General features: G+C 44.1%; 2 protein-coding genes across 3 annotated transcripts; one reads left to right on the plus strand and one right to left on the minus strand.

The window, feature by feature from the left end:
* Positions 1-36756: 36756 nt before the first annotated feature.
* BARX1 (BARX homeobox 1) lies at positions 36757-54029 on the minus strand. 2 transcript variants are annotated; one of them, XM_042447974.1, is made up of 4 exons: positions 53478-54029; positions 44202-44508; positions 41358-41442; positions 36757-37506 (listed from the first exon to the last, which is right to left on the minus strand). In XM_042447974.1, exons 1-4 carry the CDS (start codon positions 53683-53685, stop codon positions 37339-37341), a joined length of 768 nt encoding a protein of 255 aa, XP_042303908.1. In that variant the 5' UTR covers positions 53686-54029; the 3' UTR covers positions 36757-37338. The 2 variants fall into 2 exon arrangements, with proteins under 2 accessions (XP_042303908.1, XP_042303907.1); XM_042447973.1 differs by having other exon boundaries at positions 53364-54029.
* A 9231-nt stretch (positions 54030-63260) lies between these two features.
* LOC121920336 (protein ALP1-like) lies at positions 63261-66682 on the plus strand. The gene is made up of 2 exons (XM_042447469.1): positions 63261-63842; positions 65769-66682. Exons 1-2 carry the CDS (start codon positions 63261-63263, stop codon positions 66465-66467), a joined length of 1281 nt encoding a protein of 426 aa, XP_042303403.1. The 3' UTR covers positions 66468-66682.
* The last annotated feature ends 5224 nt before the right edge of the window (positions 66683-71906 follow it).

Raw genomic sequence — 71906 nt, forward strand, 5'->3', positions numbered from 1 at the left:
TCATAGTGATTCCTTTAGTGAGACACTTCCATGACCCCCTGTCCTCAACTGTTATGCTCAAAAGTTTCAGACTCAGGGCTGTGGCTTCCTTGATTAAGTCTATGCATTTAGTATGCAGTCTTCCTCTCTTTCTACTACCTTCCACCTTTCCCAGCATTATTGTCTTTTCTAGTGAGTTTTGTCTTCTCATGATGTGTTCAGAGTATGTCAATCTCAGCTTAATCATCCTGGCTTACCATGAGAGTTCTGGCTTGATCTGTTCTAGGACCCATTTTTTTTATCTTTTTGGCCATCCATGGTATCCTCAGCACTCTTCTCCAGCACTACATCTCAAACTAGTTGATTTTCTTTCTATCGGCCTTTTCACTGTCCAACTCTAATATCCGTATATAATGATAGCAAATACAATTGCTTGGACTGTTCTAACTTTAGCATTCAGTTTTATGTCTTTGCTTTTTAAAATCTTGTCTTATTATTTCACAGCTGCCCTTCCCAGTCCTAGTATTCTTCTGATTTCTTGACTGTGGTTTCTATTCTGATCAATGGAATATTGATCCAAGTTATAGACCATCCCTCAAAGAGAAATTGTCTTAGGTCCTCCACTGGTATAAAAGAGGGATGTAATATAAATACTCTACTGGAGTGGAGTAGTACATTTAAAACTACGGTTTTCCATCCGCCACTAGAATTTGATAGCCATTTCCCCCACTACTATTCCAAACAGAAATTCCCCAACCCACTACTGTTCCAAGGAGAAAAAATTAATGGCAGCCTTTAGATTCACTAATATCTTAATAGCCTAATCTCTCACAGAATTAAGCTTGATGAAGTGGCTGAATTCCAACCACACGATGGAAGATAGTTTAAGTGGCTTCTCCAGTTTCATCACCCATGAGTGGAGCAGGGAAATTGGTGGGAGCATCTCAGCTCATCCTTAGTTTCAAGCATTGATTTTGCCTGATTAGGGTTAGGTTTAGACACAAGTTGACAGTAATCATGGAACCAGAAAAACTTGCCAAGGGAAGAAATTCCACAGCAGGGCTCCATGAGTAAAAACATCCTTTCACACACTCTTAACTTCTAAAGTCAGGGGCTCGTGGATCAGGACCCCATTTGAAGATGTTAACTGAAGGCCACATTCACATGAGTCATAACTGTCCTCATGGGTGCAGGCCCACACTTTTAAGGATTCATAGTCAAACCCAGAGCTTTTAATTGTGCTTGGAAACAACTTGGCAATCTTAAGGACTGGCAAAATAGTCTTGGTGCATTCAGAGCCTATCAGGGCTTCCCTGGAAAACATCTGCCACTTGGAGCAGAAGTGAGATATCTACTGCCCTCTGAGTATTGCTGGACTGCAGCTCCTGTTTACCCCTAAATATTGGCTATTCTGGTTTGGGCTAATATGAGTTGGAGCCCAATAACATACAGTAGACCATGAGTTGTCCATCCCAGTAGCTTATAATATGGAAGTAAACAGACAGTTGGTCTGAGTGTAACCTTGTATAAGGCTGCCTTCATATATTACTGTGTCTATAGCTTTACAGCTGAAAGTATTTGCTTAGCAGCATGTTATGGCTAGTGACTATTAGATGTCACTTCTTCTGACTGAAAGAAACAATTTTGAAATTTTGAAAGCAGTGACTGAAGGAAAAACATGATTTAATTTGACAACTGTCTGGCAATAAGAAGCTGTAAGAGCACTATTTGCAAAGAATGAGTGCAGATTTAAAGGCTGGCAGTGTCTTTATGGATACCCTCCTGTTCTTTTTTATCAAAATATAAAATGACAAATACCACATGTCTAGTATATTTCCATTTCCCCATTATTTCTTTTTTCCAAAGAGAAAAGGCTACCCTGGAACTTTCTAGCATTAAATGAAGCAGAAAATATGAAATACTACTAAAGACAATAGTTTAAATGTATACTCTTTTGTGTGTTGTGTGTTGTTTGCCTTCAAGTCATTTCTGACTTATGGCAACCCCTTGGTATGTATCTTCAGAGGGGTTTGCCATTGCCATCCTCTGAAGCTGGGTGAGTATGACTTGCCCAAGGTCACCCAGTGTGTTTACATGGCTGAGCCGGGGTTTGGACCTTGGTCTTCAGAGTCATAGTCCAGCATTCAAACCACTACAGCAGGCTGGCTTTTCTTTTTTTACCTTTTTTGAAATGATGGATGTTCATAAGAGACCTGTGTTTTTTTCCAGTCACAGTTTCCCCCCTCTAGTGCTAAAATCTTTCAAGTCCAATCTGCCCATCAAAAAGCGGGGCAGGCTCATCCTTCATCAGAAGTAGCAATTTAGATATTAGGTGATGTGAAAGCACAGCGAAGTAATAGAGGGCAACTTAGAACAGCAAGTCCAACCTCTTGGTTGTGCTTCTGCTATGAGAAAAGATTAGACTTAGAACCATACCTGCTTGGCTGTTATACTATTAACTTTGCTTCAGGATAGTATGTAGGTGAATAAAACAGACTGTGTGCATGGGGGAAGTAAATGTTATGTTAATTATTAATTTTGACAAGTCTAAATTCCTTGAAAATATACCCTTTTTCAGTACCAATATTTCTTGAGGGAAGCCAGGAGAGGGAAGAAATGTTGGAGTTGAATGAATCGAACCTGTGGTTTGGACTTTCACTCCACTGCATATAATAAAATGGGCTGCATTAATAAAATGGGTTGTGACAGGCCATGATGAGTGTGGTCTGGATGTGTATATTTAATAAAATGGTTTTAAAATGTGGTATTCAAAAAGGGGGTGAGGATGATCTACAGTTTAGGAGAATATTATCTAAAGGTTTCTGTATGTTAACTTGCTTCCCAGAAACACAAGGCTCTTTCAGTGGGTACAGCGTTTACAGTAAAAGGGCAATGGAATTTCATGAGGTTTATTGGTCAGGATGAAATCCACAGTTCACTTTTGCCAACTACTGACCTTTCTATCAGTCCCAAGAGGAAGTTTTTAAAATGTGTTGCTTCGTACTGTGCATCCTCCTCTCCTTCAAGAAGAGCACTGAAGGACCAAACTACATGTGACAACAAAGAGCCATGACTTGGATCTTTCTTCTCTTACAATTCTAGCAAGCATCAGCTGTACAGGGTGCTGATTTGGATCTGGGATGTAGGAAATTGTCATTTTGTCTTTTCTCTAACCAGCATTTTCTGAGTGAAAACCATCCACTCAAGGCAGGATTTTGCCTAGTATCCATCTCTTGCTGCAGAATAGTAGGCAAAAAATATCATTTTAGTCAGACACCATTACAGTTCAGTTTATCTTTGTCCAATTTTAGCTACAATGAAGAAAGTTTAATTTTTGGACTATATGTTCAGATTCACAGGGCCTCCGGATTCACTGGCTATGCTGGCTGGGCATTTTGGAAGGTGTAAACAAAGAAGTAACTATTTCTAAGTTCTGACTCTAATTTAGGAAGCCACCTTATACTGTCAGACTGTCCAACTAGCCCTGTATTGACTCTCCAAAATCTCAGGCAGTGGTTTTTTCATTACCTGCTTCTTGATTATTTCAACTAGAGATCCCTGTGATTGAACCTGGGATGTTCTAAATGAAATAGCTAGGCTTCATCACTGAAATATTGTAGAAATATGGGACTTCTTGACAATTCTCAAAACTGGAAATGGAAAGTGGTAAGGAAGGAGGAAGCAACCTCATTTCCACAGAAATTCAATAGGACTTCTGTAGGCAAAGTGTTGGTAAACCTTTTCTAGAAGTATCCCAACCATATTCTAAGAATCCCTGAGAGGTGAGGTTTAGTTAAACAGAGAGAATAAAGACACCACACTCAAAATACAGTATGCAAAAGGATCTTGTCACACGTTTGAAATTAACCGAGAGAAAGAAGATGGAGTCAGTCAATGAAAGCATATGTTATAACTTGTTTTAGTCCCAGAGGTGCTACAAGATCCCTTTGCACACTGATATTCCAGACTAACATGATGATGTTTTTCCACTCAAAATACTTGTTTTAAAAAAATGGATGCTTCTTTCCACCTTGTTGAATGGTACAAAGGTCTAGGGAGATCCATTTACAGGATGTGTTTTCTTGTGAAGAAAGCTCTCTAGAGACATCTGGTATCTTTATAGTCCATGTTTATTGACACAGTGCATTTACAGTTTACATGCAGATTCCATTTGAGTCAATTAGCCTCTTAAAGCAAGCTGAGCATTAACTAATCCTGCAGCAGATCCCCAAAGGAGCCATAGCATGGACTTTTCTTCTTCTTCATTCTCTGCCCATTGCAAACTTTAGTTAATTAAGGCTGGCTAAACTTTGAGTTCTCTCTCTTTGCCCATATTCAAACTGTTTCAAGCTGTTTTTCTGTTACAAGAACAGATGGGTATGCAATACCAAAGACTGGAGAGAGATTTCAAACAATCAAGGACCATTACATTCTTTGTCAATCGTTGGTGCCAAAATATGTAGTATTAGCCTTTAGTCTGATTTCAGAATGAGGAAAGACAACCAGATTCTCAACACCATACTACAAGCTGGGGGAAAGCAAATCTTCTAGGTAGATGAAACAGTGAGACAAGTTCCACTATCTGCAACGATATGAACATTGTTGGTACTCCATTCAATCCCCCCACCCCCACACAAAACGTAACAGTCTAAGCTAAAGTTTCTAGACCAAGGCTGGAATCCTGTTGATGAGATAAGTAGGCATAATCCCTGGTTTTGTATGTATTAGATGTTGTGGAAGGAAGATGTCATGGAGAAAGGTGGCATAAAAATGGGGGGAAATGTAATGTAATGTAATGTAATAAGTATCTTGTACCTCCTTGAACAATGTCCCTTGCCGTGCCTATGCAACAGCAACTGGTGTACTCACAGGTACAGATCTGGCCTGCTCTTGGTTACATGGAAGCTTTAAAGAAGTCAATACTTATAGGGAGACTGTCAGGTTAAAAAAATACAGTCTTCTATTTCAAAGATCAAGGAAGATCTTTTGCCAAATACTCATAAATGGATTAGGTACAGTTAGTGAATACCTTAATGAGTCACATAATACAAGCTTAAACCTTGGAATAGATTTAATGCTGTGCAAGGGGATTTCTGTTCATGCAACAGAACTATCCCATTCTCTACTTATCCTTTTAATTTTTCCCATATTTTGTTGTTAGTGATGGTGGTGTGTGCCTTCAAAAGCTACCTATGACCACACTAAGGCAAACATATAATGAGGTTTCCCTTGCAATGTTTGTTCAAAGAAAGTTTGTCATTGCCTACCACTGAGGCTGGGAAAGTGTAACTTGCCCAAAGTCATCCAATGAGCTTCTATGACCGAGTGAGGGTTTGAACTCTGGTTTCTCAGAGCCCTAGTCCAACACTTAAAACTAGTCCAACACTATGCTGGCTCTCTTTTCCACATGTACCCCAATATCTTCTCTAGAATGTCACTCAGGGTGGAAGGGGGAATTTCTGCTGTTGGATGCTATTCCCACTGTGTTTCAACTTCATCTCTTCTTTCCAGTTTAAAGAGAATAGCAGGTGCTTAGCAGCTTCAAATAATTGAAACAGCAGCTTTCTGGCCCATTAGGTGAATTGGAATATCAGCACATGGGCATTGGATTAACAGCCATTGTTAGTTTAAAAATTAAATTGTATTAATCATGAAGAATACCTGAAATAATAATCGATTCAGATATTATTTTTCTCCTTTGCTTATATCATTTACATAGTCCCAGTCACATCTGTGGAAAAACACATTATAAAAGAACTAAATGCATGTTCATCTTTCCTGAACAATGCAACATTCTTCTGATGTTTTCAATCATGCTTCAAACATGGTGTGTGGGATTGGAGGCGCTAAAGAGGGGGAAATTACTCACTCCCTAAAATAGGAGTGCCTTTTCTGTTTTAAACATATTACATAAAGAAAGAAAGAAATTAAATCATAGGGGCCTGTGGTATACATTAAATGACTCATATTTGATTGAATTATACCCCACACATGAGAAAAAACTGGTCTCTGCTTCTGCATATGAGCCACAGCTCAGAAAATTTCAAATACTGCCTCAGATGGTAGACAAATGTGCTGCTTATTACAGCAGCATGTAGTGCAGCTGCCACAGAGTCATATGAACTATGATTCTCTCCTCATATCATGAAGTATAAAAAGTAACCCCTCGGCTATCTTTCCGGTATCCTGGTTCCTTTTTATTACAGTTGCTATTTTGCCCTTGTCATAGCTTCAATAACCACTAATTTCTCTGGGTCCCTAGTTTTGGTTCCATTGTCACTGGAAACTTCTTTAGAGTGATGTCTGAAGAATTTGTTCAAAATAGTGAAACAGCAAGGAAGATCCAAGATCTGATTTGCTTGTAGGATCTAGACATTTCAAAATCTCTACTATCTCCTAGGTCAATAGAAGTAGCCACTAACAGGTGGGCTACAGATGGTCCATCAGCATTTCATGTGCTGTTCATACACACATACATACACTTTGAACAGGTGTTTCATTTTGTTCTGCTATTGGCCATCTAGAAATCCAATTACTCTACTAGAAAGAGTCTCTCCATTCTCTTTAAAAGGAAGGGAAAGGTATGTTGATGCTCTTCCCTTTCCTTTCTTCTCTTATTTAGTTTTACTTTCTTTCTGCTGTACCAGAAATGTTTGTTGATTATTAAAAGTAACAGGATGAGCAATACATTATAAAAACAAAGCATGGTATTACCAAAACAAGTTGGGGGGACTAGGGGTCCTCACCAACTGTGTCAGATTCTCTTTAAATTTTGTGGCAATTCTTTGGCTCTAGGAAGCTTTTGAGAACCTGGGTAACTTGAGGATCATTTCTATATACCAGTCTATACCAATACTAACTGAGGCAGACTCCAAATTTGGATGAATAAAGAAGATTTTTATTTAGAAATATGCAAGAGTGCAATCAAACACACAATAGCAAATCTAACAGACACATCATTCAGAGCTAACTGAAACAGAGATATGGAAATTGGATAGCGGAGGCTTAGAGTTATAGAGGGGATAATATTTACCTGTCCTGAAAAGACCACAGAAAGTGAGCTATGACTCCAGCAGAGTCTGAGGGTGATACAGGATGTCTCTTTGTGCCCTGTGTGCAGACTGGGTGCTACCTGTGAGCAAGGAGGTTAGGTCTAGGTTTGATATTCATATCTGAGATCCTAGCCTCAAGGGGTGCTGGGTGCTGTCTTGCAATGTAACAAAGACCTGATGTTTTTCCCAGGGAATTGACAATGTGATTCTGGAATGACTTATGGCTTTAACTTTGGAGTAACAAAAACATTGATTGGATTTAGGACAACCTCAAAATAGATGGATAGGGAAGTTGTCTGGGAACACGACAAGAGGTAGGTAGGAAGTATTGCCTTACTCGCCTTTGCCTTTGTTTCTAGTTTCTAGTGTGAGAGAATATACAGAGAGCCTGGGAGGAGGACCGAGCAATCAACAAACCCATTTAGCCTTTGTCTTGATATTACCTGAGTCTTTCGCATATCTTCCGGTCTATGTACCCTTCCCATGGGAAAGTCTCCTGGTATTCCAAAGGTCATTTTGATCTCTTAAGAACATACCTAGCTCGACATGTGAAAATATAGAGACCCCAAATATAAACACAGAGTATATCAGGGATGCTAACAGTGGTTGGTTGGAGGGCCTGGACAGACAGATGGAAAGCCCAACACATTTTGCATTCTGAGTCAGTTTGGCATATGTTGTCCACTTGATGTTCCTGTCACTGCTGCTCCTGGTGATGCCAACTATCACTACATTCTCTTCTTCCTCCCTATTTGAATGGAAAGGAGATAGGGCTTTAGAAAGCTCTTTCCTTACTGAGATACATACCAACATTGGCTACTTTGCTGCAATGGCCAATATGATTCAAACTATGTTTTGTTGTGCTTTGAGGTGAGGGGATGTTATTGTTTGCTGAGATTCAGTACAGGTGCAAGAACTGCCCATTAATTCCTATTCTTTCACTTGCTTTCTATTGTTCACCTTATATTATAGGACACTTCTCTGTATGCTAAGACATCATTTTGTCTTGGAGATTATAAAAGTTCCTAAGCCATCACTCTTGTCAAGGCTAACTTTTTCATGAGCAAAGGTGAGCTTCTTGGTACAAGTGGCAGATTGTTGATCAGCTGGTGGTGGAGGTCTACCTCTCCACTGTTGCTGCTCAACTGCAGACCCACAAGCACCCACCCAATCCATTCAATATCCACTGGCACTCCTTTGCAGGAAGCAGTGTATGTGTGTACAATTGGCCCTCTGTATCCACGTATTATACAACCACAGATGCAACCAAAGCTGGTTCAAAAATATTCATCACAAAAAAAATCCAAAAAGCTGTTTTACATAAAGGACACCATTTTACTGTTGTTGTTGTTGTTGTGTGCCTTCAAGTCATTTCCAATTTATGGCAACCCTAAGAAGAACCAATTCTGGGGTTTTGTTCACAAGATTTTACTATACCATTTTATATAATGAGACTTAAGCATCCACAGATTTTTGTATTCATGAAAGTCCTGGAACCAAATCCCAGCAGATACCAAGGGTCCACTGTATATGTACATATACACATAAATAAATAGGAAGGATGTGCAATATAACATAAAATAAATAAATGCTGATCAGCCTCCTCTTCAAAGCAACATATGCTGATTTACATCAGATGGTGAAATGTCTTGGGCTGCCATCCTAGACTGCCCACTTGCCCACCCTCAAGTCTCCTACACTCTTTTTTTAACATGTTTTTTATTAGTTTTTTACAAATTCCATATTATCGTACATTTATTCTCATTTAACACTTCCTTCATTTTTCTCTCCAGTTAATATCCTGTTTTTTTCTAATTTTTCTGCTACCTTTATCTTTTCCCATCCTTCCTCTCTTAGTGGATTATCTGATCTTAATTTGTCTTTTAGACTTCCATCATATTTTTTCCCCTCAAATTATAATTTCCCCTGTGGTGGTGTTTAATCTAGTCTTCAACCCCTAAATCATTTCCTTCAGTGTTATCTAAAACACCTTCTATTCCTCATATAGCATCACCGCATAACTCCCTTTCTTATCTTTCATATATTTAGCCAATGGTTCCCATGTTCTACAGAAATCTTCCTTTAACTTCTCTCTTAGCCTTAATGTTAGATTATCCATCTCCATATATTCATATAATTTGAATAGCCATTGGTCAAGGGTCGGGGTTTCTACACTTTTCCATCTACTTGCATATAGTACTCTAGCAGCACAAACCATATAAAAAAGTATCTTCCTATGTTTTCTTTCAACCTCCTCATGTTCCACCATGCTTAACCGGAATAATTTAGGATCTTTACTTAGATTTATCTGCAGTATCTCTATTATAGTGGAATGTATCTCTGTCCAAAACTCTTTTGCCTTTTTACATTTCCACCAACAATGGTAGTATGTACCTATTTCAACAACACATTTCCAACATAAATTCTTGCATTTCTTGTCTATTTTGGCTAAGATGTGCGGGGTTAAATGCCATCTAAATTGCATTTTAATCATATTCTCTCTCAAGCCATAGTTAGGAGTGTATTTCATTCACTTCTTCCAGTTCTTTTCCCATTGTAGCAATGGGATATTTTGACCCATATCTTTGGCCCAGTCTATCATGCTTTTCTTTACCACTTCTTTTTCTAAATCCTGTTTAAGCAGTATCTTGTACAAATGTGAGATCAAGCCTCCTACACTCTTGAGTATGTTGTTTTGGGTATATAACCTGCTTCTGGGCTATTTAACTGACCATTGTTTTGATCCAGCGTGGTTGTTCTTCTGTTCTAATGCGCAGACACTGACTCTTAGCTGTAGTCATAACGAGGTCTACTTTGCTATATCCCCCAAGGACCAATTTAAAAATGTTTAGGGACTTTGGTACCAAATGCAGGCATTCAGGTTTGGAAGAAACCTCTTCTCCCTATTAGAGTGGCTTTTTACAGCCAGCTGAGAGACCTGTGTGCTGCTTACTCCTAAGGCCAGTCTGCTGAAATGAAGATATAAATAATATTAAATAAAATAATTTTTTTATTTGTATCCCGCTTTTTGCCAAGCAATCAAAGCGGTGGACAACAGACTAAAATACATCCATATATACACAATACCCCCCTTAAAACAAGATTAAACAATATAAAACGAAAACTAACATTTTAAAATCCAGACAATAACTATGGGCAGAGTTCGATAAATGGGAAGTCATATTCGTGGCCGAATATTTTATTCCGGGAAGGCCTGCTGGAAGAGATCTGTTTTAATGGCTTTTTTAAAGCTCTCTAGATTGGTAATTTGATGGATCTCGTCTGGCAGGCCATTCCATAAGTTGGGAGTGGCTGCAGAAAATGTCCTCTGGGAGGTCGCTGACAATCTGATCTTTAAGGGCTGTAGTAAATTCCTCCCAGAGGACCTGAGTGTATGGGGCGGATTATATGGAAGGAGGCAATCCCTTAGATAGGTTGTGCCCAAGCCATGTAGGACTTTAAAGGTGATAACCAACACCTTGTATTGTGCCCAGAAACTAATAGGCAGCCAGTGGAGTGACTTCAGTATTGGTGTTATATGGTCACTCCTTCCTGTTCCTGTGACCAACCTGGCTGCCATATTCTGTACCAACTGGAGTTTCTGGACTAGGCACAAGGGTAGCCCCATGTAGAGTGTGTTGCAAAAATCAAGTCTTGAGGTTACCAGTGTGTGTACTGCAGTTTCGAAGTCACCTCGTTCCAGGAAAGGGTGTATCAGCCAAAGCTGATGACAGGCGCTCTTGACCGTCACATTCACCTGATTCCTCATCTGAAGCTATGGGTCAAGAAGCACGCTCAGATTGCGAACACAGTCCTTCAAGGAGAGTGTGAGCCCCTCTAGGACTGGAGGTTGCAGCCCAATACCTGGTTTGGAGCCCCTACCGTAGGTACTTCCGTTTTGTCTGGATTCAGATAGAGCTTGTTTTCCCTCATCCAATCCATTACTGCCTGAAGACACTGGTTGAGGGGAGAGATGCCATCTGTCATTGTCGCTGATGGAGAAATATATTTGGGTGTCATCAGTGTACTGATAACACCCAGCCCCATATCCATGAATGATTTCTCCCAGAGGCTTCATATAAATGTTAAATAGCATCAGGGACAGGATGGTGCCTTGAGGAACACCACAATTAAGCTCTGTTTTTGAAGAGCAACTGTCCCCGAGCATCACCCTCTGGAATCTGCCCGAGCAGAAGGAGCAGAACCACTGCAAAGCAGTGCCTCCAATTCCTAGCATTCTCAGGCACTCCAAGAGGATGCCATGATCTATCGTATTGAATGCCGCTGAGAGGTCTAGAAGTACCAACAGGGTCCCACTCCCTCTGTCGATGCCTAGACGAAGGTCATCAGTTAAGGCAACCATGGCAGTCTCCACCCCATATCCAATCCTGTAGGGTAAGCAGTAACTGGCTTTTGTGTGGAAGAAGTGTGAGCCTTGCTCAGCTCTGTTATTCAAGATAAATTCCTTCATTCAAGCTATTCCCAGATATATCCTCCACTTTCATTCTAAGCACATGGCTTTTGCACTTAGTTCTGCTGGGTTGGTCTTAGGGCTCTAGTAAAAGAATGAAATAGTTACAATAAGCCTAAATATATAAGGTCTACTCTTAGCATCTACTTTAATGAGGGACAAGATAATACTTCTGTGGTTCCTTGCACTCATGAATGTGCCCTCATGTGGTGAGTAGAAAACAGAAGAATATACAATTTTTTCCAGAGTGGAGAGAAATCTGCATTTCACGTGGTTGGATTTTACCACATGTGGGTGCATTTATAAGAATGACTCACCATGAAAATATTACAGGAGAGAATGAAATATGCTTATGCTACCACAGCACATGGCATTCTTGTCCCATGGCCAAGAAGGCAATCCTTTTCTCCACGGAGGTCTTTGAATCCATCACCTTTTTATAAGCAGTGAACACAATTTAAAAATAATGACAATGCAGCTAAGTTAATAACTGGCACTCATTTAAGGACTTCCCAGCTGTATCACAAGGCCTGGAGCTCAATGTGCTTTTTTGTTGGCAGAATTTGCAAACAAGCTCAGAATATTTGCTTATTATAGTGGGAAGAAATCAGATTTTCCAAATGCTAATAGGCTGCTTGATGCAAACCAGAATCCAGTTTCACAATGAATTAGCCAGCAGTCACTTAAACTTAAAGCTTGTTTCCACATTGCTTTGTTTATATTGACTGCATTTATGATGCTTCAGAAGTTTCCAGTAAAATATTTATTTAGCAGTTAAAGCATTCTGCAAATGATTTTGCTGTCTCAGAAGATAAATATTTTCAACATGCCCAAATGGGACATTAGCGTGCTTGTTAAGGAAAGCACATTTTGATAAAATCCTTTCACAAATGGCTATTCTTTGCATTTGGAGTGACAACATTCATTTTACTTAATATTTGTTCTAATTAGATGTTGTGCAAAGATTAGAAGAACTAAATATAGTGTTGAATGTACAGTCACAAAATCAAACATAATAATAGGTTTTGAAACTATTCAAAGATATATTTGACCTTGAGAATGGCTTTGTAATAAATATGTATCAAGAAGGATACCATAAGCAGAAGGTTTTTTAAGACTGGGCTGGATGTTTTATTGTTTTAAAGTATTTTAAACACCTTTATTTTTTTTAACTATATTTTATTTTTATGCAATTTGTTTTAACATTGTAATAATTTAATTCTGTTTTAATGTAACATTTTTCTATGTTTTTAATTGTACAGTTTTTAATCTTGTAAACCATATTTGAGTTGCAATTTTGGGGAAAGGGCAGGATATGGAGGAGGAGGAGGAGGAGTCACTCTATGTAATGTTGTTGTTGTTGTTAATTACTTAATTTTACTTTGCTAGTGTACTTCTGTTTTCCTAGATCAAGCAGAGAAAGAGAGGAGAAAAAGCAGGGGAGTTTATCAGACAAGGGAAATTGAAAATATAATCCAATGGCAATCTGAACGCAATCATGGGGTTTAACGTTATTGCATAATAATAACCCACTACATGCAAATTCGGGCAATGGGAAGTCAGTCCGAACGCAATCATGTGGTTTCACGTTATTGCGTGATAGACTGCCACATGCAAATTTGGGCAATGGCATGCTATCTTCGGGCAATGGGAAGCCAATTCGACTGTAATGCGCATTCACGTAATTGCGCGAAACTAGCGACTTTAAGTGAATGCGTTGTGGCCCCACTTTCTTTTCATTTGAATTTAAGAGACTTTCCTCCCGTTTCATAAACTCCAGAGTGGTGTAGTAAAGTAGTGAAGGACAAGCATTTTTATCAGTGTCAAATGTGGGTATGCAAAAGACTGCTAACCAAGGTACAGGAAATTGAGAAGCGGTATCTACCCACATTTTTTTTTAAAGTAGTATCTGTGTTAAGGGCTTGAAGAATCACATCAGGATTAAGGTGCTAAAACAGGAAATTAATGCTTTAACCACATCTTTTTTCCAATTAAATTCTGTTCCTCCTTTCCAAACTGTTATATACTTTATTAAGGAAACCATACAATTGTCATATCCTTTCAAAATTTAAAAATTTAGTTGGAGCATTATCTCTTATTTACAGAACGTATAAATCTTCTGTCTAGCCTGAATCTACATGATTGTTCGAGATAATCTTTATGGAAATAGGTTGCAGGACAGTCCTCTTCTTATTTATTTTTTAATAATTCAATGAGTAGTTAATTAGTATAATCCCCAGTATATTAAAAGTATGCCACAGATCTGATATCTGTATTTTCCATTTTAGCTCAACAGCTTTTGTGAGGCAAGGGAAATCCTCCAGTACAGAAGGGTCTGTAAGATGAAGAGAGATGTCTTTCGCTGAGTTCAATGTGAGCCGCCTTGGGTCCCAACTTGGAAGAAAGATGGGATAAAAATAAAATAAAATAAAATAAAATAGATAATTCAATTCCTCTCCAGTAGTTCTCCCCCTGGGGGGAAACCCCAGCTCCAATTCCTTATCTTGGGTTAATTCAGATTAAAATCCTATCATAGACTCATAGAATCGTAGACTTGGAAGACACCACAAGGGCCATCCAGTCCAACCCCCTGCTCGGCATGTGCACCTGGGCCATACACACAGGGGTACGCCCTATTCAAGCCTATAAGTCTGAATATGTGTGAACCTTCGTTTTCATATGGGGGGTCCGGAACGGAGCCCCCACACAAACAGAGGGCCAACTGTATACAGTATATTAAAATATATTTGAATGGAATCATAGAATCACAGAGTTGGAAGAGACCACAAGAGACCACATCCAGTCCAACCCCCTGCCATGCAGGAACTCTCAATCAAAGCATCCCTGATAGATGGCCATCCAGCCTCTGTTTAAAGACCTCCAAGGAAGGAGACTCTATCACCCTCCGAGGGAGTTTGTTCCACTGTCGAACAGCCCTTACTGTCAGGAAGTTCCTCCTAATGTTGAGGTGGAATCTCTTTTCCTTCAGCTTGCATCCATTGTTCCAGGTCCTGTTCTCTGGAGCAGCAGAAAACAAGTTTACTCCCTCCTCAATATGACTTCCTTTCAAATATTTAAACAGGGCTATCATATCACCTCTTATCCTTCTCTTCTCCAGGCTAAACATCCCCAGCTCCCTGAGTCGTTCCTCATAGGGCAAGGTTTCCAGACCTTTCACCATCTTAGTTGCCCTCCTTTGGACACGCTCCAGTTTCTCAATGTCCTTTTTGAATTGTGGTACCCAGAACTGGACACAATATTCCAGGTGGGGCCTGACCAGAGCAGAATACAGTGGCACTATTACTTCCCTTGATCTAGACACTATACTTCTATTGATGCAGCCTAAAATTGCAATGGCCTTTTTGGCTGCCGCATCACACTGTTGACTCATGTTCAATTTGTGGTCTACTTGGACTCCTAGGTCCCTTTCACACGTAGTTTCATTCAGCCAGGTGTCCCCCACCCTATATCTGTGCATTTTATTTTTCCACCCTAAGTGCAGTACCTTACATTTCTCCGTGTTGAATTTCATTTTGTTAGCTTTGGCCCAGCTTTCTAGTCTATTCAGGTCATTTTGAATGTTGATCCTGTCCTCTGGGGTATTAGCTACTCCTCCTAATTTTGTGTCATCTGAAAATCTGATGAGTATGCCCCCGATTCTGTCATCCAAGTCATTGATAAAGATGTTGAATAACACTGACCCCAGGACAGAGCCCTGTGGGACCCCATTTGTCACGTCTCTCCAGGATGAAAAAGAGCCATCACTGAGCACCCTTTGGCTTGCATCCTTGCTAAAGAAGAAGCCACAGTGCTCACTTTCTGCTTGAACCAAATATTTTCAGCCACAGAGGTTCACATGTCCAAGCTGAAAAATGTGATGACATCACACATTTTGCCAATGGACAATGGAACATGTGAAATACCTTGACTGAAAAGCATCAAAGTTTGAAGCAAAGTGTGGAGATATGAAAGTTCTATGGCATTAATGGCATTTGGGGACCAGGACGGCTAAGAAGTGCTGCATTTATTGGCTGACATACTTATGGATAAATCATATATGTGCAGGACCAGAAAGTCACTGTTGTGCAATAGGCATATTCTGCTGATAGCAGACAGGGTGGAGATGCACAAACAGCATGTTCCGCTGTGCCTTGTCTTTCCATATTGTGACTGTAAATTGTACATTTCAGTTGTGCATGATATATTGCATTACACAATGGCACCTATTCATTGACATGTGTTGTGCTGTGTTGCTATTCTGCATAGAGGTTGTGTAATGATTGCATAGCATATCTCCATGTACAGATAATTCACACTATGCTGAGTGTAGATTGTATTTTTCCAGTGTTAAACATACTTTCTGTGAACAAATCTAAAACAAGCAGAGGGTTGTTTTTTGTTTTTTGTTTTTGATTGAAAAGATATTCCTTTTCAATTACAAGAGAGAAAACCCTAACCCCTAACTCTAACCTCCACCCAAGCATTTATAGTAGTGATTTCAAAACATTTTGCTATGTGCATCTCCATTGGTTACTTAGGCACAAATAACCTTCGCAAAAGGGAGATTTTTTTTTCATGAATGAGATCCCATAGTTTCTCCCCAAAACATCTAAGGTCCTATTTTTGTTTTGGTTTTTTGTCTATTTTGTCTGATCTGTGTCCCTTTATACACCATACTGGCTTCTTGGCATGCTTTCTACTGTATGGTCTTCACACTGCATCTCTCCCTTAAACTGAATATGATCTGATTCAACGTATAGTGGAGAAATTCTGTAGGACAGTCAAGGTCATGTTTACTAAAAGCACACTAATAAAAATATCACTGGGAAAAGTGAGATATGTAAACAAAAGGTCAGAGAAGGGAATCCTTGTGGATAGTGTGTGCCTGTGCCCAGGAAAAATAGTGTTGGACATTTTTAAGGAAAGGAAACAGACCAATATGCCAGTGTCTCTGATGTAAAACTGGTAGCCTCCAATTTCAGGGGTTCAGGTTTAACAGGAATTTTTATTTTATACCAACCCATTCAAACCTGAAGACAATTCACAGTCTGACAGCTATTTCTTTTCTTCCAAATATGTGACATTGCTGGAGTGGGTGAAGAGAATGGAAGTTTCTTTTATAGAAAATACTTTATTTCATCTTTAAAAAGAAAATTGGACTTCTGTAGCTTGCCACTAATGAAGTAAACTGAATGCTATCATAGACTAGAAGGAAAAATGTGTTTCAGACTGACTCTGGAGGTTACAAGGGTACATCACTTCATTTCTGATATGATTCCGGTGCTTAACTGGTTACACAGAATATTTGATTGTCTGAAACCACCACATTTAGATACATGAATGAAACCAATTCAAAAGTGGACATGAACAGTATTGTTACATTTATTGCATAATAGTACAGTGTTCTGTGTTGTTTTGGTTCTCAATGCCTGTTTTACAAACACGACAAATCCTTTGATGCTGTAGTCACCTGGGGAATCTTTTGCTCTCTGCACAGTTACAGTGCTATGATTCCACTTTAACTGTCATGGCAGCATCTTATGGAATCCTGGAATGTGGATTTTAGGGAAGGCCATTTAGAATTCTCAGCCAGCCTCATGAAACAGACAGTCCCAGGATTCCACAGGAAGTTGTCATGGTACCTAAAGTCAAATCAGAGTACTATAATGGTGTAATGGGAAAGAGCCCCTAGTCATTTTCATGCAAACAATTCATCCTAAGGTACATTTGCCACCAAGCACATTTGCTAATTTACATTTGCTTCCAAAAGAGCTTAGTGTGACACATATACATGGATCTTGCTGCTGAGATGCATGGAATCATTGCTGTTGCTACCAGGATCTTTGAAGGCCAATGTTTTACTTTGTTCCTAGATACTGGTATCTGACTGGATAGTTGGGCGCTGTGGCAGTTGGTAGCATCCAGGTCAGTGGAGCAGTGATTGTACTCCAGGTTGTAGTCTGAGTTTTAAGGGAGGTAAGTGCTGAACCCCATCTCCCCAAACAGATTAACTGGCAAAAATCACTGAACCTGCTGTGAGGTCATAAAGGGAAAAGGAGGATCATTCATCTGCCAGAAACTTTGGTGAGAAGTTCAAGAGTGCAGGAAGACAGAAAAGTCAACACCGTCCCATGTCTAGCAGTGGCTCATGCTGCAGTCTTTCATTTAGTCCAAAGGCCTGGCCGTTTGTAAGGCCAAGATCTAGCACCTGCAAAATTGGGACTTTCTTCCCACTCTCTACCTCCTGCTGCAGCTCACCATAAACCTATGAGGATTTCTTGACTTTGAAGGAGAGAACATTAGGACGCTAGAGGAGTAACAGGAGGATGTGGGAATCACAGATTCTAGTGAAAGCAGCAGGATCTGTCAGAAGTCATCACTGTATTCTGACCTATGTCTGCCTGTCCTCCATGATCATAAGTCATTCCCTGGTTTGCCTGCTGTCTCCAATAAGAACATGGTTTCTCCTCCATCCACTCTGATTACATTATCCTGAAGCAGGCAGTGCCTTCCTGTGACCAGTTTTCTAAGAGACAGCTGTGTTAGTCTGTATCAGTGTAAAAAGAAGGGGAGGAAGAGAAAAATGGAGCCTTAAAGTAACTGGTTTATTTAAAATAAAATGGTTAGCCTCAAAGGTGCCACAAAACCTTGTTCCCCACCTCTTTTTCCTTCACCTTTTTCCAGTCAGTCATTTCTCTCGTCACTACTGTATCTGGAAGTTTTAATTAGACTTCACAATTAGACTAAGATGAAGGATACGTGAAAACTGGGAGAAGGAATATTAACAATTTGAGACATCCAACTGACACTGGTTTTCTAACAGAATAAAACAAAAATTTGGAACTACTGAGGAAAGTTAAGGCAGAAAGAGTGAAAGCAGGATTACAGTAAAACATTAACAACACAGAAATAATGTCCATGAATGATACGTTTTGCATAACTTAAAAGTAGATTACGAAGATATCAAAATAGTCTTAAGATTTGCTATATCTTGATTCGGTTATAAATCAAAATAGTGACTGTAATCACAGAATCAGAAGACAACTAAAATTTGGAAGGGCAATGATGAAGGAATTAGACAAGATCCTCAAGTGTAAATATATATCATTAAAAGTCAAAAGCATCCTTTTGATATCATTCTCAGTTTATATGTAAGATGGTGAAAGCTGGATAAGGAAGAAAGCTGACAGGAAAAGAAACAGCTCATTTGACTTCCAGGGCTGAGGCAGGAGTTCCATGGATACTATGGATCACCAAAAAGAGGAATAAGTAGATCCAAGAGCAAATCAAACCTGGCCTCTTACTAGAAGTCAAAATTCCCAATCTGAGGATATTGTACTTTGGACATTTCATGACACTAATACGTCATACAAAAAGACAATTAATTGGTAACATCAAAGGCAGTAGGAAAAGAGGATAAAAATGACCATACAAATGGACTGATGAAACAAAAGAAAACATATAGTCATGAATTTTCAAGACCTGAGCTGAGCTGTTGATGACCAGGCCTCATTGATACAGTTGCCATAATCTGTTGCTGAAGTGACAGCACATAACAACAGTTACACCAAACATGACAATCCACTGCTCTGGACAGGTGAATGGTCAGCCTGTGAACATGTACCATTAAGCTAGCTGCCACCATCTCAAACTAGTCTTTTCTGAATGGTCTGTTGGAAGAAATACAGAACTGGAAAAGAATTTCTTTTCCAACAGTAATGAAACAGCACAGATGCAACAGATTCAGGCTGTCGGTTTTGGGAAGAAACAGCTAACCCATTTCCCCACAAAATGTGAACCAGGTGCCTCACCCTTCCAGCCATAAAAGAACGGACGGACGAGGCACAGAATGAACTGTTCAGCTCAGTTCCTTTTTACCTGAACGGCAGTCAGAAGGCAGGATGAGGTGTGCAAGTCGTTTTTAAATTCCTGCTGAGACAGTCCTTAGAAATGGAAAGGTAAGAAAAGAGACATTGGGGTGCCTGTGAAAATATGGAAGTTGTTTCAAAGAGCTTGTCAGTTCAATAACTCATTTAGCTGCAGTCCTTTAAGACCTTTAAGTGTTTGGCAGAACTGAATTGGTAGAACCTATTTGTGGGGTTGGAAGAAGAAAGATGGAAGACTGAAAGTAGAGAGTCATAAAGTCAGAATATCACTTCAAAAGGAGCATTCTCCAAATGAATTAGAAGTTTTGAGACTGGACTTCGCAGCTCTATACTGACCTTCTCCCTTTAAAAAAAATCACTTTCAGGATAGTCTCTAGAAACTTAAACTTGTGAGCCTTTTGAATGGGAGAAGGGACACCCAGTGACAATTTCTTTTTTCAGAAAGCCCTACAGAGACATATAATTCACGCAAAAACAAAACAAAAAAAAGTTGTGGTCATAGAAGATCTCGGTTAAATTGTGAGACCTTTGGGGATATGTATTTTACTCTGAAAGAAAGTAAGGAGTAAAAAGTAGAAACTAGCAGTTTAATCAAACGGCCTAAGAAGAGTGACTCAGGACTATTGAGAGTGGTGTAAGTCTATGGAAGTCAATGGGACCATATCTCCTTACATGGCTAGTGAATCAGTCCTGCTGCCTGATTTTCTTTCTTTTCTCTTCTTTCTTTCTTTTTTTTTTCCAAGCTTGGTAAATAAGTTTTAGTCCTTTTAAATTCCCTCCTTCGACTTTGTTTACTTTTGTCTCTTTTTATCTTCATAGGTTTTTTGTTTGTTTGTTTTTTGTGGGGAATTTGGGACACTGCTCTGAGCATAGTTTAAACCTGGCATGTAGCTGGAATGGAAAGTGATTTTTTGACAACGAATTCCTAACTCTTGGCATAAGTGCTGTTTATGGATCCCTTGTGGAAGCCTTAGAAGGAGATAAAATTACAAAGTCTCTGTTTCAGACATTTCTTAGAATGATCGGTTCTGGGCTTTCTGAAGAGTACTCTCAAACGTCTGCTTGGTGCTCTGTATAAACGAAGACTTCCCAGACAAGTCACGTTATGGAAGGCATGCCATAGTAGTTCGAACCAACTACCTCCTGCCCTTCCGTTTTTGCTTAACCCATGCAACAACAGCGGTGAAATGGTTTGTGTGTAACTGAAAACTGTGTAAAAGAAACTTCTTCCTCAAAGGAGCATACCCTTGCATTCATGAGTCTCATTTTAATTGGTTTTTAGATGTGTAGTTTGGATGTGAAATGCCATCGTGCCCTGTTTTTATATGCTGCCACGATGGGAGAGCGTTCTTGGTGGAAACTACAAAGCAAAACAGTGCTTTCCCAGCCAGCAATGCCTTCAAACCAACTGCAAAGCACCGACAGCAACAACAACACACCCGCCCTTCATGCTGCCCCAGGGATTCTGGGAATATTTTTGGAGCCACAATGCTACATTTCTATAGCGTTGGAGTAGTAGTTGCAATACAGCTCCATGGTCAATTGTCGTTCAGATGCAATTGTTGTTCCAGTACAATTCCATAGCATTGGAATTGTAGTTCCAGTGCTACATGGCATCGGAACTACAATTCCCATGCTATGGAATTCTGGGAACTACAGTTCCCTGAATTCCATAGTGTTGAGCCATTGCAGTTAAAGCAGGGTCAAACCGGATTATTGCTGCAGTGCGGATGCAGTCCTGGGCTGCATCCACACTGGAGAAATAACCCGGTTTGGCACCGCTTTAACTCTATCTGGCTCGAGGCTATGGAATTCTGGGAGTCTGAGTTTGCCAGCAGTGGGGGATCCTGTGAATTGCACTCCGACAACATCTGGGAGGCCGCCAAAATCCCAGCCATGAATTAAAGGGGAAAAGGACTTCCTGAAATGTCGAAGGGGTCCGGAAAAGGAAAAGGAAACCCACCGGACACAATAGTGTGGTGCTCATCTTTGCCACCCGTTAAAAAGGACGAGAGCAATATGCTGGACTAAACTAAACGGTGGGGGTGAACCTGAGGAAGATGTTGTGGAGTTGGAGGGGGGGAGATATTCAGCCCTGGGGCGGACTGCCCCCCCCCCCCCATTTGTTGTTTTGTGCCTTCAAGTCGTTTCCGACTATTGGCTTCCTTAAAGCAATCCTATCATGGGGTTTTTTGGCAAGATTTGTTCAGAGGAGGCTGAGAGAGTGTGACTTGGCCAAGGCCACCCAGTGGGCCTCCGTGGCTGAGCGGGGATTAGAACCCAGAGCCCTAGTCCAACACTCAAACCACTCCACCACAGTTGTTAAGCACAGAATGGATGCCCACGTCGCAGAGAAGACACATTTCGGGTTGTTGTGGATCAACCCCAGCCGAGAACAGCTTAAGCCCAAGCTTTCCCCTCGGGGGTTCCCAAACTTTGGTCCTCCGGGTGCTGTGGAGTTCACCTCCCAGCATTCCTGCCTTTTGGCCAGGGAGATTGGGACTTCTGGAAGTCGAAGTCAAAAATACATGGAGGACCCAAGTTTGGGGATCACACGTGAGTTTGTCCTGCTTTGGCCACGACTTGAGAAGGCAGGACTCCTCCGAAAAGAGAGCGAGGAAGACCGTGCTGCAGATGGAGAGACTCAGTGAAGGAGGGCCTGAGCAGAGCAGCGGAGGATGGAGATGTCTCATCCAGAGGATCACCGCGATTTATGTGGACCCTATCCTAGGGTTTCCTAGGCAAGATTTCTTTGGGGAAGAGGGTGTCACTCTAGAAAGAACTTGCTCTAGATCACTCCGTGGGTTTCCATGGCCGAACGGGGTTTGACACCTTGGTCTCCAGAGTCCTAACTCAAACCCTCAGCCCAGGCTGGTGGGTCTCATCCAATCCTGTAGCATCTGCCAGGCAGGTAGTCCAAGAAGGGGCACACCTGCGTCTCGCAGGTATTAGAAAATTGGTTATGTTTTTGGTTCTTTGTGGCTAAATCAGTTCAACAGCAACAACAACACAGCAAACGCGTACTCCACAGGTATTTGACAAAAAATCTATGGACCTGAGCTTCTGGCAAATAAATAAGATACACTGGTAGGTAAAAGCAAAAAAGGAAACTTACTTTATTGCTACATATAGGTTCTACAAAATAACTAATCAGTAGAGAAAGCTATACTTGGTAGAAGGGTCCCTAGTGCTGACTCTCACGTGTGTAAGTAAGTAGGAAAAACGTCTTTAGTAGCCCAATCTTCTGCCTCCATGCTTCCATGCTTGTTTCTGCTTCCATGTTTGGTGAGAGCAGAGAGAGGAAGAGGGGACGGAGAACAAAGGGCAATAAACTTTGTTGACCCCCAGAAAAGGGAGGGTTATGGGAAGTGACCTCTTCACAAGTACACTGAGCAAATGACCTGTTCCTGCTAGAAGACACACACACACACACACACACACACGCACACACGCACACACTTCTCAAGGAAAGAAAACACAGATCTACAAAACAAGCATTGATGCTAATGCTCCAACAGGAGACACCTGGGACAGGTTCACAGCCTCGAAGTATGGTCTGCCCTGGATGAGAATCTCGCCATCCATTGGACCGACGTGTCAGATGCCCATCGTCGGATTGACTGCATTGGACCGATATGGCGATCTATGTAGTCTGTGTAGAGAATACCCCTTTGCTGCCTCTAGTTGGTCTATCTGTTAGGGTTTGATAACCCCCCCCCCTCTCTCGCTGCTCTTCCTTTGGCTGGGTTGCCCCCTTCTACTCTTTACTTTCTCTCCCCACCTTCCCCTTTCTGGGTTTTGGCACAATGACAGTGCACCTGCAGAGTCAAGGCCAAGCTGACCCAGACAGGGAGGGAGATAAATCAGTCTTCGGTGATAAGACATAGAGTTTCATCCTCATTAAATGTTAAGAACACACTTTTTTAATTTGGGTTATTGAAAGTTCAGGAGGAGGGTGCCCGAAGCTTAAGCACTGTCTTCTGTATAAAAGGCTGCTCTATATTTTGTCCGGTGGCACAGTTTGGTAGAAATGATTCCCCTGTGTTCATTTGCATGCAAAATAAAAAGCCATCTTGGATCATGGACTTAGTTTGTTTGTTTCTCCTGATTGGTACCTTTACATATCCAAGGACTAGAGTGGACCCTGATGGACAGCCTGGTGTAGTGGTTTCAGCATTTGATTCTGGAGACCAGCATTCAAATACCCGCTCCACCATGGAAACCCACTGGGTGACCCTCGGTCAAGTCACACTCTCTCAGCCATAGAGGATGGCAATAGTAAAACCCCCTCTGAAGAAACTTGCCAAGAAAGTCCTATGATAGGGTCACCATAAGTCAAAAATGACTTGGAGCCACAAAACAACAACAGGAGCGGACCCAACAGAATCGCACTCACTGGCCTTAGCATAAAAAGCAAGGCGACACTTAGGTAAACCTGACTGCTCCACTGGGTCTTCTTGACCCACTCCACTTCCTAGTCTACTCCAGCTGACATAAGGACTGGATTTAGGTTCATGATATCGAGCTACCCATGAAAATAATTCAGATTCTACTCTTTGAAGGACAGGGATTCGTGTGTGCGAGGAAAGACTTCTGCCGCCGTGGTTTTTCTTTTCTTTTTTTTTTCTTTTTCTTTCTTTTCTTTCTTTACTTTCTGCCTTTCCTATTTTCATATCAAATTACGGCGTGGCCGAGGAAGCAAGCAATAATTTTAGTTGTCCAAGGGGTGGGGGTGATACCAATAAAAACAGAACAAAACTGACTGGAAAGGAAGGGTGTTCGGAGGCATGCGACTTCTTGGGTGGAGGGTGAAAGCAAGCGATGGAAGGCTGACATTCTCTCGAAGGACTGAAATGGGTCTCGTTTTCGCCTTTCTCTCCCAAATTCTCTGTGGCCGTCTGAGGCTGCATCCACAGGGCAGAAACAATTCGGTTTGACACCACTTTAACTGTCCTGGCTCAATTGCTAGTGAATTCTGGGAACTGTTAGACATTGCGCCTTCTCTGTCAGAGAGCTCTGGTGCCACAATAAACTACAGTTCCCAGGATTCCGTAGCACTGAGCCAGGGCAGTCAAAGCGATCTCAAAGTGGATTGTTGCTGCGGAATCCCAGAAACACTTAAGAAAGCCAAAGGGGTCTTTCTGGAAAAGAGTTTCGACGAGACACTACGTCTCCCACTGTCATGTCTCCCTCAAACAACGTTGCAGAAGGCTGTTTAAGAACGAAGAAGCACCTCCTACAACTTGTGTGACTTTTAGGACCAGAACCTTCTGTAGCCAAGTGGGCAGGAGAACAGTCAGGCGAGGGAGCAGGGTGAGCAGAGGTCCTCCTTTTCCAGTGTTAATACTCCAACAGTCCTTGCAGCTGTTATCTCTATCATTGGTTATCTCTATGGTGACTTCCTATCTCCGATGCAGGAAAGGCTAAGAGTTTTAGGACTCTTTCTTCCTGTCTTGCTCCAAGACGGATCCAGCCACAAGGCTGTCCCTCTAGTTTTTTCTTTCTTGCATGCAAAAGAGTCAACTAATAATAAATAATAATAAAATAATAAAAATTTTATTTCTATCCCGCTTTTTGCCAGGCAATCTCTCTACCACAGCATAGTTTTTTCCCCTACTGGTTGCTTACTTTCCTAGATCCTACTCCGTGATTCCCAAACTTTCCCTTTCCAGATTTTTTTGGACTTCAACTCCCAGAATTCCCTACCGTGGACCAAGCTGGCTGGGACTTCTGGGAGTTGAAGTTCAAAACGTAAGAGCTCTTGTCCTTTTAATGCAGTGATTCTCAGCCTTTGGGCAGCCAGATGTTTTGGACTTCAATTCCCAGAAGTCCCAGTCAGTATGCTCATTGTTCAGGAATTCTGGGAGTTGAAGTCCCAAAAAATCTAGAGGACCACTGTTTTAATGTATTCTGCTTCTTTCCCAACTCATGTCTTTCACAGATACAGTGATTTGAGGGTCGGACTAGGACTCTGGAGACCAGGGGTCGAATCCCTGCTCAGCCATGGAAACCCACTGGGTGACCTTGGGTAAGCTACACTCACTCAGCCTCAAAGGAAGGTAAGGGCAATCCCCCTCTGAAGAAATCTTGCCTATATAACCCCGTGATAGTCATGGGGATAGTCAAGTCATTGGAGCAAAGGTAACATTATTAATGTAACATTAATATCATAAATTGTATTGGCTTTGAGATGCCATGCAGCCAAATCAGACTGGCTATTGTGGTATCTCTGAAACTCATTGGCTTTGATTGCTTTGCCATCCCTTGAAAACATACCCATAGCCACACTATGCCAAAGCAACCTCAGTTTGGTGGCACAGAGCCTGCCAACAGGCCCACACGTAATAACTTCAACATTTAGCCAGAGGTGTTTTATAGGGGGACCGGGTGTCCTCACCGCCAAGGAGGACAAAACACAGCGAAATGGAGGACAAGCCAGACAAATGTGGGACACTCCACAATAAAAAAAAGTGAAGGGCATTTAGGAATTCCTGCTGGACAGAGGGTGGAAGGGTTGGACATGTCCTGGGAAAGCAGGAGGACCCCTGGTCACCCTATGGTTGAGGGGAGCCTATAGTGGAGACAAGGAAAAGTGTCCCAGACGCAGAGTCTTGGCGATCTCTTGGGAAGCCCTCAAGGTTTCCAGTAAATAGGGTTCCGGCCCTACGAAGGAGTCTGCCAACATCTGGGCAAGGCTCCACTGAGTTCATGGAAGAGTGGCTGGAAGCCGCTTTTCTTTCATTGGTGCAGCTAACGGGTCCTTGGTTTCTTCTCCCTTTGCTCTGCTGCTGAAGCTGGTCGCGACGCGGTGCATCCACACTGCAGAAAATAATTCGGTTTGATCCCACTTTAACCCCATGGGTCAATACTATGGGATTGTGGGGAAACTGTGGTTTGTTGTGGCACCAGAGCGGAGTCCGACATTTCTCCAGCTTTTTAATTTAAAGTGGCACGATCGGGATGTAGGACTCCTGGACCAGGCTCCATCCACACTGGAATGATGCCGTTTGACCCCGCTTTATCTGTCACGGCTACCATCCTCTGAAGCCAAGAGAGCTTGACTTGCCCAGGGTCATCCAGTGGGTCTATATTGCCGAACCACGACTCGAACCCTAGTTTCCAGAGTCGTAGTCCAATGCTCAAACCCTTGATCCCAGTTTTATTATCATGGCTCCTTTCTACAGAAATCTTGGGGTGTGTAGTTTGCTGTGGCACTAGAGATTTCTGTCAGAGGATTTTGAATCTGTTGCCACTGGGCTGCAAATGCCAGCATTGCACGAGATGGAGCCGTGACAGTTAAAGTGGAATCAAAATCCTGAGAGGCTGCGTATTTTACTTTCTAGCAAACTTTGTAGTTTGTAGATTTGTAGGGTATTTATCCTTTCACTGCCAGAGGGCCGCGGTGCCACAACAAACTCTCAGTCCTAGGATTCCCTAAGGTGGAGCCATGACAGTTAAAGCGGTATCAAAGTACTTTAATTCTGCAGTGTGGCAAGTCGGGGTTGCCACGGGTCACTCCTGGAGCTGGTGGTTATTGTCCTCACCTTAAAGATAAGGCCTTGACTTTCGGAAGTCCTTACCCCGATGTTTCTTCTTTCTCCCTCCCCATTTTATTACCATCTTCTGTCAAGACTTAAAAAATAAATACAGATAACACAGTGAGCCTTTGCAACGAATGCAAGAAATCCAAATGCCAGAGACAGCAACACAAAACCTTACTAGGAAAGACCAGCCTGAAGGATCCCAGCTGGTCGCGAGCAAGTTTCGGAGGATTCCTTCCTGAGGAGGGATATTAAAGGAGAGTACAGAAGAGAACTATGGAACTGGAAAGCCAACACTTTCTACGTCCCACTTTGTGCACGGACAACACTGTGGATTTCAGCACATTTTAGACATACCGTTGCAAGGGTCCTTCCAGTCTCCCCCGACAAAATTGTGCCTTCTTTGGGAAATACCGAACTTCGCGTATCCAGCACGGAAACGCCTAGAAATGCAAGAAGTGACTTTCCAGGACCTCATCCTGTGATCTTTCTCTGAGGAAGAAAATAGCATTCTCTACAACGATACCAGGACCGAGAAACTAATCCACCTAAACCAATATACAGTGCCACTTTCCTTTTCTTTCTCCTAATGGTGTTTGTCTTTACAGTACTTATGCCTTCGGAGGAACTTCTAAGGGGACTAACGACAGATCGGAACAACCAGCAGAAGGTGACCAGAGGTCCTCCTTTTCCAGGACCTGTCCTACATTTCAACAGAATCTCAAAATGTTCTCCATTCTGAGCAAGTTTCAAAGCATGGATGTACCTGCATGTTTGAGTTTTTCTTTGGTCATGTCCTTCGTCTTTCTGGAACGTCCTCCATTTTGTAGTGCCTTGTCCTCCTTTGGGGTGAGGACACACCTAGTCACCCTGAACTAGCAGCTAACGTGTTTTCCCAGAGTGAGCAGCCATTTCCCCAGGATGCTTTGCTGCAACCTTGGCATTTTTCGTCCTGGGCCCAAACTCAGTTTGCTGACTTTGGTGGCTCTCCATCTTAAAACCGTGTTAGCAGACTACAAGAAAAGCCTCCTCCCAGGAGTGTAGCTAGAGGAGAACACAATGAGGTCATTTCTACACACACACACACACACACGTACACAACACACACCAGGAAATTTCCCCCTCAGTCTCCAAATTTCTAGCATTGCAGAGAGGGCGTCGTCGTTGCAAATCATCCACCCCGAGCACTTTCTTATTTGTACTCTTCGCCTTGGATGTCTAATAAACTATATTTCTACATTCTCCATGGAAATTTTAAATTACTGCAAGGCTAGAAATTAAGAGACTGAAGGGAAACCTCATGTGGGATTTTTTTTAAAAAAACAGTTATTTTGGTGGAACAATGCCTCATTTTGGCCCCTCCACTACATCCCTCCTGGCCACAACTTTGAGCAGCAAGAACTCTTTTTCCTTTCCTTCTCCCTCCTTCCCCCTTTTTAGCTCAAAGTCCAGCTTGGAGGAGAAATTCTGTGAAACTTGAAATCTAACTTGCTACTGCAGTTATTAGAACCCATCCACCCTGCAGAAATAACCCGGTTTGACACCACTTCAACTGCCATGGCTCCATGCTATGGGATTCTGGGAACTTTGGTTTGTTGTAGCACCAGAGCGGAGTACAGAAGTCAAATACTTCCCCCTCTTTTTTAATTTAAAGTACAGAAATGTGCTTGCTATTGCTATGTGGAAACAGGCTCTATCCACATTGCAGAAATAATGCCCTTTGGTTCCGCTTTATCTGTCATGACTTATTGCTCTGGAATGGTTGACTTCTAAGAAGTTTGGTTTATTGTGGCCCTAGAGCTTTCCTCTGGTGCCACAACAAACAATACTTTCCAGAAGTCAACAATGCCGCACTCTCTGCAGTGCTAGAAATTACACTTTCCAGAATTTTATAACGTTGTCGTTGTTGTGTCACCTTCAAGTCGTTTCCCACTTGTGGTGACCCTATCATGGACTTTTCTTGGCAAGTTTGTTCATTTGTTTGCTTGCCATTGCCATCCTCTGAGGCCATCCTCTGACTTGCCCGGGGTCATCCAGTGGGTCTATGCTGCCGAACAGGATTCGAACCCTGGTCTCCAGAGTAGTAGTCCAAATGTTCAAACCCTTGATCCCAGTTTAATTATCATGGCTCCTTTCTACAGAAATCCTGGGGTGTATAGTTTGCTGAGGCACTAGAAATTTCTGGCAGAGAATCTTGCATCTGTTGCCACTGGGCTGCAAATGGGATGGAGCTGTGCCAGCTAAAGCGCAATGAAAACACTGTACTTGTGTCATGTGGATGCATCCTGGGTATTTTACTTTCTAGCAAACTTCTCCCTATGTCCAACCTGAGGACCAGTTTCCCTGGAACCTACGGAGCCCACATCCTGATTGTAGAAGAAATGGTTGTAAAAGAAACGTACATCCCTCCTCTATCCATTCTGAGCAGTCTTCCCAGGACACAAGTCGCATTGGAGTCAATGGGAATTACTTCCGAGGAAATATGGAAGGGATCAGGCTCCCTGAAAGGAGCTCTGCACAGCCTGGTTCCGGATAATATCTCCTTAAAACCAAGTGCTTCCATTCCCCAGCTTTTTGGTGACAGCAAATCGGCACCGACCCAACACAGGAGGAGGAAGAGGTATCCGTACCCAAGAAAAACTGAGCATAAGCAATGGATGCAGAATGAGCCCTGCACAATGACTCCCAGTTCCACTTTCAGGTCTTACATTCCTGGGAAGTATGGGATGCAGTGGTTTGACAGTTGGATTATGCCGCGGGAAACCTGGGTTCGAATCCTGGCTCGGCCATAGAAACGCACTCGGTGACCTTGGGCAAGTCACACTCTCTCAGCCTCAGAGGAAGGCAACTGTAGGAGATGCAAGTTTTCAAAGGCTTCAGCCTTTGTTAAGGAAACAAAAATATCAAAACATCAAAGCCAAGCCTGCCAGGGTTTGGCTTTTAAGTCAGCAGAGCAGCAGAAACGTTTCCTTGTCTAACAATGCTTCCCTAAGAACTGAGGCTGACTCAAAGACAACACAAATAGCTTGATGTTTAAAAAACAAAACTTTACTAATGGCTTAAATCTACATATGCATAGAAGCTACATCCGAACCTAACTAATGAATAGTGCAGGTAAAAGAAGAAATCCTGATCTCACCATCTTCCAGGAGAAAGTAGAGAGAGTAGGGACTTGGGAGACAGGGAGGATAGCAGAAGAATCTTTTGTGTGTGAAAACTTCCTAAAGGAAGTTAGCTGAATCACATTATTTGTTTACCAATTTACAAAGGTATTTATTGCCCCTGTGATCCAGCAAGACCAAATGGCATGCAAATAGAGAGAAGACAGTGCATGCGGGGGGGGAAACCTATCTATCTATCTGAGGAGGGGAAGAGAGAATGCAATGAGTTTCCAACATTCTCAGACTGGATTATTTCTGCAGTGTGTTTTGGACCTCACTTTCCTTATGGCAATCCAGCCAGGTATCCCTTGAATACAGCCTAAATTCGGATGCAACATTCCCCATTGGTTTCCCCGCTGTAGTTAATTCGATTCCAGGATATCCTACAAAGAGATCTAGCAGCACCTTTGAGACTCACTGAAAGAAAGAAGTTGGTTCTATGAGCTTTCCTAGACTTGAGCCTAATTGGCAAACATGCATCTCAGGAAGCAGGCTCAAGTCTAGGAAAGTTCCTGCTGCCAACTTCTTTCTCCCAGTGAGTCTCAAAAATGCTGCAAGAGCTCTTTGCATACTGATTTCCCAGACTAATACAGCTATGTCTTTGAATTCGTCCACCAGGGAATCCTACAATATTCTTCTCTGAGATCGCTAGGGTTTATGTCTGATTAAACCATTGGGAGAACGGTGTGGTATACATTAAATAACATAAAAAGCAACGAAGATGCTCCAGATGTTACGGTGTAGTAGCATGTAGGAGCCCAAACCACTTGGAGGTCCCCTCTAGACTAGACCCATTGAGTCCGTGTGATTTACACAAAGATCGCCACTCCTACTAAGGTTCCCCATTGATCCAACGGATCTGACCTGCTTGACTTTGGACAACCGATTAGGCAGTAGGAGAGAGAGGCAGCGTGGTGTAGTGGTTTGAGTGTTGGACAGAGGCTCTGGAGACCAGGGTTTGATTCCCAGCTCGGCCATGAAACCCACTGGGTGACTTGGGCAAGTCACACTCTCTCAGCCTCAGGAGAAAGCAAGGGGAAATCTTGCAAAGAAACCCCCCATGATAGGGTCGTCTTAGGGTTGCCATAAATTGGAAATGACTTCAACAACAACATACACAACATCAACAACAAACAACGAATATAGGAAGGGGAGGATTAAAGTTCAAGTCTATCCCCAGCTTTGATTTCTGATTTAGGTGACGCCACCGATCTTTCAAGCTAACCTATCTCACATGGAGTACGCTGTCTTGGAGGAAAGATGGACTACCAGTGCAGCAATGAAGACGGAGTGGTGGCAGATTTAGTTGTATTCAAGACCGATTCTTGACCTGGCATACTAGAATGGACATAATGCTTGGTAAGAGATAGTAGGCAAAGAGGAAGACTGCATTGCACATGGATAGACTTAGTCAAGAAAGGCACAGCCTTGAGTCTGCAAGACCTGCAAGGTGGAGGATAGGGGGACTTGGAGGTCTCTCATTCATAGGGTCTCCATAAATCAAAGCCAATTTGACAACACTTGGCCAAGGTTGGCAATCATATAGCCCTCAGGAAGTTGTAGGACTGGAAGTCCCAGCAGCCCTAGCCCTCTAGCATAGCCAATAACAAAACTGAGAGCCCCCCAGGAGTCAAGAGATTTCCGAACATGTAAGAAGAGACTCTCTCGATTGACCTGTTCTCACCTGATTCAAAAGAGAGCAAGTGTAACGAAGTGGTTTCAGTGCTGGACTATGATTTTGGAGGGCAGGGTTGGATTCCCTGCTCAGCCATGGAAACTCACTGGGTGATCTTGGGTGAGACACACACTCTCAGCCCCAGAAAACCCAAGGTTGGATCGCCATAAGTCGGAAGGACTTGAAGACACACATCAATGACTACAACCACGATAACAAGTAACCTGATTCAAACAGGAATCAGCCTAGTATGACTAAATCTGGATCCAGCTGGATGAAAATAAAGACATAAACGTGTTTAGAGTCGGGGTGCTGAGTTGGGTTCCTATGTACCCCTTTCAATGGGCCTACAACTCAAATCAGAGGATATCACATGTAAAATAGGAGCAGGGTGACCAGACCTGGTCCTTTTCCAGGACCTGTCCTCCATTTCAACCTTATGTCCAGGAGGAATTCCAAAATGTCCTCCCTTCTGAGCATGCCTAAGAAGCATGCATTTATATTTATATTAGCGTTTTTAGCTTTGATTTGGTCATGTCCCCCATTTTTCTTGAATGTCCTGTCGGTTTCCCCATGTTCCTCCTCTCTCGACTTTCGTAGGAAAGATGGTGAGATAAAATATTTCTTCTTTTACCTGAACTATTCATTAGCTAGGTTAAGATGTAGTATCTATGCATATGTACACTGAAACCGTTAGTAAACTTTTGTTTAAACTGCACACTACTTGTTTTTGAGTCAGTCTCAGTTCTTAGAGAAGCACCCGCCTTGGGCAAGGACACAGACAAGAACAAAGACAAGACAAGTTTCTGCTACTCTGTTGATTTAAAACTAGACCCTAACAGGCTTGGCTTTGGATGTTTTTGATAGTTAAATATTTTTGTTTCCTAAATAAAGGCTGAAGCCTGAGGAATCTTGAATTGCCCACAGCCCAGAGACATCCTGAACATCGACTCTCAGAAAGAGACTCCTCAGAGGAGGATCTTGCTCTCTTGCTCAGGTTGGTGCCCGCCAGTCGTTTTGGAGGACAACCCCCATCCTGAATGACCAATAGAGTCCCACATTCCTGGGGGGAAGTCTTCTTTATAGCTGGGATCCAAGCAGGGGTCCTCTGGAAAACAAGAGTTGGCTTCAGTCTGTGACATTTCACTCCCATAGATTTCAGTGGGAAAGGATCAAGCGGATGTTTACTTTGTCCCTATTGAGGTGAGCCAAGATGTTGTTTTTAACTACAACAGAAGTGTATAACTTCAGCCAGATATACCATGTGGAAGGCAGTTGTATCAATTAACACAACGTCAAAGAACACGCTTCTCCAAACATGTGTGTCTGGATGTGCGCCTGCCTTCAAGTCGCCTGAGGACCTATGGCGACCCCCTGAATTTCACAGCATTGTCTTAGGCGAGAGATACTCAGAGATAGGTTTGCTTGTTCTTTCCTCTGAAATATAGCCTGCAGCCCCTGGTACTGGTCGGTGGTCTCCCATCCAGGTACTAACCGAGGCTGACCCTGCTTAGCTTCTAAGATCAGACGGTATCTGGTGCCTGCCTAATCTGAATCAGAGTCTAAAATGTAAACGCCAGGGAAAGTGGAGGCGGGGAAGGCATTTTCCTTCAGATGTTGATATACTACCATCAGCCCTCACCCAGCGTCTAACAGTAAGCGACGATGGGAGCTACAGTCCAATAAGATCTAGAAGACCACATGTTCTTCACCCCTGAATTAAAGGGCACCTTTTTATTTAAAAAGGGGGGCTCTGGTTTTGTTTTGTTTTTCCCTTCGAGGTATCGGCGATGCCTGCCTTAACCCGGCGCAGAAGTCTTCAGCAGATCCCCAGACAGTTCATAGAAGGGTTCTGTTAAGGAGAAGAAAAAGCAATGAAAGATATCACTTGTGGGGCATTTTGTATCTCTATATTTAGCCAAGCTTACTGCTGGGTCCGCTATTGAGGAGAAGGTCAAAAAGCAGGCAAGGGGCCGATCTGAGAAACAAGAACCGCAGGACCAAAGCCGTCCTAAACAGTGAAACTCCTAAGAAGAGACAGCACGATCTTCCACCAAATCCAGAAATCTAGGCTTCACTTCTGCATTACATTCAGTCGTGGAATTCCCACCAGTTCGAACATCACACACACACACAAAACCCCCAAAACCCTAAAGCCATATTTGCCTTAAAACAACAATAGGCTTAGAAGAATAACAGCGGTTTTACCGAACCTGGTGACTGCCAGGTTTATTGGATTACATCTCCCATGATCCACGAGCCAGCATGGCTCAGTAAGGTTGGTCTAACAGACTGACTCTGATCTAGGCAGAATCGTCGCCATTTTATCAGAACCATCCCCTGTTGAACAATTCTACCATTCCCTCCCCCTTTCCTCAGATAGATAAAAAGATAGGATTTTCCTTATGCAAACATCCCCATTTGCGTCTAACCGAATCACAGAGCAATAAAGACGTTTGTAGCCCAATGAACAAACCATGGGAATTCAGCTCATTTCTTTCTAGGAAGCTTTCTCTCTTTACTCCTTTTTCAGCTTTCTTCCACACACAATGAGATAAAGATTTCTTCTTCTACCTGAACCATTCCTTTCCTTAGCTAGGTTAGGATGTACCATCTCTGCATAAGTAGATGCGAGCTATTAGTACACCTTTGTTTAAACTGCAAGCCACTTGGGTTGTTTCTGAGTCAGTTTCAGTTCTTAGAGAAGCATCCTTAGAAGGGGGGATGGACCATCCTATGCTACTCTTTTGATTTAAAAAGCTAGATCCTAACAGGCTTGGCTTTGATATTTTTGATGTTTAAACATTTTTGTTTCCTAAACAAAGGCTGAAACCTTAGGAAACTTGAATTTCCGACATCATCATCAGTAAACCCCCTCAACACAACTAACTGCTAAAGCTGAGTCGCAGGGCAACACCAAATAGATACTGGAAACGTTCCATATAAAGGTAAAGGTCTATGGTGTTGAACTCAATGGGACTTTTGAAAAGACACCCATCGGGCTGCGATCTAACAATACAATACTACATTCACAAATCCCGCCTTGAATCCCATTGTGGGAGAATGGCGGGATATAAATCCTTGAAATAAATAAATAAAATCAGATTCATTGACTTCAGTGAGACGTGAAGATGCGCCTTCAAGTTGCCTGTTGACTTATAGCGGCGTCATCCATGAATTTCAAAGGGTTTTCTTAGGCAAGGAATCCTCAGAAGTGGTTTTGCCAGTTCCTTCCTCTGAAATATAGCTTACAGTATCCCATCCATGTTCCAACCAGAGCTGACCCTGCTGAGCTTTCAAGATCAGCTAGGATTGGTGTCTTTAGGGCATAAGTGCATGGCTGCAACTCAGTTGTGCTTTACCCTCTGGTGCGGTTTTCTCTGGGGCCACAACAAACTGCAGTTCCCAGAATTCCACAGCACTGAGCCATAGCACTTAAAGCGGTGTCAACCCGGATTATTCCTGCAGTTTGGGTGGAGCCTTTGACGGCGAGACGGGCCTCTGCATTTCTGTTTCGGGACCCAAGCAAAGCGGATCCTTTCACCTGTGTGCTTGGCTTCTTTAAAGAGACGCATTCCCACAAGGCAATCCCCATTGAACCACTGGAGGAAGCTGACCACCGAAGGACCTCTGACCTGACCCACAGCCATCTCAAGTTTATCTGTCGCAAACTTGACTGGCAGTTTTAATTACATCCGCTTCCTTGCAAAACTAAGTCCAAAGAAAACCCACCGCATTTAATCCCGTGGAATCAATGGAAAGTTCCCACAGAATTCAGCGGGACTTGGAAAGTGCCTGAGCTCAGGCCATTGGCTCCAAGGCTAACTCCCAGGCATTTGAGGGTTAGCAATATATAAAATATCGTCCTGCTTACTTGGGGAACTTAAGCATGAGGTCTTATTGACCTCTATGGGCCTAACTTTCTTCAGACTCGGAGAAGGTGGCCGATTCTTAAGACTCGAAACATCTGAGGTCTCTTTCCTGCTACACAGTTTTTGCACTTTGATATCACTTTACCTGGTATGCTACCCTGCGTTTCTACTTTTGTAGTATCCTGGGTTTTGTAAGTTATTTCGATTCCTGTGCCAGAGAACTTCAGTGCCTCACCAAACTGCTAATCGCAGGATTCCACAAGAGGCAGAAAAAGTGGAATCAACGTTTTACTATTGTGTATCACGAAAGAATAAGAAACGTTAAATCCGACCCTCAACACTCCGTAGCACAATGCATACATTCTTTGCGTTTAAAAGACCGTGCAAAGTGGAACACTTGCCATTGCTTTCAATGGGAGAGGATCAAGGAAGAGCAGACTTCCCGACGGAAGGCGAAAGTCCACCGTATGCTAGGATTTAAGTTGAAGTGCAACCTGTTATGCTGGCTGGATCGCTCCCAGAAGCCTTGTGTCAAACGGCACCGATGCATTTTATTATTATTATCAATATTATTATTTGGATAACCCTTTTGCTTCGACAATTTAGTCCATTGATGTAGTTGCAGCTAAGGCTGCAACCGCACTGCACAAACAGTCCAAGGTGAGACCGGTGTAACCGCCATTGCTCAACACTATGGGAATTGCAACTCATTGTGGCACACCAGAGCTCTCCGACAGAGAAGGCGGAATGTCTCACGAAACGACATTTCCCAGAATTCCATAGCACTGAGCCAAGGCAGACAAGGTGGTGTTAAACTGGATTATTTCTACAGCATGGCCGGAGCCTGAGAGACCGCTTTGACTGCCCTGGCTCAGTGCTAGAGAATCCTGGAAATTGTTGTTTATTGTGGCATCAGTACATATCTCACAAACCGACAGTTCCACAAATTCCCTAGCTTTGACCCAAGACAGTTAACTTTGGGCTGGCAATCAATGGCCCTGAAGCCAGCGGGGGTCTTCCCCCAGAGTCGACCCACCAAAGCTGTTGTTCCTGACCTTGGCGGAGGATGCCCCTGGAGAGGAAGATCTGGGGAAAGGAAGGCATCGCAGGGCTCGGAGCAACCGTTCATAAAATATTTTTATTGACATAAAATCCGTTATCTTCTTATTAATTAAACACCGAATGGGAAAAAATGCGTATGTCTAATATTTTAAGGAACACTCCTCCGCACAACCTTGGATCTCAAGAACCCTCCTGTATCCCACCCCCCCTCCAAGGCCAAAAAGAAACCAAAGAAAGCCCCTCTTTCCCAGAGAGACAAACGGGGGATGCCTTTCCCTTCCCTAAGGACAACGAGGAGGCCCAGGAAATACAACGGTACCGATGCGGAAGAATAGTCTCCACTAACCATTAGGCCACCCTGCTTGTTTCTCTCTCCTCTTCTTCCTCTTCCTCCTGGCAGCTTCAGAGCAACAAAACCAGTTTGCGGGGCCCTCGTGTCCGTGGGGCGTGGGCTCCGAGGCAATTCCCGGACGAGGTCCTCAATGAGGTCTAGTCGATTTGCAAGGCCCCACACTTGGAGGTCCCAAAAACAGACCCGTGGAGGCATGTCCGCCTGGTCCTCCAGGGGTCTTCCTTCCGCCCTTGGTGGGCCCCATCGCCCTCCGAGTCCGCGGGGAGGGCTGGCCCGGGGGCGGTGGGTCATTCCTCCTGGCCGACTTGGGTCGGGGAAGCGAGACTCAGCTCCGGCGGCCTCTCCAGCTCCTTCGTCCTCTCTTGCTCCGTCAGCTGCTCGCTCGAAGGGATGGAGTTCTTCTTCGGGCGTCCTTTGGGCTTGGTGGGCGACTCCAGCCCTCCGCCTTGCAGCACCTGGGGGATAACAAAAAACAAAGGAGGGGGATATGTGGGGGAATGCAGCCACTGATCGCAGGAGCCCAAAAATGTGTTTCTTAAAAAAAAACCAAACTATCCACGTCTGTCTAGAAAACACTCATCTCAGCACCAAGTCCAAGGTGAGGCCCAAAGAAAACACCGGGCAGCTACTCTGTCCTTCCTCCTGGTTTGCACTACCTTTTCTTCTGCCTGGCATGGTTCCTGGGCTTTCAGTGTGAGCTCAGCAGGTAGACAGCCAACAGGTAAGCCTTTCCCCAGCACTATGCTTCTGGGTTGAGCGTAAGGCTTGTTCTTGCCATAGAAAACCCACTGGGCCACCTTGGGCGAGTCACACATTCTCAGCTTCAGATAAACTTGTGATAGGTTCGCCTTAGGGCCATCATAAGTCGGGAATGACTTGAAGGCACACAACAACAAATGCCAGAAAATAGCGTGAAGTCGAAGGCTTTCATGGCCGGCATCCATAGTTTTTTGTGGGTTTTTAGGGCCACATGGCCATGTTCTAGAAGAGTTTATTCCTGACGTTTCGCCAGCATCTGTGGCTGGCATCTTCTCTGAAGATCTTCTCTGAAAATGTCAGCCACAGATGCAGGTGAAACGTCAGGAATAAGCTCTTCTAGAACATGGCCACTTAGTCCGAAAATCTCGCAAAAACCCAGAGAATAGTCTTACTTGTCGGATGTCTACCTCTCACTGTGCAAGGTAAAGGGGTATTCCTGTAGCCAACTCTTTGGACAAGAGCTTTGGTGGGGAACCCTTGATGCAAGGAAGCAAGATCTTCTTTCCTGAGGTTAAGATACCTGCTGGGTTGTTTGAAAGAGGATTTCTGTTACTATTGTATTATTGCCCTCGATTCTGTTTTAAACCAGACTCGTCTGTATGAGCAGGCAAAGGAATCTTCTAACACCTGTGGGACTCAATGGAAAAAAAAAAGTCTGTAGTGTAACCTTTCATAGAAGCAGTCCACTTCCTCATATGCATGAAGCCAACAATGAACTGAGTCTACCAAGGCTTAGGCTCCAAAACCTCTTTCTCCCAGTTAGCCACAAAAGTGCTGCAAAATTCCTTTGTATCCTGTTTCTGTTTGTATTTGAGCACATTTTGGAAGCTTCACTCCTGGGTGGGTACTGAGAGTGTAGAAACACTTTCTGTTTCTATAATAACCAGTTTTGCTGCCCTCCCATTGAAAGGACTACTCACTCCGAGTAAATTTTCTGTTAGGCTCTACAAGGAAGAAAGTCCCATTTTGCTTGCAGGTAAATGGGCATAATAAGCTGGTAGCCTCAAGGATGTAAAGCAGGGGTGAGGAAAAGGTAGAGCTCCAGGTGTCAGCAAAGGTTTGTGGTATCAATGTCACTGGGGCAATAAATCCACTTTAAAAGAGAAATCCAAGGGGTTGAAACTTCCAGTAGTATCTGGAGAGCTGTACTTTGCCCACCTCTAATATAATAGATTTGGGGACGACTCTTTAGGGCCTAAATATGCTAAAAGTACCAGATCCTGCCTGATCTTGGAAGCCCAGCAGGATCATCCCTGGTTGGTACTTGGATGGGACACACACACACACACACACACACAAGACCAGGTGCTGCAGCATATATTTCAGAAAGGGAAACTGCAAAAACCACCTCTGAGTATTCCTTGACTACAAAAATCATTGGTGGCACACACATATATACAATATAAAGGATTAACCTGCATTATTATTATTATTATTATTATTTATATAGCACTGTAGTTTTACACAGCGCCATACATACATGCTTCTGTTAGATTGTCTCCACCAAATTGCTGGAGGCAAGGGCAAGAAAGAGCTCCAGTCCCAGTGAATTCAATGGAGCTTATTCCCAGGGAAATTGCCTTAACAGGATGCATAGCCAATTCCTAGTCATATTATGTTTCATATGATGTACTCATTTGGAAGGCACTCTCATTACTCTGGCCCCAGATTGATTTCCCCCCTACCTGCAGTCACAGATGTTCTGCAACCCCCTGTTCAACTTGTTCAACTTGCCTATCAGTTCCTCTTGTGTCTCCCTAACTTAGTTAGTGCAGCTTTGTCCCCAAAATGTACACTGACAGAATTATTACTAATATGTAATAATCCTGAGTGTGAGTCAAGTCCCACTTATATAAATGAAGTTGATTTCCACAGATGTGTGGTTAGAATGGCCTCTCTCTTTGCTTTGAAGTAAGCATGGGCAAGATCAGCATATAAGGCACTGACTTAAAGCAACAAAAATAAACATGACATCATCTCATTAAGGCCAGCAAATGCTATTTAGGGAAGATTACAGTCTCTCCCTTTCCCCAAAAGCTTAGGCAAATCATGATATTGTTTTGGAAATTCAGCTTCATGTCCCCTGAATGGAGCAGAGCCCTTAAAGGCATTAGTGTGAAAGCCCTGATTGCCATTGCACTAAAGCTCCACATTTAAACTATTGGTAAATAAAGGCTAGATCCACACTGTTTTGCCATACCATAGCTCCCTCTGAAAATTGTGTGTGTGTGTGTGTGTGTGTGTGTGTGTGTATGTCTTCAGATCTGTTGACTTATGGTGACCTCATGAATTTCATAGGGTTTTCTTAGGCAATAAATACTCAGATGTGGTTTTGTCAGTTCCTTCCTCTAAAATATTTTTTATGTTTTTATTTTATTTATATGCCACCTTTCTCCCAGAGAATTGCATGACTTTCCTGGAATGACCCAAGGCAGCTCATTAGTAATTCACCATTACTAATTTGTTTCATGGGTTTTTTCCTAGACTAAAGCATGAGTTAGGACAGTTTGATCCTCTATGGATGTGTGTTAAACTGGTTCAATGCTGGCTAAGTGAGGTTAGAATTGCAGCCTTACTCTAGATCCAATTCTTGGTGTACAAGGCCTACCCCCATTACGAAGCAAGAGACTAAGGTCTTCATCTCTGTACCAGAAAAACCAAATCCACCGCACCCCTATTTATCTTGGTGGAGACTGCATCCAGGACATGTGGAGTGGTTTTCTCTGAATCATATAAAGCCAGCCATGCACAAATGTCTGCCAGTTATGTTTGGCCTTTGAGATGCTTTTTGGGACTTCAATTCCGCAAAGCCCCAGCAGAACTGAGAACTGAGGCCTTAGGAGGACTAGAACCAAGGGTTTTCAGCTGAGATCCCTCCACTTGATTGGTTCAGCTTTGGCTGGAGGAATATCAGAGCAGAGATCTTTGACCCTGCTACAAGCTACTGAGATAACTATTTGAGAAAGATGTTCTGCCATTGTGGCTTCCACACAACTTTGTTCTGGATACACAGCAGCTGATCGCTACAGAGTGAGGAAATCAATGGGTGTCCAGGTATATGGCTTATCATGAAGAGGATCAGCCTTTAAAGTGTCACTCAGTTGGGGTGAGCAAGGCCAAGGTCAAACCCTTACTTGGGAATGGGGTGAAGAGAAAACAAAGGCTTGCCAGTACCATTATAACCATAAGAACAAGGGTGAGGGACCTTTGGATCCCATCAGCCCCAGTGGTTGGGAGATGTATTTCAGCAACACCTTCACATCCACAACTTCCCCTCCCTCCAAAAAGTCTTAAGATGAAGTAAGCTTCTTTTCACAAGCAGATGTAGCCGAGCACAACACCTGCAGTTTGGCCACTGAGTGTCCTGGGATGAAGGGAGTTGTAGTAGACCATAGCTGAAGGACCTTGGTTGGAGGCTATAAATCTGTCTCTTCTGCCTTTTCCAGGTGGCAAAGAAAACTCATTAGGTGGGAATGATTATTTTTGCCTGTAGCTGTCCATGAAAGTAGGGAGTTAAAGCAAAACATAGTCCACCAAGCACACTTACTATTTTCTTCCATTTCATCCGCCTGTTTTGGTACCAGGTTTTCACTTGCAGTTGACTCAGGCCCAGGGATTCTGCCAGGTCTATCCTGCAGGGGAGAAACAAAGCATCACTATAACATCCTGCTCATATCCACTCAGTTCCACCCATCCCTCCATCCGCTCCCACAGGTTTCCCTTTGGATGCCTTCACTGCCACCACCCTTCCTCCTCTGTAAATTGATCACTCTCTTTCCAGGTTTTTTTTTTTAGCACAGCCCTTCAAAACCGGAGATCCTGTGACTCTTCAGATGTTGCTGGATACATCAAACTGAGCACCTGATGTACACACAAGTTACGTAAGCTACAGTTTTAGTCGTTAAATTTCAGGTCTTCTGATTATGGGGAGCAAGCCAATTTACTAAATTTCAAGTTTTGCTCAACTGTTTGTGGTGGGGGGGGGGAGAGAGAGAATAAAAGAAATATCATCTCAATATACATTGTCCTGTGATGTAGGCTATTTTAGAGGAAGGAACTGGCCAAACCACCTCTGAGCATTCCTTGCCTAGGAAAACCAGATGACATTCATGGGGTTGCCATAAGTCAACAGGCGACTTGAAGGTGCACACACATTTGTTTGTTTTTTCACTTTTTTACTATTATGATTTAATTTAGGTATATGTTGCTTTAATCTGTATTGTGAGCTGCCTTGAATTTCGTATCAGGCAAAAGATGGGCTACTAAATTAACAAATAAATAAAATAATTGTTGTTGCATAATTCATATTTTTAGATTAATGCTATTGGGCCTCTCGAATTTGACATGGTCTAGGGCCTTAATCCTCTGCTGATCAGATAACAGTTTCTGGAGAACTGCATGACTTTTACTGGAATGAAATAAACGTCTGTTCTTTCAAGCATATCTTCTCCAAAGCTCTGCAAGATAGGCAATCTGAATAGGGAGGGAGTAATTTGCTCAGAAAGTCACTTGCTCAAATCTGAACCCACACAGGTCCAAACTACTATGCCTACTTTATTTTTCTCCGGCGAGCATGCCTTCCAAGATGAATACTTGAGAAAAGTATTTTGTAACCTCTGAGTGGACCTTGTAGAGACAGCACCCCAATTAGTTTCTCAGATTTGTCTTATGGCCAACCTGAGTTCCTTTGCTCTCCATGACTGAATACATGCTACATATATCCATGTATAAATCTAGAAATTTTAGTCAAAAAATCAACCCCAAAACACTGGGTTGAGTTATCCATGGATCAATGTAAGTATTGTATAGGTTAACTCTTATCAAAATAGGAGCCATCCCTTTCTCTGGGTAGAGTGGTGAAAAGTCAGAGGTTTGTCTATCCCAGGAAAACGTAAAAGAAGCACCAGCCACCTCTATTCTCTCTACTGCGGTGCTGCTTCCGGGCTTTTTGAATGCCTGACCAGGAAAATAGCGGCATAATTTTCTTTAGCTTCATCCTTTACATTCTTTGTTACATGTCCCTAAGTTTTACCCTTGACTTATACATGGGTTATATCAAAATCTATAATTTTGGTCCAAAAACCTATTCTCAATCTATATGTGAGGTTGACTTATAGTTGAGTATATACCTTGTTAGTAGTTAGTTGGGGGGGGGGGGGGTGAGGGGGGTGAAGGGGGGTGAAGGAGAGATGGATAATTACTTGGAATCCTTCAATGATATGTTTAGATAGCACCTAGGGAACCCCGAAGCTGTGCCTGGTTCCTTTGGTGGGAAGGGAAGAAGCAAGGACTGGGGCCATCAGGGTTGGTGGCATGTGTGTGTACAATATGCCTTCAAGTCTCCTGTCAATTTATGACCCCATGAATTTCATAGGGTTCATAGAGGTGGATTGGCTAGTTGTGCAGTTGTTGTTTCCCTTCAAGTTGTTTCTGACTTATGGCAGCTCTAAGGTGAATCTATGACGGGGTTTTCTTGACAAGATTTGTTCCTAGGATGGGCCGCCTCTACCTTCTGAAATGTGACTTGCCCAAGGTGGTTTCCACGACTGAGCAGGGTTTCAAGTCCTGATCTCCAGAGTTAAAGTACCACTACACCAGGCTAGTTCTCTTTCCCAGTTTCTTTCTCTCGAATATAGCCTACAGCACGCAATGGTCGTTGGTGGTTTCCCATCCAAATATTAACCAAGGCTGGCCCTGCTTAGCTTCCAAGATCTGAGCCAGTTGCCTTTGGGAGACTTTAAATTTCTGAGTGCAGATGCTGTGTGAGGAGGACCAAGACAGGATTGCCAAACCAGCTATTTCCGATCCCGATCACGACCCCACTTCCTAGGGCTTGAAGGGCCGCCAGAATCTCCAGAGGCAAGGCATTTTTCAGGCATCCAAAGGAGCACCAAGTCTTGGCTTTGGGATACATAGTGCAGACACTTACAATTTAACCAGTGAACCGCACAATTCCCACCCCTGTTTCAAATCTTTCAGCGAGTTATTGCAAACCTATTATTATTATTATTATTATTATTATTATTATTATTATTATTATTATTATTATATAACTTTATATTAAACCATTTTTCCCTAAGAGTTTTAGGGAGTTTTCTTCTTTTTAACAGAGGTGTGCAGAATAATAAAAAGTTGTTGGTGTACATGAACTGACTTAAAACAAAAACTATTCAATGCAGTCTGAATGTCGGGGCTGCATGTAGTGGAGAATCTTCCACACAAGACCCTTTGGGATGGGAGAAGGCACACCCAGGAACCATTTTTTCAAAGATGCCCTGCCCGGGGGCTATGCTAGTTCGGGATTCTGGGAGCTGCACTCCAAAAGGTCTCAGCCATTGCCCGGTAGGGCTTGGCATCAGATGGCAGTATCCCTGAGCCCTTCCTTGCCCACCTGTCCGGCGTGGAGAGGTACTTCTGCTTCTCGAAGCGCTTCTCCAGCCCCATCAGCTGCAGCTCGGTGAAGACGGTGCGGCTCCGACGGCCTTTCTTGGCTTTGCTGCCGGCCTCGGAGGCGGCTCCGGCGGCCCCGGGTTCCAGCTTCCCTCGGAAATGGAGCTCGAGGGGCAGGTGGGGGGCTGGGGATCCCCCTTGGAGCCCGGACCCTGCCGCCAAGAGAGCCGCCGGACTCAGGCCCGAGCAGCCCAGCGGCGCCAGAGGAAACTTGAAGACGGCCGCCGCCTGCTCCGCTTTCAGAACCGCTAGAGAAAGAGAGAGAAAGAGAAAGGAGGTTGGTTATTCAAGCCTTCCACTGGTTCCAAGGCTCTGGAAAGTAACTTTTTTTGGGGGGACTGCACCTCCCAGAATCCCCAGCCACCCAGCTAGGTTGGGAGATGTAGGATCCCGATTGACTTCGCTTGAAGGTCCTACCATTTGCAGAGTTTTCAGGCAAGGAACCGAAACCCACCTTGTATTGTGGCTCAGTTCCAGAAAGGAGAGGGTGGTCAGATGTCCTCACCGCCAAGGAGGACAGGACACCGTAAAATGTAGGGAGGGAAAAAATGTAGGGCATGACCGAACAGAAGCTCAAAACACTCAGATAAATGTACATTTCATGCTAGACTGAGCCATGCTTAAAGGTAGGAGATTTTGGAATTCCTCCTGGGCAGAAAAGGCAGGCTGAAATGTACAACGTGTCGGGAAAAGGAGGATGTCTGGTCACCCTGAGAAATGCCCTAAGAAAAAGTTCTTGTTCGGTTCTGCTAAGTGTGGAGGATGCTGAGTATGCCTTCCGCACTATGAAGTTGTAGTAATGTGATTCCACTTTGACTGTTCTGGTTCCATCCTGTGGAATCCTGGGATTGGCAGTGGTTGTTGTTGTTGTTGCTGCAGCTGTGTGCCTTCAAGTCATTTCCGATTTATGGTGACCCTAAAGCGAACCTACCCTGGGGTTTTCTTGGCTAGGTTTGCTCAGAGGTTGAGGCTGAGAGAGTGTGACTTGCCCCAGGTCACCCAGTGGGCTTCATGGCCGAGAGGAGGCCGCACCCTAGTCTCCCGAGTCCTAATCCAAGACTCAAACCACTAGGCCAGCCAATGGAGGGCGGGGCATTTGGCATTCCCAACCAGGGAGCTGTCTTGACGCCTCCCAAACCGGGATTTCTGGGGATGGTAAAAGGGCAGTTACTCACAGCGATGTCATGAAGCTATCCTCGCCTCTGGGAGTCACAGTCCAGCGGCGTCTGGAGGGGCCACAGATTTCCATTCTCTGTTTGAGAATGTCAGTCTCATCCTGCTAGCAGCACTTTTGTCGCCATGTGCCCTCAAGTCAGCTTCGAGTTTTATGGAGAACGTACGAGAGACTTCCAAGAACCCCTCAAGTCTTTCCAACTCAGGGCCTTGGTTGCATGCATCACTTCGCCTGTCGCGGGGCCCTGCTCAGAGCTGTTGTTATACGCCTTCACATGGACCCCGACTTATGGCGACCCTATTTTCTTGGCGTATATCCACACTGTATAATTATAGCCGTTCCAGACCACCGTGGCTCCTTTTGATGGAATTCTGGGAGGTGTAGTTTGGAAGGACTTAGCATTAGTTTTTTGTGGGTTTTTCGGGCTCTGCGTCCATGTTCTAGAAGAGTTCATTCCTGGCGTTTCACCAGCATCTGTGGCTGGCATCTTCTCTGAATGTGGCCATGTTCTAGAAGAGTTTATTCTCCGAAGATGCCAGCCACAGATGCTGTCGAAACGTCAGGAATAAATTATTCTAGAACATGGACACATAGCCCAAAAATCCCACAAAAAACTATGGACCACGAAAGCTTTCGACTTCTCATTGGACTTAGCATTCTTTGCCAGAGAGTTGTAGTGGACTACAGAGGTCTAGCAGCGAATGCTAAGTGCCATACCGAACTACAAATCCCAGGACATAACTCTCAGGAGTTAAAGTGATATTAAACTGCTACCATAGGTTCGCTTTAGGGTCGCCGTAGAAACGACTTGAAGGCACACTACAACAACAAGGGCTGTGCACTTTAACTGTCCGGATTCAGTCAAAGGAGGTTTGCCTTGACCCTGGGACTCTCAAGGCGAAGGGAGCTGAACCTTGGACTCACAAATTCAAGGCTGTACCATGGAGGCACATGTATCTGGGAAACTCTCCCCGAACAAAGCAGAAGCAGATGCAGCACTGGATCTTGATGGGACTTGCCCCGAGGTAAATGTGTCTGTGGCTACAATCTTTAAGGATCTGCGTAGCGATCCCAGCTACTTCTATGGATGCCCGGACCATAATAATAACATTAATTAAAATAAATAATACAAATCAGTGCCCGGTTGGCTCCGTTGTAAACAAATTAAGATGCCCGGTCCACCACTTGTGTAACGAGGACGAACTGGATCCTTCCAGGGTTTTAAATAAAAAAAGAACAAGCATGGTTATGACTCTGGAGACCAGGGTTCAAATCTCCGTTCGGCCATGGAAACCCACAGGATGACTTTGGCCTAGTCACACTCTCTCAGCCTCAGAGGAAGGCAAAGTCAAACCTTCTCTATCTTGCCAAGAAGCACTGGCCATGCGTCGAGAACGATTTGAAAGCACACAACAACAACAACAACAACAAAAACAATTGTTTTTTTAAAAAAGCAGCAATGACTCAACTGTCACTCTCAGATCGCTTCCTAAGGATCTCCATTATGGGAATGGAAATGGAAATTAATACAAAGTTAGTTTGAATTTGGAGGGAGGTAGGCTTTGTGTTTTGTTCCTTTGTTTTATAGGTGGCAGCCCCTCTGTAAAGTTTTGAGACAGCTCCCCGAATTTGGATATACTGATAATTCATTAAACTGCTCCCACCGATCATATATATATATATATATATATATATATATATATATATATATATATTGTCGTAGAAGCAACAGATCAGATTTCCTACACTTACAAAGCGAATAACACAGACCCCTTGAAAATGCTTCCTTAAAATGTTATTCTTTATACATGAAAATATTTTCGAATCTTAGACAAATTAAGTTTCTCTGGAATTTAGAGGGAAAGTCAGTAAGAAGTTTGGGTTCCCTTAAATTTCAAGTAATAAGTTTCGGAAATGGTCACGTTTTATACGCAAATGTGGTGTTGAATTTAGCTTAAGAGAAAAGCAGTGGCGAATCTCCTTGGCATAGATCTTGCCCAGAAAACCCTTGCTGTGTGCCTTCAACACGTTTCCGACTTATGGCAACCCTAACCGCGAACCTATCGCGGGGGTCTTCTTAGCAAGACTTGTTTAGAGGAGATTTACTTTTGCCTCCCACTGAAGCCGAGAGAGTGTGACGTGCCCAATGTAACACAATCGGTTTCCATGGCCAAGCGGGGAGGATGGGAGACCACCAACGAATACCCGGTGCTGTAGGCTATATTTCGGAGGAAGGAACCGTCAAAACCACCTCTGAGTATTCCTTGATTAAGAAAACCCTATGAAATCTATCGGGTCCCCATTAGAGGACAGGCGATTTGAAGGCACCTAACACACACGTAAACTTGAATCCACTTGAAGGTAATAACAAAGCAGGGTTTAATAAAGGGACTCTTAAGGGGATGAGAACAGCGTCTTTTTAATTCCTACTGGGGTGGGGAATCGCTTTTGTATTAATTATGCAATCCTGTACTAAAGAAGGTCGCTTTCGATAGGTCCCATTGCTTTCAGTAGGGCTTATTCCCAAATCTAAAACGTCAGCTTTAGATTTCCATCTACCCACACACGCGCAGGACTGAGCTCGAAAGGTTTCTAAACTCCAACACAAACTCTGTTATTTAGGATTATACCCTTCCTTGATCCCAAAACATCATAGCTACAAAACTACAAAATTAAGAAGCAAATGCAAGATCTAGTCAAGTTAACATAAAAGCCCCCACTCCTTGGAGGAAATTTAACAGGCGCTGGATTTTCCTCCTCGAAAAATAACGGGGCGGCTTCCAGTGTTCACTTTTTGTCTCTGTCTGCACAGCACTTTTCTCAGGCAATTTACATGGAAGAAAGCCACACACTGGGTCCAGTGAACTTTGTTCCTGAAAAGGCACCCGAAGGGTCTTCAGATATAGGATGAGATTGCAAACTGATGTGGAATTCCCTCATATTTTATCCAGGTGGGATTTTCCCCCCTTATTGATCTTGCGGAGAGAACGGGAAATAAGTGCAATTTACACATTCACATAAGCCAAGTGAAGCCCATCCCTATTTTATATTTGGAACAGAAGCACTCTGTATCCAATTACTACTTGCTTTAAACAAAAGAGAGAGAGAGAGAGAAAGGTAAAATCTTATCATCTCAGGTCTCTCCTTCTAGCAGATGGTAAAGAAGTGTTCAAAGGGGGAAAAAAACCAATAAATTAAGCACAAGGATCCCTTTTCTATCTCTGGCCTGTAAATCCAGAATCTAGGCTCCAGCCTGTGAATTCCAACTCTAAACCACATTTTCATCCCCGCTTAAAAACACTGCATGGAAATCCCCCCCCCCCCCCCCCCCCCCGCTTTGAAGTCAAAATAAAGAAGAGTGTGTTTGGAATCGGAATCAGGTCGAGTTAACTTGCCCTTGATTCAACTAGTGGTAAAAATTCCTCTTTCTGGCAGATCTAAAATGGGGGATCAAGCCTTCCTTCCTGGACTGATGGAGAGGGAGTGACGGGGAAAGCGCCCGTGGTATTTGTCTCCTCAAGTGTAGAAGAGCGTTCAACGCAACCCAAAGGCACGAAAGGCCTCTCCCCTGGTGGCACCGTCGTCCTGCTACAATTGGCACTCTAAGTCCATTTCGTTTCTTATGGCAAACCTCGAGCAAACGGGTCTCCCCGACTGTGAGACTGAATCACAAAGTTGGAAGAGACCCCAAGGGCCATCCAGTCCATCCCCTTGCCATGCAGGAACTCATAAACCCCCAACCCCCACACAGATGGCCATCCAGCCTCTGCTTAAAGACCTCTAAGGAAGGAGACTCCACTACACTCCCAGGAAGGAGTCTGTTCCACTGTCGAACAGGAAGTTCCTCCTAATGTTGAGGTGGAATCTCTTTTCCTGGAGCTTGCATCCATTGCTCCGGGTCCTTGTCTCTGGAGCAGCAGAAAACAAGATTGCTTCCTCCTCAGTGTGACACCCCTTCAAAGATCGAAACAGCGCCATCACATCACACCTCAACCACCACATTCGAAGCCCCTCCAATATCTTTGAAATGGAATATATATTTCCTGGCCATTGCCATCCAGTTTTCTCGCCATGCCTGCCGCAAAGGTCTCTCCTTACTGAAGAGGGCCCCCAAAACTAGCACTATGGGGGTAGCTCCAGTGTGATAAGGACTGTAATCTGGAGTCTCTCAAACGGAGAGGCCAGAGAGCTGAACACGGACGGGAAACAAGAGGATAATGAAAAGATCCGCTTTCATGGTGGGGACGAGGGCCCTTTTGGGGGGAATCGAGACACGAAGGCGAATCGGAAATGTAAGTGGGAATGAGCCCCGTAGGTAAGCCAGCCAAGGGATCTTACAGCACCTTTGAGACTGACTGCAAGAGAGAAGTTGGGAGCAGGAGCTTTCGGAGCCTGGAGCCTTCTTCCTCAGATGCATGCCGAAAGCTCTTGCTCCCAACTTCTTTCTCTCAGTGAGTCTCAAAGATGCTGCAAGATCCCTTGGCAGACTGGTTTTTGAGACGAACTCTGCTACGCCATGAAATCCTGGCCCACAGGGCATCTCTAGGGACTTTTGTTATAGATTTTCAGCCCTTGCAAACGGGGAAAGGCTATTCTTTCTGGACGGCTTGGCCTGCCGCTCCTTTGGACTCTTCTTCCTTTCTCAACGCACAATAAGGGCGAAAAGAAATCCTTCGGGTTTCATCTGTTTTGCCTTTCCCTTAAAAAAAAACCAACAACAACATGGGGTGGCGTCAGAAAACCCCACCAGGTTTTCAGGGGAGGGGGAACTCCCTAGCTATTCTAGCCGTGTTAGTCTGCAGAATCAGTACATACTTAGAGAGATCTTGCAGCACCTTTGAGACTGATAGAAAGAAAGACATTGGCAGCATGAGCTTTCCTAGACTTCACTCTACTTCCTCAGATGCATTTGAGCTAGCCATGTTGCTGTGGTGTTCATTCCCGATTCAAAACCAAAGGAAAACTGGAACAAGCCATTTTTTAAAAATCATCTGGGTTTATTTTCGACTGCTGTTGTTGCTGTGTGCTTTCAAGTCATTTGTTTGTTTATTTGTTCGGAGACCCTACCATGGTGTTTTCTTGACATGCTTTGTTCAGAGGCGGTTTGCCATTGCCTTCCCTTGAGGCCGAGAGAGTGTGACTCGCCCAAGGTCATCCAATGGGTTTCCATGGCCGAGCTGGGACTCGAATCCTGGTCTCCAGAGTCGTAGTCCAACACTCAAACCACAAAAACATGGGGGGAGGGGGGTATAGCTTGTGGAGAAGCCTCTTTTCTTCTCAGAAAAGCAAAGTCTGGTTTCTTTGCTGAGTCTCTTTAGACTTTTGAGGCGAGAGGCCCTTTTCATGCCAATCTCCGGCCCTGTGGCTCCCACAGGAGGTCAGCTTCCATTTAGCTTCCAAGCAGATGGCAGAGGCACAAAAGGAGAGGATGCCAGGGATCGGAAGGGGGCTTTAGAGAAGGAAAGGAAGAGCTGAGGTTTTAGGAGAGTGGAGGAAGAAGATCCACTAGGCCACATATTAACAAAGACTGGCATTTTAAGTCTTCGATAAAGGTTATTCCTTCCTTCTTTCCCTGAATTCTACAGCGACGAGGTGTGCTTCTAGGCTGGCCCAGATACCCGCCTATCTGTCTCAGCCAGAACAGAGTGAAGGGATCCATTTCATTTAAAAATGGTTGGCCTCCCAAGTTCCTATGGATTCAATACATCTTTGTCGTTGCTGTATGCCTTCAAGTCGTTTCTGACTTACGGCAACCTTCAGGAGAACATTTCCTGAGGGGTTTTGTTTTTGGCAAGATTTGGGCAGATGAGGTTTGCCTTTACCTTCCCCTGAAGCTGAGAGAATGTGACTTGCCCAAAGCAACACTGGAGAAATAACCTGGTTTGGCACCACTTTAACTCGTTCTGGTTCAAGACTATGAGATTCTGGGAGTTGGAGTTTGTTGTGTGCCCAAAGCGGAGCGGAGCTCTGGGCCCCAGAACAAACTCCAACTCCCAGAATTCCATAGCCTTGAGCCAGGGCAGTCAAAGCGGTGCCAAACCGGGTTATTTCTCTAGTGTGGATGCAGCCCCGGCTGCTTTGGGCAAAAGGAAAAGGAAATCCTCGTATTGGGGTGACCAAATGTCCTCGCCGCCAAGGAGGACAAGGCAGAGCAAAATGGAGGACATTCCAGGAGAAAAAGAAATGGAGGAAGTTACCAAAACGAAAGCTATAAACAGTAATGTAAATATCAATGTGTGCTTATTAGTCCTGCCCTAAATGGAGGACATTTTGGAATCTCTCCTGGACAGAAGGATGGCGTGGAGGACGTGTCCGGGAAAAGGAGGAGCCAGCTCACCCCGGGTCGCCATAAATCGGAGTTCGACAGGGATCAATAACAACAGCCAAGCCTCACTGTTTTTCAGGATGTTTTCTGTGCCCCAGTTCTGTTCAGGATCTCAATCCTTAAACCATTACATTTCGCACATTTTCCTGTCTCAGAAAACTTTTCCAAGGCCTATGTTTTTATTGTCGTACCTAAGATATTAGGCTGATATGAATCTGGGCATTTTCTCCTTATGGTCTCTTGGCTCTTTAGGCCAAGAAAACCAGAAGATAGGGTTGCTTCAGGGTCGCCATAAATCAGAAACGATTTGAAGGCACACAACAACAACTCTTCTTGCCTTGCTGAAGACCTTGGATTAAATGTGCCGTGGATCTGGGCTAGTCATTTAGTATTGCAGACTACTTATACCCTCAACATCCCCCTTAAAAAGATAATGCTGAAATAATTTATTCTGGAAGATACATTTTGCCCTGAAGGAGGCTACTGAGGCTGATATACGATTTAAATGATCTAATTTGGAGTTGTCTCGTTTAGCGCCGAGGATCTCTCAGAATATATCGTTTCGGGGTCGCTTTTTAAAGTTTTAAAACTGGGTTGGATAGCCGGAGGAGGTGATGCCGTTTGAAAGGAAGAAGTCGACTCCGGCATCATTTTTACTGCGTAAAAGACAAGGCTGCTATCCGTTTAATTCTGTTTGAGTCGCTAAAATTGAAAGGGGTTTGACCTCTAATCAGTCCATTTACGACTGCAGCTTTTCTGCCTGACCCAGGGCCCTAGGGCTGCATGCATAAATATGGGAAGAAATCCCACGGAGGGAATTCCCTGGGAAAGCAAGAGGCGTTGCTGCGGGACCTTGGGGCCTTGGACGGAGCCGGGGAGCTCGAGTCTGACCTCCGCGCGGGTTTCCTGGGAAGCCAGTCTCTCCGAGTCCAACAACAAAGAGCCCTAAGGGCTACGGAAGTTTAGGATGCCACCCCAAGAGCCTTGGACTGAGGGGGAGCGTGAAGTCAGGGCGGGTTTCGCGGACCTTTCTGCGCCGAGGAAGGGGAGACTTTTTCTTGCCTGTCTTTGGCCAGTTGCCCCCCATCCTCAGGGCGAGTGGGTCGGGAGGGGGGCAAGTCAAGAGCCCCATCGGCAACAAAGAGAGCCCCAGGGGGCTCAGAGGGAGTGGGGTGCCAGGGATTGCAATGCGGGCGGCTAGGCCTTAACGGAGCCCCCACCCGGCCCAGGAGGAAAAAGAGAAAGAGAAGGAAAGACAGGGAAGGAAAGGGAAGAAAGAGAGGAAGGAAGGAAGGGAAAAAGAAAGGAAGAAAGAGACAGAAAGGAAGAAAGGAGAAGGGAAAAAGAAAGAAAGAGAGAGAGAGAGGGAAGGAGGGAGGGAGGGAAGGGAAGAAAGAGAGGAAGGGAGGAAGGGAAAAAGGAAGGAAGGAAGGAAGGGGAAGGAAAGAAGAAAGAAAGAGAGAGGGAAGGAGGGAGGGAGGGAGCGAGGGAAGGAAGGAAGGAAGGGGAAGAGGAGTGGAAAGGAGAGGAAAGGAATGAAGTTTTCTGGCCACCCCCTCCCACCGACAATAACAATAACCATAACAACAGCACTAGCACTGCACCTTGGCAATAGAGGCGATGTGGAGGGCTGGCCCCAGCCGCGGGGGAAGGCGGCCCTCCTTGGGGTTCCTGGCGGGGCTGAGGCCCGGGGCAGCAGCGGCGGCGGAGGTACGTACCGAGGGGGCTGGGGTAGGGCCGGGCCGAGAGCAGCGCCTTCACCCCGAACTTGAGCAGCTCTCCCGCGGGGGGCGACGCCTTGGCGTCCGGGTGGTCCGTCAGGATCTCCTCGATCATAAAGCTCCGGTAGCGGTGGGGTCGGGGGTCGGCGAAGGGGTCGGCGGGGAAATAGTGGGCGGCGGCGCCCAGGTCCAAGGGGTGCTGCATGGCGCCCGCGGGGCCCAAGAGGCCTAGCCTTCCCCGGCAGACCCCCGGCTGGGGCTCAGCGGCTCCTCCGCTCCGGGACTGATCCGCTCCGGAGGCCGAGGGGAGGCCGAAGGGAGACCGAGGGCAGCATCCTGGCGGCGGGGCCGGAGCCCCGATCCCCTGGGAAGAGCCTCCGAGGGTCTCCGCCTGGTGTGTCCCGCCCAGATCCCCGACAGAGGGGAGGGAGCCCCCTCGGCCAAGCTGGCCAGCTCCGGCTGCTCGAAGGCGCGGCGGCCTCCGAGGCTCCCTTCCCCTTCTTCTTCCCCTTCCCCTTGGCCTCCTCTTCTTCCTCCTCTCCGGGTCCTCTCCTCCGTCGGCGCTTCCTTTCTCCGCCCCGGGGCTGCTCCAGAGGACAGCCTATTATAGAGCTCAGGCTGGACGGGGCCGGGGAGGACCGGGATCGGAAGGGGAGAGGGGGAGAGAGAGGGAGAGAGAGAGAGAGGCGGCGGGCGGGCCTAAAGTCGGGGCGGGGGAGTACCTGGGCAAGAAGCCCTTGGTCTCTCGCCAATGCCAGCCAGGAGCCCCCCTCGCCCTGGCCAACACACACCCTCCCTCCCTCCCTCCCTCCCCCCGATCCCTCCATGATGTGGGCGGAAGGCGGAGGGAAGCACCTGGGCCCCCTCTTCCATAGGGCCAGGTGGAGGCCAACCTAGACGAAGGAAGGAGTCTGTGACAGCCCCCCTCCTCTCTCCTTCCCCCGCCTTGACCCTTTTTACGGGAAGGAGGGGGTGGGGAGTAGGGAGGTCGCCTCTTGGGTCGTCCTCACCGCCAGCGGGATCGCCAAAGGTCCCCAGCCGACGAGGCAGAGCCCTTCCTTCCTTTAGCCTTCCCTTCAGAAGCCATGCCAGGAAGCCTCTGCGCCTGGAGCGACCTGTCTCACACCTGGAGGACCCAGCCTCACTTCTCCAGACTTCTTCTCTTGCACACTCACACTCTCTCTCACACACACACAGGAGCTGTTTTGCCCTCTTACACTCCCATATATTCCCTAAAAAATTCAGTTACAACGTCGTTAGCTCTCTGGGTTTATCTCTTGTTTCTGTTTCAGGCCCTTCTGCTCTGCCTTTCTTTGACTATTCCTCCTCCGATGACGCCAGGCAAGGCAGCCCTCCTTAGCCAATGGATTCAAATAGCCATGGTTTGAAAAGTATACATTCCAAAAAGCAAACCTTGATTTTGCCATTTCATATAAGGGACTCCATTTTTACTATCCCATTGTATATAATGGGACTTGAGCATCCACGGATTTTGGTATCCACGGGGGTCCTGGAACTAAAACCCGGCAGTTAGCAAGGGCCCCCCACTGTGTAGCTGAAAGCTTTGGGTTGGCTTTTTGTAATGCTCCATTCCTTACCTTATCTCTGGTGTTAATCGAAATAATTCTTAACCAAGACAGGGAATAATGTACAGTAGAGAACAAGGAGAAACCCCAACAAAAGAAACCCCCACAAAATGCCCCATCGGTGGCATTCAAAATGTGGGTCTGCCTGTGCCTTCAAATGGCATTATGGCTACGCCAGGAATTTCCTCGAGTTTTCTTAGGCGAGGAAATGCCCAGAAGGGGTTCTTGCCAGTACCTTCTTCTAAAATATAGGCTACAGCACCTGCTGTTCTGTGGTGGTCTCCCATCCAAATACTACCCAGTGCTGACTCTGCTTTGCTTAGAACAGATCGAAGGGAATATGACGCTTGGACTTGTTACGGTTGTACATTTCCTTGACCCTCACAGACTCAAAACATTGCTTCAAAAATCATTCTTCTTCTACTTCCTCCTCTTTCTGTAAATAAGATTTTTAGAATCTCAGTGGGTGGTTTCTGAAATTAATATCCCCCTTTTCCTCCCACAATACTACTCGATAACGATAAAACACAGAGAAAACATAATTATCATCAATGCATTGAAATGCATCAAATAAAAATACCCACTAGACAAAAAGAAACACATACACATTAAAATATAATGCATATTCCAGGCAAGGAAGCCTGCATTATTCTGCCAGCAAAGATCTACTTGCACTTAATGAAAATACTATAGTACTTGTATTTTGTTGAGGGTTTGTTGTTAAGTTATTTGACCCATTTAAGATTGTGAAGTCGAAGGCTTTCATGGCCGGCATCCATAGCTTTTTGTGGGTCCGAAACTCTTTTAGAACATGGCCACATACATAGCCCGAAAAACACACACACACACAAAAATTTAAGATTGCCTATCCTATACTCACCCTTCGTGGATGGATGGGGGTGTGTGAGGAATATTGTTTGTTTGTTTGTTTAAGTTATATGCCACCTTTCTCTCAGAAAGGGTTCCAAGGCGTCTCACAAATAAAACATTTTAAAAGACTTTATAATAAAAGTTTTTAAAACCAATTAAAAACATCAGATAAAAACAGTATCTTAATGGCATTCATTAAAAACTCCAGTACACACCCCGTATCACAACCACCCCCTATAAAAGCCATTCCAGGACTATGTATTAAAGGCCTGCCTGAATGAAACCCTTTTTGCTTGCGGAGGAGGGGGCCAGCCTAGCCTCCCACGGAAGGGATTTCCAGGGAGTGGGAGCAGCCACCGAGAAGGCCTTCTCTCAAAACAAGGCCAGTTGGGCAAAATCAGTCCTTTGACACCACCATTCACTCTCATTCCAAAGTGATGTTCAGTGGGACTTGTGTCCAGGAGCTTGGATAGGGCCGTGGTCTTACAGTCCCAGTTAAGTTCAATGGGAGAGTTCAGGGAGCACCTGCAAATCTCTCCTGTTGCAACTGGTTGGAAGAGGAGCACCAAAGGACAGTAGTATCCACCAGGCCTTCTTATTTTTGCCTCCCCGGAATAATCCAGGACAAATTCATCCCAAGAATCCAAGGGACCAATAGAAGTGAAACCCTGCCTCCGAGTAAAGGATGGCGGATACTTTTGGGAGTTAAATCAACCAAGACGGTGCCAGTTCTTTGTCCAGACGCCCATGGAAAGCCTTCTAGGTGGTTTATAGCTTCAAGACGCAATGCAGCTGGACAAAGGTCTAACCCCTGAAATATAGGTTATAGTGGACCCCTCTCCAGTTTGCCAGTGAGGTGATACATCTCCCAGGAAGAAACAAGAAACTCTGCTGTGGTAAAGATTTGAGATCTCTGTTTTAAATACAGGAACACGCGGGGGAATGATCCATTCAAAGTTATCCATCTCAAAATCCTAACATTAAATGCCGCTGGATTTAATGGGCATATCCATATGCATCTGAGGAAGTAGACTTTAGTCTAGGAAAGCTCATGCTGCCAACTTCTTTCTTGCAGTTAGTCTCAACGGTGCTACAAGATCTCTCTACAAACTGGTTTTCATGGGGTTTGTTCTGAGGAAACGCCTATAGGATTACACTACCAAGGCACTATGTTAATTTTCATGAGTTTTTAGATATGGAAGGCCTAAAAATGCGTTATACGCACTTCCACTGAAAATTACATATGAATAACGATATCACAGATATTTTATCTTATTAAAAAAAACTTAAGGAACTAATTTTGACCTGTTCATGGGCCTCGTTTTACAGCGGAAAACAATTCCTTGGTACAGTATTATTTGCGCTCTTATATTTTAAGCGAAGGGGATTTGTTTTGTATCCAGCGTGTGGGTCGGACCATGGAAACCCAGTGGATGGCCTTGGGCAAGTCACACTCTCTCAGCCTCAGAGGAAGGCGGAGGCAAACCCCTCCAAAGGAATCTTGCTAAGGAAGCCCCAGGGAAGGGTTGCCTTAAGTCGGCTTGAAGGTATATAACAAAAATGATGCTGCCAAGCCAGAGGCGAAGGATCAGGACGCGAACAAAACTTCCCAAGCGCCTCAAACGGGGTACTTTTCACAGACTCCCTTCCCACGTTGGCCAGCCGGTCCCTCAAGCACAGAAACTCAAGCCAAGGGTGAACCCGGCCTCGGTTTCTCCTAGAGATCAGCAAAAGGCAGGATCGGAGAAACCAACTCGCCTGCCTTTCGCACGGAAGGAGTGATTCTTTTTTCCTTCCCTTCCCTTTTGGGACAGGGACACTCAACAACACTTTGCCCCCAAGGGTGGGATTGGTAGGCAGGGTGACCAGCCGTCCTCCTTTCCCAGGACGTGTCCTACATTTCAACTTTCTGCCCAGAAGGGATTTCAATAAGGCCTACATTCTGAGCAGGAGGAAGACGCACGAAGTGATATTTCTATGCGCGTTTTGAACTTTTATTTGGCCACCTCCTGCATTTACCCTGAATCTCCCATATTTTGCGGTGTCTTGTCCTCCTGGTTGGTAGAGTTGTCATCTCCCCCCCCCCCCCCCCCCCCCCCCCCAGAGACTGGATTTTGGTCCGCGTGGCTCTTCACCTTTTCAGTCTGAATTGAAAAAGGGAGAGAGAGAGAGAGAGAGAAAGAGACCACCTCTGGGTTAGTGAGCAAGAAGCACAAGGGTGCCCATGAATGTGGGGCAACAGATGTGCGACTCTGCCTTGGACTTGGGAGACTGAGCACGGCAAAAGAGAGATCAGGAAGGAGAGCCTTGGGACCTTTAGATTTTCTTCCTGGGACTCCAGTTGCTTCCTCCGGCTTCATCCTGTACCCAGGATTGCACTCCGCATAATACACAATACAATACAATAAATTAAAAAAAATAAAATTCTGCACAGCATGCATTCTGCAGAGCACTTCAACATCCCTGCCATTCCTGCATAGCACTTAGGCATCACATCCCACATTTATTTTGCAACCTCCATATAAAACACTTTGCATTGCACTGAAATACACTGCGCACTCCGCATAGTGACCCACATGTTGCGCACTCCACATAAGACTTATACATATTACACACGCCATAACGCTTCTGGTATTAGTCATATAGTGAATCAGCCTAGTGTGTCTTGGTTTGAGGATTGGACTATTCTAATCCCAGCTCGACCATTGGGCAAGTCACACTTTCTCAGCCTCAAAGAGAGGCAAAGGCAAACTCACCTCTGAAGAAACCTGCCAAGAAAATCCCATTTTCATGCCATGAAAACCCCAATTTATGACCTTAGTGTAACCATAAGTCGGAAATGATTTGAAGGCACACAACAACAACGTTACAAGAGCAGTTACCCACACTACAGCACTCCACCTCCCCTGCATTCCACCTAGCACCCCGCTTGAAGCCCATTGTAGGAGAAAGGCGGTATATAAATCCTTGAAACAAACAAACAAACAAATATATTAGGCTCTCCACGCAGGGGGCACAAAGACTGCCCTCGCCCCGAAGCACCTTCTTTGTGATAGACGCTACCCAGCACTTGCCATCTTGCTGGGAAGGGTGTGCACAAGTTTACCCAATTCTACCTGTGTTTTGGTAAAAATCATGTCCAGCGAAGTGTGTGTGTGTGTACGGCAGAAACCTTGCTAAAGGGAATGGTATCAGGTTAGCAAAATGATTCACTGCAGTCTATTGCAATGGCCAGGCTGCTTGTTTTGGCCCAAATTAATCAATTTAACAGGGACTTTGTTGCTATTGTGCGCCTTCCAGTCGTGACCCCAAGGCGACCCTGTCACGGTCTTTTCCATCAGGTCTAGCTGTGAATTCTGTGACTCACGTCACTCTCTTTTATCTTATTGTATTGTATTGTATTGTATTCTCTGTATTTTTATTGCTGTAACCCGCCCGGATTCCTTGTGATTGGGCAGGCTATAAATAATAATAATAATAATAATACAGCTGTATTATTATTATTATTATTTCTAGGGCTGAGGCTGTGACTCGCCCAAGCTCACCCAGTGGGTTTCCACGGCCAAGCAAGCAGGGAATTGAACCCAGGACTCCAGAGTCTTATTCCAATGCTCAAAACCATTATACCACACTGGCTACTGGATAATGGATGGTAGCCCCCAGTCACACACCCAGGGATTCCCATGGCAGGATCACTTCCTAAACCGACCCGTGTGAACGTCGGATCCCTTGTCATCAGTAGGACAAGAGGTGAATGTAGCGGTTATTTGGCCACAAATGGTTGCACACCTTCTCTGGTCAAATCCCACTTGGTAGTCAATCAGGCTAGCCTTGATTTCTAAACTGTGTTTAGGAGAATGGCTCAAGATTCTGGATTCCAGTCATCTTCTTTCCTCCAGAACCGATTCTCCAAAGGGAGAAGGCTTGGCCAGTGGGAAAGAGACGAAAGGAGGCCGGACAGAGCCGGGAACTCCAGTTGCTTCAGAGTAAACAGCTCGGATGTCGACGGGATTTATAGACTTGCAGCAGGAGGACAGGCAGTCTTCCAGTCTCAGCAATGAGAGAGACCCTCCAGCATCATTCTCCGCTGGTTCTGTGTAACCAGCCTCGCTTAATAAACCTTTGGGCACTTTTCAGAGCAGGTCAAGGACATTTCAGAACACAGCAGGACATTAGTTGTGTCTTCCTGCGCAGCGGCAGGAGGGGATGGGCTGGATGACCCTTGGGGTCTCTTCCAACTCTGTGATTCTATCATTCTTCTGTCGCCCCTATCCTCTCCTCCCATTTATCCACAGGAGAGCATGGCACGAGTATAGAGATTAAACAGAACAGTTAGGAGTCGCATAAACCATGCCCAGAAAACTCTTTCTTTGCTTAGTTGGTTGAGTTTTCTTTTTGCGGAAAAGACCAGACGCACCCGACACACCGCGGTTTTTCCCTGAAGGAGAAATGGCTTTCCTAAATCGGGGCGGTGCTGTCACTGATTCAAATTGGGATTTGGGCAGGAGGAATGGACATTAAAGCATCTTCCTGAGAGAGAGAGAGAGAGAGAGAGAGAGTTCAGTCTCTTTCCTCCGGAGCTGCGGTGCCCCTTTTTGGGGGAGAGTCAAGGCAGGCTGGATTACTGTCCGCCCCATAAAATTACGGAAGGATTCTATGGGATTAACACCCACCAGTTTGTTTTATTAGTAGTGGAACATTTTCAGCACAAGGGATCATTATGGTAATTAGGATAATCATCGACCTCGAGGATGGGATGGATGGAGAGGTGGCGTTTTTTTGTGGTACCAACTGCACCGTTGAGTCCGCCGCTTTCAGAAAGACCTTCACCTCTAACCAAGAGCTCAGTCGTGTGAAGTTTTTCATGGAATCGCAAAGATACGCTTCAAAAAGTTTATCTTTTACACTTTAAACCACATAGGAAGCCCATTAAAAGAGGGTTGGAGAAACTGTCCTGGCACTGTTGACCCCTCCTCTTTCTTTTGTGATATGATTTCTGTGCTAATCTTGGGAAACTGACACTCTCTCAGCCTCAGAGATGGCAATGGCAAAACCCTTCTGAAGAAACTTGCCAAAAAAACAAAAACAAAAATCAAAACAAACCCAAACTGTGTAGCCCCAAACCGGAAATAAAGGCAACACAACACAAAGCAAACTATCACAGGTAATAATTTCTCTGAAGACGCCAGAAACAGATGCTGGCGAAAGGTCAGGAACAAACTCTTCTAGGACATGGCCACATAGCCCCCAAAACCACAAATAAAAAACCCTACAGCTAATAAACTTTGAAATCCCATGATCACTTCACAGAATGAATGGCTCCCCCAAAGGATCCCTTGGGGCCTTTCTTTATGACTCCAATCAACAGAAAGCCTGGGAGGTGCGCTCCCCGAGTTCTTACACCACGTGGAAAATAGGTAGCAAAGATGCACCAAAAAATACACCACGATGCAAGCTTTCAAAGCTCCGCTGACATGCTGGGTCCAAACATACTGCAGAAACAATCCGGTCTGAGACTGCTTTAGCTGCCCTGGCTGAATGCTGGGGAATTCTGGGAACTGGAGTTTTGTGAGACATTCACACCCTTTCTGTCAGAGAGAGCTCGGCGCCACAAACAAACTACATTCCCAGGATTCCCTAAGCATGAGCCAGGGCAGTTAAGCAGGATTATTTCTGCAGTGTGTTTTGGACCTTGGTCTCCTTCCTCCGATGCATGGTGCTACGAAATCCCTTGGGTACTGAACTCCAATCGGGTGGCTTTGTTCCTGAAGCCTATACCAATGTTTATGTTTCAAAGGCTTTTAATTGGTTTAATTAGTGCTTATCCAAGGACAATTATTTTTGGGCTTTTCACTTTCCAGACCGACCATACGGGATTTTTAATGGTATTTTGTATTATTCTTCCTTTTGAGTGTATTTTAGTCGTTCGGATGAGGTATTCTTGTAAGGTCTGTGGCTTTCGGGGGAAACTTGTTTCTTCTCCATGAGGTGGGTTTGTGTTGGTGGCATTAGAATAGATATAACTGATCCAGTGTAATCCACAGGAGTGTCCCACTGGAGAAATAATCCGGTTTGGCACCCTTTCTGGCTCAAGCTTGGTTCTGGGAGTTGGATTGTTCTGGGCCCGGCGGAGCGAACTGTGTATTTTATATATGTGTGTTTTTTAACTACTGTTGTAACCCGCCTTGGGCTGTGAGGAGAAGCGGGTAAGAAGTAAAATTTTTACATTGTAGGGCAACTAGAGGAGCGCTTCCGAATCAATATGAGAGCTCCTGCTTGTTTCTGGTTGGGTGATGGAGAAGATTGCTTGGATTATTCACATTCAGCCTTGAACTGGAAAAAGTCTTATGAACTTGGGGCTCACATTCAAGGGATGTTTAGGAGACTGCAGGGCACTGACCAAATCCAGTTATATAATTATTGTTATTTTTATTTCTTATATCCAGCCCTTCCCCACAGAGGGACTCAAGGCGGTGAACAACATGTGTAAGACAATATGATTAAAAACAGGATAAGAATATTAAAATAACAGTATACAATAAGATTAATCCACAGGGACCTATTCCAAAAAAGCAAAGCGTCAGCACCCCTCAAAATAAGATCCACACACAGAACCAACCACTCACTCCAGAATGCCTGCGCGTTTGTGTTTTAATGGTTTTTATGATATTTTATGAGATGTATAATCATGTTATATGTATTTAATTAGGTTTTTTCTGTTATTTAATTGTGGAATTCTTTAGATAGGAGGGGGGTTGTTCTTATGTTACTTTGTTATACTATTGCACAGATGTTTTTTTTATTAATATTATATGTATTTTTATGATGATATAATAGTATGATATATTATCTTTATTATTCATAACATGTTTTAAGTTATTTTATATATTATTCATAACAGTTTTTTTATGTTAATATATGTTTTTAATTATATTTTATATATATCATATACATTTTTACATTATGTATAATTATTTTATATTGTTATTATCACACATTTTGTGTTAATGTTTATATTATGATATATATATATTACATTGATTATATTTTAACATTTTAATATGTTTTTATATTATATTTATATCTATTATATTATTTTACTATTTTATTATATTATTATTATATAACAAGAACAACACACAGTAGAAAGTTACTTTGGTTCCAAACAGGTTTGGGAATGGCTTTCTCTGCCATGCGCACAAAGAAGCCGTCGTTGCCTTCACACCGGAATGACGCGCGAGTCCTTCCCTTCCGGGTCTGTGCTTCTTCTTCTTCTTCCTTCTCTTCCTGTTCCTTCCTTCGCTGGCGCTGCCAATGGCGAGCGATGGGCCGCCTGGAGCCTCGCTGCTTTTCCGACGCACTTGATCGCCAGGTACGAGATGCTGGAGGAGGCAGCGGCAAAGAAGCGGCGCCGGAACGCGCTGCTCTTCCTGCGGCTGTGAGCATTCGCGGAAGACCCGGGCCGCCTCCTCGGCCGACGTGCTGCACTCCTGCTGCAGGTGGACAGGAACAGCGCCTGGCCTACCTGGCCAACGTCCCCGAGCCCCGCCGCTGGTGGGTGAAGCACCAGGCGGCGCGGAGGAACTGGTTGTGTCGGAGGAGGTGCTGGCTCCTGGGACGAGGAGCCTTCCGCGCGGGAGTTCAAGATGCCCAAGCCGACGCTGCTGCGCTGGCCGACGCCCTCCGGCCCCACCTCCGCGCCCAGGACACCACCATGCGCAGGGCCATCACCGTCGAGGAGAGGGTGCCATCCGGTCTGGTGGCTCTCCAGCCCGCTCCTCTACCAGAGGTGGCCCGGCGCTTCCAGATCGGCCTCTCCACCGCCTCCGTCATCTGCATCGAAGTGGCCCAGGCCATCGAGAAGGTGCTGCTCAGGAGAACCGTCCGCCTGGGAGACCACCGGCAGGTAGGCATGGCCCCTCATGGCTCTGCGTCATGAAGGGAAGCCCACTGCTCTTCCTGGGAACGCAGGGACATAAACATGGACGTATATACATACATCTGCAAATAGGTTGAAAATATAGATAGATAATAGATAGATAGATAGTACTTTTAGGTTCTATTTCAATATTTACATATATATATATATATATATACACACACACACAATATACATGCAGTATATATACGTATCCGTAGTGTGCATGACCCTGTGTGCTGTAATACACACACACACATATTAAAAGTAATTTATTTCTATTGGAATATTATGATAGATATATAATGTAGCTTAGCTTCTATTTCATTATATTTGAACATATGTTTTCATGATACACACACACAGTTGGCCTTCTGTTTTCGTGGGGGATCCATTCCACAACCCCATGAAAAATGGCTTGTCCATAGTTAGGCCCCATAAGCTTGAATGGGGTGTCTGTCTGTTAGCATTCTCCCTTGAAAATAGCGGAGGTCACTTCTCCACAGATTTTCGAGGTCATGGATCTCAGTGAGTAGAGGGGCGACTGTGTGTTTATATATATCTATATCTATTACATAGATTTTATATTGTATATGAATAGGTATAATTAAAATGTGCCTTCTACTGACATAGAGGGAACAAGGCAAACAGTGCAAGGAACCTACAGTTTAGCGCCTATTGGCATTTCGCTTACGAAGGCTTTTCGGGTTACGAAGCGGCCGCGGAACGAATTAATTTTCGTAACCCGAGGCACCACTGTAACGTGAAAGGGATCCGGGAATCCAAGTAGACTACAAGTTGAACAAGAGTCACATTGTGATGCGGCAGTAAAAAGGCAAATTTGGGCTGTATCAATAGAAGTATATGGTGTCTAGCATCAGGAAGTCATAGTGCCACTGTATTCTGCTTTGGTCAGTCCACCACCTGGATATTGTGTCCAGTTGTGGGCACCACACATTAAAAGGATGTGGAGAAACTGGGAGCGTGTCCAAGGAGGGGCGACTAAAATGTGTGAAAGGTCTGGAAATCGCCCTATGAGGAATGCCTTAGGGAATTGGGGATGTTTAGCCCGGAGAAGAGAAAGGTTAAGAGGTGATTATGATAGCCCCGTTTTAAATATTTTGAAGGGGAATTCATCATTGAGGAGGGAGCAAGCTTTGTTTTCTGCTGCTCCAGAGACTAGAATGTGGACACTGGATGCAAGCCACAGGAAATAGATTCCACCTCAACATTAGGAGGAACTTCCTGACAATAAGGGCGGTTCGACAGTGGAACACACTCACTCCAAGTGTAATGGAGTCTCCTTCTTTGGGGGTCTTTAAGCAGAGGCTGGATGGCCATCTTTCAGGGATGCTTTGATTAGGAGTTCCTGCATGGCAGGGGGTTGGACTGGATGGCCCTTGCGGTCTCTTCTAACTCTATGATTCTGTGATTCCATTTGAATATATTTTAATATACTGTATACAGTTGGCCCTCTGTTTGTGTGGGGGCTCCGTTCCAGACCCCCCATGTGAAAATGGAGGCTCGCACATATTCAAACTTATAGGCTTGAATTGTGTACAGTCCAGGTGCACGTACCAAGCGTGCACACCATTTGAAATGACGGAGGTTGCTGCTCTGCGCATAGTCGAAGGAAATCTGTGAGTTAGGAGGGAGGACTGTATTTTCATTCAGGGCTCTCTCTCTCTCTCTCTCTCTCTCTGTGTGTGTGTGTGTGTGTGTGTGTAAAAATGTACTTTAGTTTATATTTGACCTGTCTCTTTCGCCACACCTGCTCAATGCTACAGATTTCACTGTACTTTCTTAAGGACAGGCACTCAAGAGTACCTTATGATTAGGTCAGCTGTTTATATAGGTTAGTGGACATTGCTCTTCTTTGTTTAATTCTTTAACCTACATTTTATCCCCCTACAGATCATGGATGGTTTCGAGAAGCTGGGCTTCCCAAACTGCGTTGGTGCTGTTCATGGGATACATATCCCTGTGCGTGCCCCCAAGGTTGGGGGTGAGGATTACTACAACAAAAAGCATGGTTACTCCATAGTACTGCAGGGGGCAACTGACCACAATGGCAGATTTATCAATATTGAGGCAGGATTTCCAGGTAGAAATCATGAATCCTTCATATTCCAGCACTCGTTCTTGTGCCAAGCAATGGATGCAGGGGCATTTGTCCCTGGGAACCCAACCATCACAATCAATGGCGTCCAGGTGCCACCGTTGATTATTGCTGATGGGGAATACCCCATGCGAAAGTGGCTTATGAAGCCATACGGTGGTACAGTTAGGTGCCAGCAACTGAAATTCAACACTGCATTACGTTCGGCTCACAGTGTGGTAGAAAGAGCTTTTGGCAGACTAAAGAGCCGGTGGGGGTGCCTTGGTGCAAAGCTTTCAGTGGGAGAACAACATTTCGCTACAGTGGTGTCTGCATGTGTGGTGCTCCATAACATATGCGAGACGAGTGGAGCTGTGCTGCACACTGCCGATGAATCAGTGGAGGAGCTTCGCTTGCCAGCAATGCAGGGTGATTTCCAAAACGACATTAATGGTTGTAAAAAGGAGGGAGAAACAGTTAGAGCAGCTATTGCCAGAATGCTTGATCATCAATAAAGAACATGGACTGTCTATTTATTACCATCAACATGTGCTGTATGTTAATCACTTTATTAAGAAGATTTCCTCATCAAAGTTTTTGCCATACACTTCACCACAATAACTGCATTCTGCTGGCATACGCATTCCTCAATCTGGGAATTGCCAGTATTCCTGCAGAAAGTGCTAAAGAACTGTTTTCCTATGTTTGAAATAAATTTTTATCAACTCAACTGTTCCTTTGTTTTTATTAGAACAATTATTTAACTGTCATTTAATTGTAATAAGAGGGGTAGGCTCTCAATATGGGGGGATAGGCATGATAAGAATATAGACAAACAGTAAACCAAACAGTAAAATCCAACCAGGCTAGACCACAAATCAGCATCTCTCTTGTTCATAGCATTCCTGGTATGAAAGCTAGCTTTACTAGGATTACTTACTAGCATTACCAGGGTGAGGATTTTGAGTGAAGGACACATGTGGATACACCAAAAAATAACATGGATAGTGTAACTGTATATTAGAGACCAGGAACACATGCCTTGAAAATCTTTCAGTGTCACTAGTTTTGTTTTTGGTGTTTTATCCTGATATATAATAGACACCCCTCCTTCGACTACTATGACACTGAAGTGCCATGGTGATATGAATCAGTATATTTTAATGTTGCAAACACTTTTTTATTTTTCCAGCTAACATGTAACACATAACAGCCTTGAGTTCCTGTTCACAGCTTTGAGTCCTTGTACTGGGAGAAAGGTGGGATATAACAAAACCAACAACAACAACAAACCCTTCACATTATTAGGTGAATAACCACTTCTTAAACTTTACTGTGAGGGACACATGCAAACTGCAAATCTAATTATAAACAATCAAAATCACTCTCATCAAAATATACATTCTATCACAGTATCAAATACAGTACTTTTATGGTGTGTATGCGGTTTTTTCCCCAGATGCACAAATTCATGGTGTGTATATTTGTTTTTTTTAAATAATCCCTTTGATACTTTCTAATCTGCCTGGGTTTCTTCAGTTTCCATTGTGTCCACTGTGCAGGCCACCACACAGGTTGAAATTTCCTCATCTTCACTGTCAGGAAATAGTAGCTGACTTGTAACTGAAGTCTGAGGAGTGTGCTTTGCTTTGGGTTTTTTTTCCTTCCCTTTCCTGACAGTAGAGCAAGAGGTGGGGGGCAATGGCCAGATCAAGTTCTTTCAGTGCAATATCAACTTTTCTATTTTCTGTAACCAATTTTTCCTTTTTAACCTCCAGTATTATTCCCTTTGCAATGTCTGTGAGGGAGTTCATTTGTTCCAGCAACTTTCTTCTGTCATGCTGGCTTGTGCGGACATCCTCAGCCTTCTCAGTTGTCTATTTGACACATTTCGATACTGTTTTCTACATAATCTTGCCTGTCTTTCGCTATGCTCCATGATGTTGAGGGCGATCTGCTCATCCCTCTTTGCTCTCCATCTGTGTTTTTGGTCTCTGGAGTGGTTTCTTCTGCTCATCCTGCATTGGTCCCTGGGAACACTGTACAGTAATGCATATTGGCAATCATTTGTTATGCATGCTCATATAATGAAAATACATGTATATGTTATTTATTTTTACTATCCAATCCTCCCTCTCACCAATTCCTACTAACTGGATACTCTACTGTTTTCACTTTTTTCATCGACTACACCCATTTATATGTTGATAGTTAATCCATCCTTAACAAACCTTATGTCATACTGTGTGATAAAGTGTGTATAATCGGCATAACTAAAATATAATTGCTAAATTAGTTATTCTGTATGAATAAATGCTTTCTTATTTTATGTTTAAAACCATACTGTCACATTATATCCTATGCCTTTCAACAAGTCACATTTTGCAAACTGTCTGTCTGTCTTTCTACATGTATATATTGATATAGATATATAATTATATACAATGTACCTTAGGTTTTATATTTATACATGTATGTGTGTATGTGTGTATTTATATTTATTTATTCCAAAGGGAAGGGATCACAGCAGAAGGAGAGCAGTAAACAGGGAGGTCGAATCAGTGGAAAGACACAACTATTTTACTCATCTGAAATGTGCAAGGCACCAGCGGAGGGCACACACAGGAGCTTCTGAAAATGCTGCTGCTTTGCTGTGGATGGATCTAGGGGCAAGTTCCTTTTGTGGACACAAGTCCAAGAATCCTCCAGGCAGCTTGGACACTTGTACATACCGCACATAAAACCTTACCAAGTGGACTGGGGGATTCTTGGAGAATAGTTCACGAAAGGAAATTTTCCAGGTCTAAGCCAAACAGCCCTAGGCTTCACCACATGTGAAGTATCCACATGTCTTGACCCTCTGCCATCTCCTACCCTGGATGCAACCTGCCCCAGTGAAATAAAGGAGAAAGATCCACAGGGCCAAGGAAGGATTTCCCTGGGCACTTGGAAGAAGGCGCACCTGGGACCCTTTCACCCTTCCGCTGGGCACAAACCTTGGCTGCTGCTCAAAGCCCCAGAGCACCAACTGGGACTTAATTTTAGGACTCATAGAGTTGGAAGAGACCCCAAGGGCCATGCAGTTTAAAGACCTCCTAAGAAGGAGACTGCACCACTCTGATGGAGTGTTGAACAGCTCTTACTGTCAGGAAGTTTTTCCTAATGTTGAGGTGGAATCTCTTCCTGTAGTTTGAACCCATTGCTCAGGGTCCTATTCTCTGGAGCTGCAGAAAACAAGCTTGCTTCATCCTCAGTATGACACCCTTCAAATATTTAAACATTACTGTTGTATCATCTCTTCATGGAAGCAAACTACGGGAAAATAGATTTCACCTGAACATTTGGAGAAACTGACAGAACTGTTGGACGGTGGAACACATTCCCTTGGAGAGTGATCTTGCAGCATCTTTGAGGCTAACTGAAAGAAAGAAATTGGCAGCATGAACTTGCCTTTCGTAGACCTCAGTCCAGTTCCTCAGATGCATTTGGATGCATGAGGAAGTAGATTGAAGTCTATGAAAGTCATGATGACAATTTCTTTCAGTTAGTCTCAAAGGTGCTACAAGATCTCTTTACGTACTGATAGTAACATGGCTATATCTTTGAATTCTCCCTCAGAAAGTGGTGGAGTCTCCTTTGGAGGTTTTTAAATAAAGGCTGGATGGCTATCTGGGGTGTGTATGTGTGTGCTTTGAGTGCTTATTTCTGCATAGCAGGGGGTGGGACTGAATGATCCTTTAAGTCTCTACCAATTCTTTGATTCTTCCCCAGCCTAACATAACCTAAGGCTTTCCTCATAGGGCATGGTTTCCAGATGCTATGCAAGCCTTAGTGTTGGGATTTTGCACATATCAAGTTAAAATTACAAGAAAAAACACTGCTGCTGTGCTTAAGACCAAACGTCTAAACTCCGCAACACAAGGATGGTGCTGCGCTGCGCTGCGCTGCCTCTTTTCTTCTCCTGCAAAGGGGAGGATCTGGTCCAGTTGGAAGGCCAAGGCAAGGCATTGCAGGCTTGCCCAGGAGGAAGCCAAGGTGGCCAGGAAGCCCCTGCAGAAGGCCAATTCCTGAGAGACTCCTGCTAGTCCTTTGCTTTGGTCCAGAGAAATACTGAGAAGCGTTTGCAGAAGAGAGGGGGGATGAGAAGGGAACTGGCCAAGCTTCATTACTCAAAAGCTTCCCAAAGGGCCCCATGCCGAGAACCAAACAGGCTGGAGATACACCTTAGAATCATAGAATCGTAGAGTTGGAAGAAACCACAAGGGCCATCCAGTCCAACCCCCTGCCATGCAGGAAATCACAATCAAAGCAGAGCCATCTTGAGTGGAGCAGCAGAGCCAGCTTGAGTGGAGGAAGAGGGAGGACTCCAAGGAACCACCCACCCCCAGGACTCACAACAGCTCCAGCAGCCAGGCAAGGCCTTAAAAACCCTGCCTGAGAAGCTTTTCCAGCAGCAGAGCCAGCTTGAGTGGAGGAAGAGGGAGGACTCCAAGGACCCACCCACCCCCAGGACTCACAGCAGCTTCAGCAGCCAGGCAAGGCCTTAAAACCCTGCCTGAGAAGCTTCCCCAGCAGCAGAGCCAGCTTGAGTGGAGGAAGAGGGGGACTCCAAGGAACAACCCACCCCCGGACTCACAGCAGCTTCAGACAGCCAGCAAGGCTTTCAAAACCCTGCCTGAGAAGTCCTCAGAGATAGAGACGTGCAAGAGGAGTGATTAAACTCCCCTGAAGGCACCAACTCTCTCTATTTTTTTTTGATGGGATGTTGAAATAAGGAGGAATAGTAAAGTAAAGTAACTTACTACCAAGATAATAAATAACAGCTAGTTATCACTAATGAGTAGGAAATAAGGAATTTGGGAAGCTCGTCTTTCCTTTTTCTCTTTTCTTCCCAAGGAAAAAAACACTATTTGTATTTCCCCTTTCTCCTCTTCCTCCCCCCTCTCTTCGTTAAAATAGTGTGGGATTATGGCAGATAAAAAATTTAGAGGAAACAAAGGCCCCACGTCCATCTAATTCAGCAATGTACATCTGACCAATAAGAGTAAGAGAGACTCATACCTACTTATTAGAGGAAATAAAGAAAATATCTCAGATCTAAAACAGAAATAGCAGCTAAGATAAGGAGGAAATAAATTGCTAAGAGAATAGATTAAAATGGATATACAAAAAATTGAGTATTTTTAAAGATAGCATGACAAAAATTACGAGAGAAGTCAAATCACTTAATAAAAAAATCACTGAGATTCAAGAGAAAACGGAGTATTAGAAAGAAAGTAGAAACCTCAGAAGAGAAACAAACCCAAGATGAATATTACAAAGCAAATTAGAATTACGACACAAAGAAAGGCAATAAACTAAGAGTCTAAGTGAACATTGAATGAAAACTTAACAACAAGAATTATTTCAGAACTAGCTCACTTTATTGACTGGTCAGAGGATCAGTTAGACTCAGAGGTGGATAAATTGTACAGGGTGGACTCATGGGCTGCCAAAATAATAAACCTCCCGCGAGACATTATGTTTTTTTGTCAGGAAAGGGTGAGAGATTTAATATTAGAAATAAGCCAAAATAAGAAATTTGAATTGGGAGGTAATGAGATAGTATTTAGGGCAATCCCGCACAAATGAGGAAAAGGAGGGACCACACAATTTTAACGAATACCTAGACACAATAATATCAGGTACTATGGAAAAAAACAGAGGGGTCTCCTTCACCTTGAAAGAGAAAGATTTGTGATTAACTCAGAAGAAAAAATGAAAGTTTTTTAATCAACAATAAAAAGGAACAAAAACTGGGAAACAGAGGAAGGAAGAAGGAAAGAAAAAAAAGGAGGAACAAGCTAGGGAATATAGAGGTGGAAGGAGGGGAATGGAAAGGACCAGGAAACGAAGACTTCAGAGGAAAAAAGATAGCTCAGAGGAAACTGACAGATCCTCCTCAGAAGGAAGAG

The sequence above is a fragment of the Sceloporus undulatus genome, chromosome 2, assembly GCF_019175285.1.
Source record: "Sceloporus undulatus isolate JIND9_A2432 ecotype Alabama chromosome 2, SceUnd_v1.1, whole genome shotgun sequence".
Classification (NCBI taxonomy): domain Eukaryota; kingdom Metazoa; phylum Chordata; class Lepidosauria; order Squamata; family Phrynosomatidae; genus Sceloporus; species Sceloporus undulatus.

Coding starts and splice junctions, on each gene's coding strand:
- BARX1 (XM_042447973.1), bottom strand. CDS start 53,685: ATGCAGCACCCCTTGGACCTGGGCGCCGCCGCCCACTATTTCCCCGCC. Junction 41,443..44,201: donor TACCTCTCCACGCCGGACAG/GTGGGCAAGGAA, acceptor TCTCCCCTGCAG/GATAGACCTGGCAGAATCCC. Junction 37,507..41,357: donor GGATGAAATGGAAGAAAATA/GTAAGTGTGCTT, acceptor GTTATCCCCCAG/GTGCTGCAAGGCGGAGGGCT.
- LOC121920336 (XM_042447469.1), top strand. CDS start 63,261: ATGGGCCGCCTGGAGCCTCGCTGCTTTTCCGACGCACTTGATCGCCAG. Junction 63,843..65,768: donor GCCTGGGAGACCACCGGCAG/GTAGGCATGGCC, acceptor ATCCCCCTACAG/ATCATGGATGGTTTCGAGAA.